The 71,804-nt window shown below is 42.8% G+C and overlaps 1 long non-coding RNA gene and 1 pseudogene across 1 annotated transcript; one reads left to right on the forward strand and one right to left on the reverse strand.

The window, feature by feature from the left end:
- Positions 1–5,632: 5,632 nt before the first annotated feature.
- LOC140515635 (uncharacterized) lies at positions 5,633–6,930 on the reverse strand. Its single transcript, XR_011971110.1, has 2 exons — positions 6,517–6,930; positions 5,633–6,049 (listed from the first exon to the last, which is right to left on the reverse strand). It is a non-coding gene; the product is annotated as an uncharacterized lncRNA (long non-coding RNA).
- Positions 6,931–47,576: 40,646 nt separating this feature from the next.
- Positions 47,577–48,095, forward strand: LOC140516390 (transcription factor E2F6 pseudogene; annotated as a pseudogene).
- Positions 48,096–71,804: the final 23,709 nt, after the last annotated feature.

A 71,804-nucleotide genomic window follows, 5' to 3' on the forward strand; every position in this document is an offset into this window, starting at 1 on the left:
CAGTTCTTTCTTGTTAGTTTTACTCTTATTTTCAATGCCAACATAAGCCAGAGCTATTTCTGGGGCACTCCCTGTTCACTGAGGAGCAATTATTATTGCAAATAATTAATTATTACAAATTTTCAAAATACTTGTGAGGCAGGCAAAATAAGTATTACCTCATTTGGCAAATAAGGAAACTGAGGATCAGATAAGTTAGCCAATTAGCTAATGGTCACAAACTAGTAAATGATAGAGGGAGGGTTTGAACCCAGGTCCATCGTGACTCTAAGTGGCACCTCCTGCTTGATCTTCAAGTCTGCCCCTCTCTCCCACCTCCAGTCCCTCTTTAAGTGGGATTAGGGAATGATGTCACTTTTCTCATAGAAACCTCTTGGAGTTAGTCTCCAATTTCTTTCAAGGTCACTCCCAAAGACAGACATTTTTTCTCATAGATCCTCCTCATATCTTCTTTCTCCTCAGCCACACATCAGAGAGACTCCACTGTCACTGCTCTAGTCCTCACCTTCATGTAGTCTGTGTTTAATTGGCTGCCTCACTAGAAACATTCATCCATTTAGTTATATGGCACTATGTCAAGGGCCTGTGACTTGTTGGGTAGCGGCCCTCTTCCCTTTCAGTGTAGTGAAGGGGCCTTGTGAATTCCTGACAACCTTCAGGTCACGAGCCTCTCCAAACCTATGCATACTCTGACAGAGGCTGTCACTGAACCCATATCCAAAGATACTCCTAGCTCTGTAGCACTTGCCATAGACTGTGTCCTGCTGCCGTAGCTCTGGATCACCTAGGGTCACCTTCCTACCACAATGAGGTGACAAAGAACTGTGGTGGAGATCCACAATGAATACTCAACTGCAACAATGATTACTCCTGCCTGGGTAACTGGGCTTAGCCTCTACTTCCTGGAATCACAAGGACTCTCAGTCTGCACTTGAAGCCCTCTGGGAAGCGGGTGTCCATGACATATCCTCCATCTCACACTAGCTGTGTGACCTACTCTGCCTCACAGCTTAAATGAGATAACATGTATGAAGCACACAGAACATTCAAAAGCACTACATAAATATCCGTTCTTACTTAGGAAGCTAACCCTTCTCCCTGGTGAACCCATGCATCACTTCAAGTGGTCCTTTCACCATGGATGCTAATTTCTAGTTATTTCAAATCAAGTTCCACTTTACTGGGATCGCTGAAGTGTGATTTTAGTCACCTACAAAGTTGAGTTTTAGACAGTTTCAGCTTGGCCACTTCAAACTGGACATCAAATGACTGAGTGACACAGTTTCTTGAGCTGCAGAGCTCTGGGAAGGGTGGGAGAGATTTTGAATGAAGTAGCAAGGACAGCCTGGCCCCTGAGGCTGGCATGCCAATAGATGCTTCTAAAAACTGATTTTAAAACAAGGAAAGGAAGTTGGAACTCTCCGCAGTCATGTGGCCTCACTAGCTATATCTGCAAAAGTCACCTTAGAGCAGTCATTTCTATGTTGCAACTTGACCTTCATTTCCACTTTTGGAAAATCTTCCCTGAAAAGGGGCTTTGCTGAATATCCCACAGGACTTTAATGTTTGGTTTCAGAAAAATGCAGACTGTCAACTCATCTGCTATTGTTATAGCAAGTAGACGTATGCTTTAATGGCGTTATGCTATTTTGTGTGTGTGGAGGGGGGAAGAATGGAGGGAGTGTGTGTCTCAGGCCTGCCCAGCTCAGGGCTTTGGCATAAAAGACAAAAACTTTAACAATCGTGCTTCTAAACAGCCTAGACACTCACATATCAGCACCCTAAGCTTTCACTCGAACTTTGGTCTGCTTAGGGGCATGCAGAGGAGAAATGGACATTCACTTAGCACATGAACACATCCATTAACTCATTTGGTCCTCTTAACAACCTTAAAGGGGTAAGTGCCCATTTCTCCAATTGGGAAACTAAGGCTCAAATTGGTGAAGTGAGTTGCATACAATCACAGAGCTTACTTGTATCAAATTTGGGATTTAACCTCAGGTCTTCTTCTCAACACATATGCCCAAACCTGACTTCTCAAGTCATGAACGAAACAAGTTTAGGAATCTTGAGAACGCCACCAAGCAATCTGGCTTTGGGAGTTGGGGCAGGTCACAAGGTCAACCAGCAAGCACCTAGGTGTGGAGTTGTGCTGAGCCCTGGGAATACACATTTAAGATAGAAACTAGCCATGCACTCAAACACTTATATTTGGTTGGGAAAGATGGGAATACACAGACATTTCTGTAGAAGAGAGACAACATAAATCAAGGGTAGTTTAGGGAGGGAGTGTGCAGACAGGTGTTGGGAGAAGAAGGTTGTGCTTGAGCTGCATCCTGAAGGTAAGGGGAGATTCTGCAATACTCCACCCTTGGGCAACAGGCACTGCAAAGAGGGGGCTTTGTCCATACAACACAAAGGTTCCTGGAGCTGTCTTGGAGAACAAGAAAGCCAAGTCAAGGTATAGAGACCACAAATAGAGGTTTAGGCCAGGTTGGAAGGCTGTGAAAGCAAAGTAGAAGTTTATAGTGTATCCTGGGGGCATTAGGGAGTTGCTGGATTTTATTAAGCAGGAAAGTAACAGTTGGATTGGCCCAGAAGGAAAATCATTCCAACAGCCATGTGGAGAACTGATTAGAGTAGGCAGAGACTTGAGATGGGGAGACCAGTAGGGCAGTCATCCAGGCAGGAAATGACAAGGGTTTGAACTACTGCAGTGGCCATGTGAGCAGGAATGCCAAGATGGCTGTGAAGGGAGAAATGAGGAGAGAGGCATGGGAACTAGGAAGAATGGACATGAGAAAAGGGAGACCTGTATAAGGACTGCGTTGGAAAGGAAAACTAAGGAGTTTCATTTTGGAAATAATAATAGCAACATCTAGCACGCAGGTAGCATCTGCCAGGTGCTGAGCACTTTTCAAGTACGGTCTCATTTCATCGTCACAGCAACCCTTGGAGGGAGGGGCTGGTATTACACTCATTTTACAGTTGAGGAAAAGAAGGCAGACAGAGGTGTGACTTGCCCAGAATCACAAGGCTACTAAAGTGTCCAAGGATCCATTTGAACTGAGGCCTCCCAGACTCAAGCCCAATGTTCTAGCCACCGTGACCCCTAGCTTTGGGGTTTGCGATGCCTATGGGAATATCTAGAGCAAGGCTGAGAAACCTACAGCCTCAAGGTCACAAGTGACTTTCTAGATCCTTGGGTACAGCCTTTTGACAGTGTCCAACTTTGACAGAACAAATAGTTTTATTAAAGGGGATTTGTTCTGTGAAGTTTAGATTCAGTCAAAGGGCCACACTTGATGACCTAGAGGGCCACATGTGTCCTTGAGGCTGCAGGTTCCCCACCCCGGATCTAGATTGACATATCTATCTATACTACCTACCACCCACCCCTGGGAGGCAGCAAGAAGCCCAGCCTGGCACCAAAATTCAACTGTACTCCAACTGAACTTATTATAGCTAGGTACTGATTCATGGAGTGAGGAATCCCCTCACATGGTTAAATTATTTGAATTCATAGTACATTGTTCAATTGAGCTGGAATTAGTTACCATTTTTACATCATTAGAACTTCAAAAACCACAAATCTGAATACTCCGGACCACTTAAGAAGATTAACTACTCTCCTGAAATGAGGACCCAGCTGTATTTCCCAATCCTCCATACTTTTCCTAACTTGCTTTTTACTAAGCAGGACATGATCCAGCCTGTCACCCAGGCTCACATTCTCAACTCCTCACTCTCACCCCACCCCCAAATTGTTGACAGGTCTTTCCTATCTCTTGTACCCATCCCTTTCTGGCCCTGGCCACTGCCACATCCTAGTGCAGGAAACCACTTCCTGTAGGAACTATCGCAAGATCTCCTCACTGGAATCAAACACCATCTTCTTGACATTCTCTTGTCTCTGGGCTCTGGGACACTCCTCTCTCCTGGTTCTCTTCCTACCCAGGGAACCATTCCTTCTCAGTCTCCTTTGGGTTTTTCCCAGGACCTTCTCCTGTTTTTCCTCTGTTACTAGGTGATTTCATCGGCTTTCGTGGATTCAATTACTACTTATGCAGCCCTAACATATCTGCTTATCTCCAGACTTAAATCTCCAATTGCTGATTGGAAACTTGGATATTCCATAGACATCAACATGTCCGAAATTGATCTCATTATCTTTTGCCCCAAACACTTCCCAATTTGCCTGTTATAATTATTACCCTCCTAGTTACCCAGGCACACAAACTAGGTAAGTCACCCCGGATTTTTCACTCTCCCTGCCACGTAGAAGGACTATGGATTTTGTCTTCCATACATCTAATATGCCCCCTTCTCTTCTCTGACAAAGCCATCTCCCTGGTACAGGTTGTCATTAACTCATGGTAGGACTACTGCCAGCGTTCCTGTCACGTCCAGTCCATTCTCCATTCAAATGTCAAATCTCCCTAGACCATCAGTCCCACTGAGTCACCATGCCCACCCCTCCACTTAATCGAACTCCAGTGGCTTATCACCCCTAGGACCACAAAATCCCATTGATGTTGGAGACCTACATAACCTGGTTTCCACCTCACCAGGTTTCTTAAACGTTGAACAGTCTCAGGTAATGAGATACAGCAAGACTGGCTTCCTTACTATTCCCTGAACAGAACTCTAGATTCGAGGCATCGACCCTGGCTGTCTCCCACGCCCGGAAGACCTTCCCTGTTAATCTCCGCATCCTACATGATCTCTCAGCTGAACATGCACCTTGTACAAACCTTTCCCAATCCTTATTCCCTTTGTTTTGCCTTTGTTTAAGACTGCCCCCAATTTATATCCCAAGTTGTGTCCCAGACATTTCACTTATTAAAAGGAGGCCTTCTTTATCTTCTGGTGCTTAGCATAGTGCCTGGAACATAGTATTCAATGCCAACTGACTGGCAGCTTACTCTCAAACATTGCCCACATATGCAGCATCACCTTCTCTAGAATTCAGAAACAGATGGAGGAGTCAACTGAACGTTGTCCCCCTCCCCGTTATGTGAAGGGCCTCAGTGCTGTTAGAATAACCATTTGGCAATTTATCAATCAGGGAGTGGCTGAACACGTTGTGAGATTTCACATGATGGAATACTGCTGTGCTCTAAGAAATGATGATGGGGATGGTTTCATGAAAACAGGGACAGATTACATGGTCTGATACAGAGTCAAGTGAGCAGAACATTGTACAAAATAACAGCAACGTTACATTGATCATCAACTGCCAAAGGCATACCTATCCAGTTTAAAATGTAATGAGCCACAAGAATTCCCAAGGACCTATGATGAAAAATGCAATCCACTTCCAGGGAAAACATTTCTGTATTTCTGTCCTTTCCTTCCCCACAAAGTGGCTAACGTGCAAATGTTTTGCATGACTTCATATGTATAAACAGGCATTGTATTTCTTGCCTTCTCAATGTAGGGTGGGGGACAGGATTTGGTACTGGAAAACTTTTTTAAACGGCCATTTGGGCACCAGTGTTCCCCCCCGCCCCCGCCCCTGCCCGCCCCACGTGTGCAACACTTTTGTTTCATTAGTAGCACTTTGAATAAAACGTCTCTTTTCCCTTGCTTTGTTACTAGGCAGTCAAACTTGCTATAACATCAGAGAAGGGACCTTGTAAAATCAAAGCTTTATTATGGGGGGAGGGGCTGGGGCTTTTGTTTCTTCTGGAGTTTCTTCGGAAACTTCCTCTGAAGTTTCTTCTAGGACTAGTAGTACCATGAAGGCCTGGTCTTTCTCCATGTTGCTGTTCTACAGTATGTCCCTGGGGCAGCTTTCTCCTCAGTAGGGGAAGTCCAGGCTCCCAAGGGAAGAGAACACCAGTTTATAAAATGGGTCCATTCTCCACTGCTTGGAGTCGTGGTTTTTCACAGGAGGGAAGGGTTGAGAAGGGACTTTCAGGATGAGACAGTTAAAACACGTTTCCAGTTTTCAGATTCTGTTGACGCTTCAGTGGTCTCGGGCCTCCACGTTGGAACAGCTACAGTTGCCTGCAGAAGATGACTGTGGTCACCATGAAGATTCCCTCTAGACAGGGAGGCAAGAAAGGGAAAAAAGGGAGCCAGACAAACAGCGTACGTTCAATTGTCACATCGTGTCAGACAGACAGATGAAACCGTTTAGGTGGCTATAGTGGATGGGGAGCAGGAAGGCATACCACCTGACAGAAAATGACAGGAGGCATCGAGGGGGCATGGTGCAAAGAACCCAGGATCTCAAGTCAGGAAGACCTGAGATCAAATCAGACCTCAGACACTTCCCTAGCTACTGTGAACCCTGGGCAAGTCCCTTCATCTGTATCCATCTCACTTTACTCAAATACAAAAAGGGCATCACTACCTCCCAGGGTGGTTGTGAGGCTCAAACGAGATAACATTGGTAAATACCCTTCAGCACGGTACGTGGCACATAGGAGATATCATATGATGGCATATTCCTTCCCTCTCCTAGAAAGGTGAGGGAAGTGGCAGCTCTGCTAGAATCCCTGAACCTACCTGATGCATGCTTGGCATGCTGCTCAGTCACTAGTCAAATGAACTGGCCACAGCTGCTCAGCCTATAAGAATGAGAAAACAAGGGAAGCTAAGGCAACATGGCAGGTTAGAGGCAAGCCAGTTCAACTCTCTCAACATTCCAACTCCAAACAAATTTAAAGTCACATCTCAAATCAAATTTTGAAGCAGCATAACTAACAAAAGGTCAGAGTGAGACATTTTTCCGGTATAAGAAAACTTGGGAGATCAGCAGGAAAAGTTTGTGACACCAGAGTGAAGGCCTGTCCAGAGCCCACACATGGAGTAGCAGCAGCAGCAGCACTTTTGGGAGCTCTCAGCCCAGAGACAGCAAGTGGGGGGAAGGGGAGGGCCTGGGCAACTGGTCAGGAAAAAAATGGACCCTCTGCTGGCACCAAGTACAGCTGGCACTTATTCGGCAACTCTATTACCCACATGCAATTCAGGGTAGCACTTCCTGGGGGGAGAGGACTGCTGGGGGTCAGTCACAAGGGAATAGGGGCCCTGGTCACAGTTCCATGGCAAAGAGAATACTAGTGCAGGTAGCTGCAAGGGGCCAGGGGCCTCTGCTGGGTACAGACCAAGAAAGCAGGGACCACACCTTTCCCAGGATGGCACCACCTCAGAAGCACCAAAAACCTGTAGACCCCCAGGACAAGCTCAGGGAAAAGAAACACAAAAAAGCTTGATGCTTGGGACCCAACTTTACCATAAAGCTCAGAGTCAAGAAATAGGCCAGAAAAGGAGCAAACAACAACATTTGAACATAAGAAACTAGTATGGTGGCAGGGTCTTCCCTGCCAAGACAAACTCATTAGACAACAATGTGAAAAGCAGCTACAAACAAAGCCACAAATAAAAATGCTAACTGCACCCAAGAACAACAAAAATCCCTCAAAGGGTTAAAGAAAGAGCTAAGAATGGTAGAAGAAAAACTGGGAAAAGAAATAAGATGAAAGAAATTGTAAAAAGAATTGTTGTTGTTGTGTTTGTCCTCCCTTCTTGAAGAGGACCGTGACATCAAGATGATGACATGACTTGCCATCTCCAACCGTCCTGATGAATATCAGGCCACTGGATCCAGATGGCACAGGAGAAGAACAAAAAGAATGAACACCTTGGTAAGGGAAAAGAGGCACAAAAAATAACACTTCTCAAAAACAGAATCGGTCCAATGGTAAGAGAGGCACAAACATTCACTGAAGAAAAGATCTCCTTAAAAAAGAACAGGCCAGATGGAAAAAGAGATACAAAAGCTCACTGAGGAAAATAATTCCTTAACAATTAGAATTGCCAAGTGGAAGCTAACAACTCCATGAGACATTAAGAACAATAAAACGAAGTCAAAAGAATGAAAAAACAGAAAGGGATGTGATCTCATCAGAAAAATAACTTACCTGGAAAACAGATCAAGCAGAGATAATTTAAGAATTACCAAACTACCTGAAAGCCACGATCACAGAAAGAGCCTAAACTTTCTATCTGAAGAAATCGACAAGGAAGACTGCCACGATATCATAGAAGCAGAGCATAAAAGAGAAACTGAAAGAATCTATCAATCACCTCCTGAAAGACATCCCAAAAGGACTATTTTATAGAAATCCCAGGAACATCATAGCCAAACTCCAGAGATCCCAGGTCAAGGAGAAAATACTGCAAGCAGCCAGAATGAAACAATTCAAATATTGTGGAGCTACAGTTTACTACATTCAGCAGCTACCACATTAAAGGATCCGAGGATTTGGACTGTGATGTTCCTCAAGGCAAAGGAGCTACGATCACAACTGAGAATCACCTACCCAGCAACACTGAGGATAATCCATCAGGATAAAAAGCAGATAGTCAATGAAACAGGGGACTCTCAAAGGAGGACTCCCCATGAAAAGATCAGAGCTGAAGAGAAAATCTGACTTTCACGTACAATACTCCAGAGGATCATAAACAGGCAAACGGGAAAGAGAAATAATAAAGGTTAAACTGTTTATACTGCTACATGGGAAGATGATGGGCAACTAGTTGGCACAAAGGATAGGGCACTGGGCCCTGAGTCAAGAAGATTCATCTCTGCGAGTTGAAATCCAGCCTCAGACACTTGCTACCTTTGTGGCCTAGCCCAAGTTACTTAACCCTGTTTGTCTCAGTTTCCTCATCTGTAAAATGACCTAAAGAAGGAAATGGCAAACCACTCTCCAGGATCTTTGCCAAGAAAACCCCAAGGGGGATCACAAGGAGTCAGACACGGCTGAGAAACAACTCAACAACATAGGAAGATGATGCCTGTAATGCCTAAGAACTTTATTATTATCAGGGCAGTTCAAAGTTCACATAATCAGAGGGCATGGGTGTGAGTTGATTATTAGAACGATTGTGAAAAAAATGAAGGGGTGAGAAAGAGTGATGCACTGGGAAAAGGAGAAAAGAAGCATAATGGGGGAAATTTTCCCACATAAAAGAGGGTATAATGGAGAGGAAAATGAGGGAAGGGTGGAAGGCAATGCTTGAACCTTACCAGTTCTTAATTAGAACTGGTTCAAAGAAGGAACATATATACATATACATGTGTGTGTATACACACACACACACATATAGATATAGATATAGATGTATGTATACACACACACAAACACATGCAATTGGGTACAGAAACGTAAGTTACTCAAAAGGAAAATAGAAAGGAAAGACCCTAAGAGGACAGGGACAGAGGGGATGACAAAAAGGAGAAAAGATTAAATGAGGGAGTTGTCAGATACAAAATAAGACTTTTGAGGAGGAAAAGGATCAAAAGAAGAAACAGAAGAAAATGGGATGGAGGGAAAAACAGTTAACAATCCTAACTGAATGTGATGAGCTCACCCATAAAACAGAAGCAGATAGCATAATAGAAACCAGAATCCAACAATACACTGTCTACAAGACAAATACGTTGTCTACAAGAGAAACACCAGTAATAGACAGAGTTAAAATAAAGGGTTGGAGCAGAATCTAACATGCATTAGCTGAACTAGAAAAAGACAGGGGTAGCAATCATGATCTCAGACAAAGCAAAAATAGACCAAATTAAAGAGAGATGGTTGAGGAAACAACATTTTGTTAAAAAGGTACAATAGATGCTGAAGCGGTATCAAAAACTTACACCAAGTTTCTCCGATAAATGCCTCATTTCTTAAATATGTACTGAGACTAGAACTGAGTCACATAGAAAGATATAAAAGTCATTCCCCATTTGATAAATGATCAAAGGATATAAACTGGCAGATTTCAGAAGAAGAAATCAAAACTATCTAATCATATGAAAAAACGCTCTCCATCACCACTGATTAGATGCCGGCAAATTCAAAACCTGAAGAAATACCACACACCTACTGGAAATGGCAAAAGCTGGAGGGAATGAATGAAAAACAGGTACACGAATGTGTCTTTTTATGCGTGGCTTGGACTAGATGGTTCCTGCCTGAGGTCCTTCCTAGCTCCCAGTTGTCCTAGCTTTCAGTTGTTTTCAACTGTCTGTGTGACCCCATTTGGGGTTTTCTTGGCAAAGATGCTGTACTGTGTTTGCCATACCCTTCTCTACGTCATTTTTCAGATGAGGAAACTGAGGCAAACGGGGTGAAGTGACTTGCCTGGAGTCACGTGGTCACATCTGAACTCAGGATGTCCTGATTCCAAGCCCAGCATTCTATTCAGTGCACCATCCAATGAAGGTTGATGGAAGAGTGAACTGACCCAAGCCCTCTGGGAAGCAATTTGAAACTAGGCTCAAAGAGCTATAAAACTCCAAATATACCCTTTGACTCAGCAATACCACTTCTAGGTCTATGTCCCAGAAACACTAGAAGAAAACAGAAAAGGACCTATATTTAGAGCTGCTTTTTATGGTGCCAAAGTACTGGAAATGGAGATGCCCATCAATTGGGAAATGGCTTAACTAGTTGTGGCTTAGTACTTCCGAGTACTATCGTGCTGGGGAAAATGACTTAGAGGAGTTTCCCAAACCCATGGCAAAACTCAGGTGAACTGATGTCAAAGCAAGTGAGGAGAAACTGGAGATCACTGTGCGCACTAACAGCAATGTCCTCATGAGGATCAACTGTGACGCCAGAGGATCAGTACAATGATCCAAGACAATTCCAAAGCACTCATCAGGAAAAAATGCAGTCCACCTCCAGAGAGAGAAATGATGAACTCTGAGTGCAAATTGAAATGTACTCTTGTCACTTTTTTTTTCTAATAGGGCTAATATGGAAGTGTGTTTTGCATGAGTCACAAATATAATTAATACACTGCTTGCCTTCTCAGTGGCTGGAGAAAGGGATGGGAGAAAGGGAAAGAACTTGGAACAAAATTTAAGAAGAAAGTCGTTAAAAATAAGATTTTAAAAATAATGAGAAAATAGAACGGGGACTAAAACAAAAGAAACACACACCAATCAAGGCAAGGAGCACAAAATCCTGTCTACAAGGGCAGGAGAAAAGAAAGAAAAGCCATAGTTCACAGGCTTGAGACCCCGTAAGAATGACTGAGGCCTCATAGGAATGTTCCCTAAGCCAGTTTTCCCCCTCGGGTCACACATTTTTAAAAAGACCTTGTTGCCATGCCCCTCAGCCCAGAAGTTCTGGAATCCTCCAGGTCAAGGAGCCTTCTCTCTCTACAGACTGAGGCTGACCAGACATTAAGCGGAAAGGGGAAGACAAGGAGCAGCGCAGCCTCCCTCCCAAAGAAGCTTTGTGTCCCAAATTCTGCCCAGCAAAAGGCTAGATAGTTGTGCCCCCATCCCCTGCAGGATCCTGAACAGACCCACTTGCCTCCCGCCCCCCCACCCCCCCAGCGCCCAGCTCCTTCTCCTGCTCTGCTTGCTGATGGCTTGGGTTGTCCATCCTCGTTGCTGTCCGGAGGTCTGTCCTGGGGTCCAGCTCAGTGTTGGTCCTCTGGTTCCCCAGAAAGCTGGAACCACAGAGGGACAACACTGGGCAGGGCCTCTGGGGGGAGGGAAGGCAGAAGTGAAATCCAGCAGGCCCTACATCTGCAAGAGAAAGGGGCTCCAATTACCCCCACCCCCAGGCTGAGGGCCTGAGGCAGCAGCCACAGAAACCCCGCAAATTCCTGTAGTGCCACACAAACACAGATTGAGGACCCGGGGACAGGAACCCCCAACCTCAGATGGAGGGAGCAAAGGAATCTGAAAAACAGCTGCCCGCCCCAGGCCCCCCCCTGCCCCCCCTACCCCCCCAGCCCCACAGGCTCCAGGCCCTCCTAGATCCCAGGATTCCCACGAACAACCACGGGTTTGGGGCCCAGAACAAGCTAGGTCACTTCTCCCCCTCACCCCACTGGCTCAGGCCAGTAGGCAGAAAAAATGGCGGCCCTGGCCCCAGCCCCTCATCCTCAATCCAAAACGGCGGCCCGCCCCAGGCCCCCCCCCCTACCCCCCCAGCCCCACAGGCTCCAGGCCCAGGCCCTCCTAGATCCCAGGGTCCCTACAAACAACCACGGGTTCAGGGTTCAGGGCCCAGAACAATCAAGGTCACCCCCCTCCCCCCATCCCAACCCCGACCCAAAGGCTCAGTCTTCCCCCACCTCTCCCAAAGTCCCAGGGCAGCCAAGGTGACACCCCCCCCCCCCCAGGCTCGGGCCTTTAGGGTGGCTGAGTCCCCCTTCCACTCCAGGGCCGAAGCACAGAGGAAATGGCCGGCCGCCCCAGGCTCCCCCGAGGCCCCCCCCCCCCCCCCCCCCCCCCCCCCGTCCTTACCCCTCCAGCCCGCCCCACTGCCCCCATCGTCACCACCCCAGCCGCCTGTGGGCCCCATGCCCTTAGGGGGCAGACGGTGGGAAGGGGGCCCCAAAGGCCCGGGAGGGGGGGGGGCCCCAGGGCCCATCGGCCTCCCGCGGCTCCCCGAAGCTTGTGAGGAGAAAGCGAAGCGAAAGCGCCAGAAAGCTGGGAGGAAGTGGGGGCGGGGCCAAGCCGCAGCCCCCCCCTTCTCCTTCCGGCCCCTGCAGCCTGGAAACTGCCCCGAGCCAGGGGCGCCTCGGAAACCCCGTGCCTGGGGCCCCGCCACCAACCTATCCCGAGGCGGTTGGGCCCCTGCGGGGAGACCCCCGTCTAGTCCCTTCTCGCGCCTCCCCTCCGCCCCCATCCAATCCCGTGGACTCGTGGCCACGTGCCCCCCGCCCCCGCCCTGAAGGTGCTGCGCTCCCTCGGGGGTTGGGGGGGGGAGCCGCAGGGGCCGTCGGGAATCGGGTCCAGCTGGGTGTGTTTGTGGGCGTGGTTTTGTATTCCAGGATGCTTGCCCTGTGTCCTTGCTGCTCCTTTCGTGTCACTGTTAGTAGCCATAGTGGGTCTGTCCTTTCCACTGCTAATATGCCTCTCATTAGTGGAGACAAAAAAAGCAGATTAAAACGTTGGCTTTCCCTGGCCCCAGTTTTGGTTTCCCAGCCATCACAAGCAGAGGGCCTTCTTTTGTGGGCCTCTTTCTTCCAAAACAACAGCCCAAACCGCTGAAGCCCTTGGGAATTCTGGGCTCCCCTGAGGCTGCCTCAGCTGCTCCACCAGGTGCTTTTGTGCCGTCCCTTCTCCATGCCTTTGAATCCAGCCTCTTTCATCACTTTCTTCTGGCTTCTGTGTTCTGTACAGGATTTTGGAAAGCCAATATCGACTGGGGAATTCCCAAGTATCTCTACTGCTGTCTTGCAGCCTAGTCTGACCTTTCCTCTTTTCTTACCAGAACCCACAGGCCAACCTCCAGCTCCTTTGTAGGAGATAGCTACCCTCAACGGAAGATAAACTCCACGAGAGCAGGGTCTTTCAGCTTCTGTTTGTACTCTGCAGTTAGCACTGTGCCTGACTCCCAGTAAACACTTCAATACTTATCTAACCCTTTTCATTCAGCAGGAAGATTGCTTCCTTTGGCTTCACAGAGCGTCTTCTAAGCAGCCTAACTCTCCTGAACTGACTGGTGCTGTCAAATTTTGGCCCACGGGGTCTTACCTACCCTTCCTCCAAATCCTTCGGCCAATCCTCTAGTAAAGCAGAGGGTTGCCCATCTGACTGTTCCCTGGCTTTCATCTCCTCCTCTAGCACCAGCTCTAATATCAAGTGCTCACTTCTCTACAACACTTCCATTATTTCCACCCCAACAGCCAATTTGTCCTTTACTGAAAAGAATCAGATCTAAAGTAAAATTCCTCCTTGTTCCTTCACTTTTTGAAGGATGAAATTATCATTATAATAAAGGAAAAAAAAAGATTAGGTACTCTGGTTTTGGCACAGTAAGAATTTCAGCATATATCAGGAGAACTGGATTCTCTCATGGACCTCAAGACTGGCATCCATTTCCCAAGCTCATCCCTTTCTCTCTAGGTAGCCTGTTGCACATTCTGACAACAGTATCAGTTCTCTTTCAATCTCCTTTGACTTCTACCTCATGCTCTCCACCATACTTTTCCCTTCCAGTTGCTGGATGTCCTCATAGGAACATATATCCTTAACAGACAATTTTACCCTAACCCCTTTTTTCCCCCAAATGAAAATGTTCATATTTTATTTTTTAATTACATTCAAATAGCAATTTTCAATATTCATTTTTAAAAACTGAGTTCCAAATTTCTCGCTACCTTCTCCCCTTCTTGAAGGCAAGCAGTTTGATTATAGATTTTACATGTGCACTCATGCAAAACACATTTCCACATTAGCCATGTTGCAAAAGAAAATAGACCAAAAAATCCTAAGAAAAATAAAGTTTAAAAAGCACTTTGATCCGCATTCCAACTTCATCAGATAGTTCCCTGGAGATGCATAGCATTTTTCATCATCAGTCCTTCAGAACTGTCTTGGATCACTGTACTGCTGAGACTAGCTAAGTCATTCACAGTTGGTCATTATACAATATTGCTGTTACTGTGCACAATGATCTCCTGATTCTGTTCATTTCACTATGCATCAGTTCATGTGAGTCTTCCCAGGTTTTTCTGAGAGCATCCCACTCACCATTTCTTATACCATAAGTAGTATTCCATCCCAATCACATATCACAACTGGACCAGCTGTTCCCCACTTCATTATCAGGCCTCAAAGCCACATATGGCCCTCTAGGTCCTCAAGTTCAGTCCACATGTGGCCTCAAGGCTGCAGGTTCCCCACTCCTGTAACCTGTTAAGTGTCTCCTAGTCTAATATTCTTTCCAACTCTGGCTTTCTCTTATGAGGGCAGTATTATCCTTCAATCATAACTGTAGGAATTTCCTTTATTTAGAGAGCACAATCAGTGCTTTTTCTGAGCAGATTTTAGGAACCTAACAAATTCCCCATGCCCCATTCTCCAATAATCTATGTACAAGGGAAGGGCTACAGCTTCCTTCCTGTTTTGTGCTCTAGTTTGATTTCTGGTCCAATTTCAATAGGTCAGTAGCAGGGAGTGATAGACTTGCTCACAAAAGCCTTAGGTCCAAGTCTAAGTTTTGCCTTTTACTAGCTGTGTGACTGTGCAAAAGTTATATAACCTCTATGGGCCTCAGTTTCCTAATCTATAAACTGAAAGGGTTAGACAGAATTACCGTTAAGGTCTCTTTCAGCTCTAAATCTATGATTCTACTAGTGCCTACTCTGAACAAGGCTGTGTGCTAGCAACTGGGACACAAAGAAGAAAAATTACATAAGGCCTGTGTCCAACAAGCTTATATTCTACTAGCAAGTACACAACATGAACATAAATAAACATGAGATACAATAAAGCACAGTAGTGCAAAAGGAGAAAACTAACCAAAATATTAAAAGAAAAATTAACGATAGGGCAGCCAGGTGGTATAGTGGATAAAGAACCCGTCCTGGAATCAAGAGAACCTGAGTTCACATTCAGTCTCAGATACTTCCAAGCTTTGTGAAGCTAGGTAAGTTATTCAACCTCTGTCTGCCTCAGTATCCTCAACTGTAAATAGGGAGAACAAATAAATTAATGCTTATTATTCCCTTCTCTTCCCCTCCCTTTTCCCACCTTGGAAAGGGCCAGAGGCAACATGTTGTAGGAGAAAAAATGCTGGACTTGGATTAAAAATCAAGCAAGTAACAATACATAAAAGTTTACATTCTCCCTGAGGTATAGGCCTCCATTTTCTTAGCTATAAAATGAACATTGCAGCACCTGCAGTCCTTATTTCACAAAAGGGGAAAACCTGTGTCCAGATGGAATGGACTCACTCAGCATAGTCCAGGAGCTCAGCAGGTCACAGCTGAAGGGCCCTGGAGGTAGGCCTGCCTCCGACATGCTCTGAGAAGTTGCAAAAACCCAATGCAGCTCACCTAGCCCTCTGCTCCAGGACTGACCCTGAAGAGTGAACTCATTACAGCCAAGAAACCTGCTGAAAAAAGCCCTTACCTTTGCTTCTCTGTTTTTTTGTTAGAAGGAAAAATATGGTGGCATCATCCATGCACCATGCCTGCTCCTGGCCAGAGGGATGAGAAGAACTTCCAAAAGGAAAATTTTGGAATCCAAGCATCTCCAATTGGAGCAAATAAATGTCTGTTGATTGAATTTCGTAATTAGGTCATAAGAAGTGAAGAAACATGTTTTAATTCCTGTGTTTAAAATCAAAATTTATCCCATCTTTCAATGCATATTTTGTGGGGAAGGATCATTCATGATGAATCAAAAACCAATCCAGAATGTCTTGGCATTCCCCAAATGGCGCAAAAATGCAACCAAGATTTTTCTTTTCCTTTCTAATGTTGCCTGCCTGACATGCTGAAAAATAGCCTGCAGTTGATATCTATTCCCAATTAAGAAAAGTTTGCCAATTTATAAGGCACAAATACGTATTTTAACACAACTATTCCTTCAACTAAGCTTCTGTGTTAAATTCTGATATTATAGAAGCAAATTCAGCAAAGCAGTCAACATTTATTAAAAGCCTATTATGTGCAAAGAACCATGTTAGGTGCTAGAGAGAGAGAGAGATGAAAAATGACACATTTCCTGACTTCAAAGAGTATAGATTCTGATTCAGGGGAATTCACATACTTTCTTGTAGACATATTATATTACTCCTAAGAATGCCAGGTTTTAACCTCAGTGTAATCTCCTGAATTCTGCATTTCATTCATCAAACTGATATATAAATGTAAGGTATTAGATCATTCCTTCACTAAAGTCTTCCTCTGAGCAAAAGCTCTGGCAGATCCTACTGAACCAGAAAGGCTCTAATGATAGGCTAAGGTTTCACATTGGATCCTGGATCATCTCTAGTCATCCTAATGAATATCTGGCCACTGGACCCAGATGGCTCAGAAGAAGGAAGTGAGGTTGGTGACCTTGCACTACCCTCCCTCACTCAAATCAAAGTCAACTGCAAGTCATGTCATCGTCTTGATGTCATGGTCTTCTTCAAGAATGAAGGACAAAAACTACAACAACAAGTATAGGTCCAGCAATGAACTGAATATGTTTTAAGAGGACCAGCCTTGCAAAATTTTACATCAGAGAAGCTCATCACCAGGTTGGCTACAGAGTGAAGGACTTTTCTCTTTTTGGTACAAAAAATGGTCTCAAAGACCATGTCCTAAGTCAAGGTCAGTCAAGTCAACAAACATTTATTAAGTGCCTGCTATGTGCTAAGCAATGGGGATATAAAAAGAGGCAAAAGGGTAGTCCCTGTCCTCAATGAGCTTACGATCTAATGTGGGAGATTACAAGCAAACATATACGTACACATAAGCAATATACAGAATAGAAACAAAATAAGAGAGAGAAAGCGCTAGAATTAAATAGAGCTAGGGAAGGTTTTTGGTAAAAGATGGGATTTTAGTTGGAACTTAAAGGAAGTCAGGGAGGTCAATAGTCAGAACAGAGAATGGAAAGCGTTCCAGGCCCAGGGGACAGCCAGAAAAAATACCTGGAGCCAAGAGATGGAGTATCTTGTTTATGGAACAGTCAGTGTCACTGGATTGAAGAGTACATGCCAAGGAGGAAGATGCAAGAAGATTAGTCACTGAAGCATTAAAAGCATTATTGGGTACCCTCCCTTGAGGAATTACAGGGAGCCAGATTCCACTTTCAGCCGGCAACCAAACCAAACCCCAAAACTTCAGAGACCCTGACTTCAATAGTGACTTCAATAGCTACTGTACCACAAGAAAGGAAGAAGCCCCAGGCAAGCTCCAAAACCTTGAGTCACTCTGGCAGAGTTAGCCAAAGGATAAGACCCCAAAGTCCTTTCCTACCATCAGGAAGTTTGATCCCTAGGAATCTTCATCCTACTGCCTCAAGCCCCACTAGCATGTATCAGCAGCAGGATCACCCACTTCCCCAATACCTATTCTGCTGAACCAAGAACCCTATAAAAACTAGCAGACTTCACCAATTTGGAGTGTACAATGATCCTCCTTGACGTCCCCTTGATAAAGAAGGCTTGCTTTGCTATCATGTTAGTGGGCTCTGGATCTCATATTGGTATACCAAACCTTCTTAAACCTGTTTTGAGACAGATGTCCAGAACAAAGTACAGTGACTTTCATCTTAGGATCAATTAAGGAAAACGGGGTGGGGGGATGATTGACTTGGCAAATCAAACTGCTGACCCTTCCCATGAAGTTTCTGCCTCATCCCTCAGTCACAGAATCATTCTTGGATCATCACAAAAAGAAGGGGACAGTGAAATGTTAAGAATTTTTCTAGCAGCACACAGTCTCTAGTAGGCCCTACTGAGCTCCAGAAGCCAAGAGAATTTCAGAGGATTTGGAGCATCCAGTCCAGGAGTTCTCTTACTTTGTGTCACAAATCCCTTTGGTGATTTGGGGAAGCCTCAGAATCATGTTTGTAACTGTGTAACATAAAATAAGTAGGATTGCAAAGGAAATAAATTATATTAAAATACAATTATCAAAATATTTTTAAAATATTGAAAGGGCAAAAAGGCAAATTCAAAGATACAAAGTTAAGAACTCCCGATCTAATCCAATCCCTTCCTTTTACAGATGAGGAAACTGATGGCAGAGAGAGGAAGTAACCTGCCCAAGGACATAGAACCAGTAAATGACAATCTAGGAGCCAAACCTACAACTTCCAAGGCCAGCCAGACTCAGTGCTTTCCCACTAGGCAGGGATTTCTTGAGTACACATTGGGCAGTCGAATCTGTCTCTGATGTCCTAGCAAAGTCAGAGGTTCATCACCACCCCAAGGTTGGCCAGTTAGAGAGGAGTTATTTTAACAACAGTATCTCTTGAAGACCATCTAGGAAGAGAGGCTATGATCTGCATGAATGGAGGAAAAGCGATACTGTAGATCCTTGAAGTCTTGAGGTCATTCAGCAGTCTGTCTGGCATTCTCCCTGGTGATAAACCCACTTGAAAGCAGACAGAACACTAAGCAGAAGTGTATGCATGACAGCACGGAAGGAGTGAGCACACTAGAATAGATAAAATGAGAACCTCCTCCTCCATTTTATCTAAAAACGCTAAGAGGCTCTCTGAGTCTTTGCAACCTAACCTCTGGAGCAAAAGTGGAAACTGGAGTTGATTTGTTGAGCTGCTGACTTCAGTGATGCTTGTCACTGTTGGGGCTCGAGCTGATGCTAACTTCAGAATCTGCTGCATTTTTGAGGTTGATTTCTAGGCAGTCAGTCTCCACAATTCAACGTGGGCTACTTTTTCATTTACCAACACAAACACTGACATGGAGAATACATTTGACAGCTGCATTCCCAATCTACTTGTCTCTGTATCCCCAGACCTGGCACAGTGCCTGGTAGAGGAGGTACTTAATCAATGCTTGTCAAACTGATTCAAAAATGATTGTATATTAGGCCAGCTGTGTTGACAGCATGCAAATCAATCATTCTGGAAACAGTACCTGCCTTGGAACCAAAGGACCTGGGTTTCAATGCTGGGTCATCCAAGGCCATATCTGTGCAGCTGTGGGTAAGAGACATCACCTCTCTGGGCCTGTTTTCTCCTTTGAAAAATGGCAGGGGGAAGTGAACTAGATAAACAAGTTCCTTTCCATCTTTATGATCCAATGAATCAAAAGTTTGTACAAATGGTGAGCATATCAGGAACAAACAAGCAGTTTGTGGGGAAGGAAAGGGAATGAGCATTTATTAAGGGCCTACTACGTGCCAGGCACTGAGCTATGTGTTTTACAATTGATTCCATTTAATCCTCACAAAAACTTGTAAGGTAGGAGCTATTATTATCCTCATTTTATAGTTGAGGAAAGCAAGGCAGATAAAAGCCCAGGATGATGCTATAACTTCCAATCCTGTCATGTCTACTCTTTCCTGTCCCCAGTGAAGGAGGCCAAAGTATGTGGATAGCCAAGCCCAGTCTGCCACACAACCCAAAGGAGTCTGGGACCCAGCCCAGCACTAAACTTACCCTATTACTAAGATGCTGGGTCTTACAGGAAGGAAATGACTGTCCACTGGTTAAGACTGAATTCAGAAATTAACTTGGGGGGAAGAATGTAAATGCTTGGTAGCAGTTTCTTAGCTTTGAGTCTATTCTGCCCAGATATCAGAGGAAGGTGGACAGAGTAGTGTAGCTCCATTTGGGGTGGGGGTGGGGTATTTGTACCTCTCTTGTGACTATATCTACTTAGCAAATATCTCAATATTTACAAAAAATGAAAGAAAGAAAGAAAAAGAAATGGAGGTAGACAGAGGTTAAGTGACCTGTCTGGGGTCACTCATGTAGTAAGTGTCTGAGTCTAAATTTGCACTCAGGGCTTCCTAACTGACAGCTGGTATGAATGTTTCCTTCTATATGCTCAATTGAGTTAATTGATAGAGGAATCAATGGTCCTCCCCTGGGCCTTGATGTCAGGCATGATCACCTCATTTCTTTCAAGCTCCTTCCCCAAAATACTAGGGGTGGGGAGTTGTTGTGGCTTTTCCTTCATTCTCAAAGAGGACCAGTACCAAGACATAGGGGTAGATCAGGCGCCATTAGTGATCTTTAGTGACCAAGCAGCTCGAAGTCCCCCAGGAACATAATATGCTTTTGAAAAGGCTGCCTTGACACTGGGCCACTGTTCAGGGAACCACAGACTCCCAGGCTTAGAAGGGACTTCATAGGTCATCCCAGAGTGAATCAAGCATCTCCAGCCCCCACTCAGATGCTTTTACCACCTTTTACGAAAGCCCACATCAGCTTCAGAGACCTTTGCTAGGGCCTACATCTGTCACTTCCAAGGACCAATCTGGCTGACTGGCCATCATGGCTCCCTGCCCAGACCCCTTTCTGCAGAATTTATGGAAAACAAATCCTGCTCTGGAGCTGTCATTGGTTAGCTGCTCCTGTGGTAAGAAAAAACTTTCCCCTCCTGATAAGGGGGCCACTGACTTCTTAGTAAATTGATGTGACCAAATGGATAAATAGAGCCATCTGTGCAAACACTAGTTCGTTGAAGCACATCCAATAAATTCATGCCAAAGAGCTGATGGAGAATAAACCTTATTTCAGTTCAATTCTTGGTGATATCATGTGGCCCCAGCCACAACCTAAGGTTTTATAGAGCCTGTTTCCATCAGCATTTGACTTCCAAGCATGGGTAGTGACTCATTCGCAGAGCACAGAATAACTCCATCAGAGATGATTGAAGATGGCATACCTCTCCAAATGAGAGGTTTGGAGATGGGTGGAAAGAATGATGGCCTGGGGGAAGCAATTACGTTTTGAGGACTGAACAAATTGCACAGCCAAAGGCTAAAAACAGTCCTAGTGGGAAAGCAGGTAAATACATCTACTGATGACCCTTCCCTTCCCCCCCCCCACTCACCCCCATCCTCCTTCCCTTCTTTGCTTTCCCAGCAGCTCTGGTTTCTTCTGTTCAAAGTCAACACATTTTGGAAAACAAGTCCACTCTAAGAAGATTTATTCCAATGGGAAACTTGGAAGCAGCCTCTATTCTAGACAATGGTCTGGATGCACTGTTGGTGGGTCAGTCACAGAACAGGAGATTAGCTCCCAGTTCAGCTGATCCAGCTTAATTTACTATTCTTAAGACAACACTTTAAGTTTTGCAAAGCACTTTCCAAATCTCATTTTATCCTCACAACAACCTTTGGAGATGGGTGCTATTATTATCATCCCCATTTTACTGATGAGGAAACCAAGCTAGACAAAGGTTAAGTGACTTGCCTAGAGTCTCACCACTAGTGAACTGCTGAGGTCACATCTGAATTCAGGTGCTCTGTGCACTATGGCGCCACCTAGTGTATCAATGTGCCTCTGAAGAACCTTGGGTAGTTGGAGGTCTTGATATTTACTGACTTAAAAAGCATACCAATTATTAAGAATTTGCCATTGCTCTATGCTTTAACACTACAGTATCCAAAAAGATCAGAGCCCAACAACTGATAGGATGGTGATGCACAGACCTCTTCCCAAGAGGGGGAAAAGTGGGGAAAGTAATCAAATATTTTTTTGTGGTGGCAAAGAACTAGAAACAAAGTAGATACCCATCACTTGAGAAATGACTAGGCAATAAAAGACATAGATATAATCTAATCTCATACAGTTAAACACAAGGAATAGAAGAATTTGGAAAAATAAAAGAGTGAAATAGAACTAAGAAAGCCATATTTACAGTATCATGAAGATGCAAAGAATAACAAAATAAAGATGAATGCTCTATCATGGCAACCAATCCTGAGGCAAAGACTGACACCTCCCTTCTTCTGTTGGAGGTGAGGGGCTATTTGTATGCTGCATATGCTGTCACACACTGCGGCCTTTTTCACTGTTCAGCTATTTTTCTTTATTACAAGGGAAGGCTCATGAAAAGGTGAAGAAGTATATACAAAAATATTAAAAAAAAGTCAATGAAACTTAAAAATCAATAGGCAAATAAATGAGAAAGTGATGCAACTCAGCAAATGCCTGAAATAAATCAAGCCACAGTCCAACAGTGTCACAAACAACCACATCATATTAGCAACTATACGTTAGATGGGTAAGACCAGTTGGTTTGAGCCAATTCTCTTTTCAATTCCTATGTCCTAAGGGAGAAAAGAAGAAGCAAGAATATAATGGCAATTGTGCGTTCAGATATATAAAGGGACTAGCATCAAAGCCAAGGCAACATTTTTTTGTGCCTTTGCTCAAGCCTCTGAAAATGTAAATTGTTCCAAGATGTCAGAAATAGATGTGGAGTTAGAAGCAAGATCGTTGTTCAAAAGCCCAGTGCAGGAAAGAACAGAGGAGAACAGCTGTGTTGCTGGGGTCAGGGACTTGGAATCAGTAAAATCTCAAATGACACACAACATGATTTCATGACTCGATCTGAACTGTTGTGTGAATGTTGGGTATAGCTTGACAGCATGGAAGAGTATGAAGGGGCTAGGTTTAGGGTCCAAAGATTCAAGAGGCAAACCCTAGCTCTGCCAACTTAGCAGCTTTGTGATACTGGACATGAACTTAAAGTGTCTTAGGTCTGTTTCCTCTCTGTGAAATTAGGCGGGTGGAATGAGAACTGTCTAAAGCCTCGATAGCTAGCCTTAGATATCTTTTTATGAAAAAAGTCATGCAAGTTTTTACAGAATTCTCAGAGAACATACAATCTCTGAGCTCTAGGTTTAGTAGGTTTTGAGTCTCATTAAGTAATAATAATAATGTAGCTAACATCTATATCGAGTCATTAGGTGCCAAGCACCATGCTAGCTAACTGCTGGGACACAAAGAAAGGGAAGGAGCAGTTGAATGAGGGAGACGATATTCAAACTGTGTGCAAACAAGCTCGAAACAGGATAAAGGGAAAGTCATTTGTGGAGGGAAGGAACTAGAATGAAGTGGACTTGGGAAAGGCTTCCTGGAGAAGGTGGGATTTTAGCTGAGACTTGAAAGAGGCCAGGGAAAAAAAGAGGAAGAGATGAGGGAGAACATTTCAGGGAGAGGGGACAGCAGGGGATAATGCCTGTGGTTGGGAGATGGAAAGTCTTGTGGGAGGAACAGCCAAGAGGCCAGGAGTGGGGGGCACAGGTTAGAAAGGGCTTGGAAAGCCAAACAGGATTTTAGATTGGAGCCTGGAGATGATTGGGAGCCACCGGAGTTTACTGAGCAAGGGAGTGATGTGGTCAGACCTGTGCTTTATATTTATAGGAAGATCCCTTTAATGGCTGAGTGAAGAACAGACGAGGAGGGAGAGATTTGTGGCAGGAAGGCCAACCAACAGACTCTTATAACAGTTCAGGTAAAATTGACAGGCCTTGGTAACGAACTGGATATTGGGTGTGAGAAAGAGTGAAGACACCCAGGTTGTGTCTGGATGATGCTTCAGGAATATTTGGAAGGGGAAAAGGTTTTTAGGGCAAGATAGTGAGTTCAATTTGGGATATGTTGAGCTGATGATGTCTACTGGGAAAGTCTTCTTGTAGAAGGTGGGATTTTAGCTGGGACTTGAACGAGGCCAGGGAAGCCAAGAGGAAGAGATGAGGGGGAACATTCCAGGGAGAGGGGACAGCAGGAGAAAACGCCTGTCCTTGGGACATGGCCAGGAGGCCAGTGTCAGACAGAGTACGTGGGGTGGATCTAGTCTGAGAAGTCCAATGGTCAGCTGGAAATAAAGAACTGGAGGTAAGCAGGGAAATTTGGGATGAATAATCAGATTTGAGAATCATGAGCATAGAGATGACTCCAATGGGAGCTGAGGAGATCAAGAGAAGAAGAAGGCCCAGGACAGAGGCCTGCTAACCCAGGTGTGGCCTGGAAGAAAATTCAGCCAAGGAGACTGAGAAGTGGTCACACAGGTAGGAGATCCAAGAGAGATTAATGTTATGAAAAGCCTACAGAGAAGAGAGTATCAAGGAGAGGAAGGTGACTAATGGTGTCAAAAGCCACAGAGGTCAGGAAGGCTGAGGACTGAGAAGATGCGCACACTCCTCTACAAGTAGACACTGAGTGTGGGCTTAGAGAATATGTGGGGCAAAGGTTCCTGGCTGCTGGAAGTTGTTTTTTTTTCTTTTTCCTTCATGGGGCCCATTTTAAGTCTCCCCCCTACCAAGGTATAGGGCTGCTTTATATCTTGCTCCCTGTAGAGCCCTGAAGCTATTTTTCCTTAGGGCATCTAGTTCCTTTTCACCATGTCTCTCAGCTACAGATTCAGATGCTCTAAATCTCAGATATCTGGACAAATTCTTGCTCACCTTCCTTCCCCTCAAATGATTCCTTCTCAGGGGCTTGACCAATATTGTTCCACCACTGGAACGAGGGATTTCAAACACATACTGATTCTAGCCAAGTTCCACAGGGCATGACAGACTCTGCAATCAATCCCAATATACTTGCTGCTTTTCACATCAACCTTTTGAACCTTTTATATTTTTTTGAAGGACTGATTCACTAGAGGTATGGGTCTTGTGATCCCTAGTCCCTCTGGTTGATGATGATGAATTGATTCAGTTGAGAAGTCTGGGCCTTCTGTGTTCAAATGGAGTGTGACGGACCCCATCCTTACCCCTTCAATCTTACACTATGAATGGGAAACTGGAAGGAGTTCAATGCCTGGAAGTCAAGCATAGCCTGCCAGGGTTTTTGAGCATCATCTCTTACTGGGATGGTGCAGCATGGACACCTGGACCTGGCCTGGCCTGGGTACAGGGGTGTCCTGAAACCAGCTTGTACTGCTTGTGAGAGCCAATGATTCAATGTTCAGTAGGAGCATTTACTCCTGGGAAATCAGCAAATGCCACAAATTGGGACTTGAGTGATCGTTTTTGGTGATTTTCTAGATGTAAGAAAGTAATGGAGAAAGTGTTCATGCAGATTCAGCTTCAAAGGGTGTCATCCATACAATTTTTCTCCAGAAAATGAGCTGTTAAACAGTTAGAAGCATAATACTACACAGATGCCACGAGCCACAATGGGTACATGTATAATGGCATCCCAAGAGAAGAAAAGCCAATAGGCATGAGCACATCCTGTCTCCCAGCCTCTCTCAGTCTGCCCCTAGTATTCACTACCAAGTCTCCGCCTAGCATCAAACCAAGGCAAACCCAGTGACCCTCCTATTCTCTAGGCTCAGTGGAGGTCACCTTCTCCCCAAAGGACTTGAGACTGGTGGAGAGACTTCTCCTTCCCAGGGCCACAAGAGCATGAGCAGTCCACAGGCTCCTTCTCCCTGGTGGCTTTCAAACAGAAGCTTCAGAGCAAGCGTTGTTGGCTAGGCCTCTGAGGCTCTCTGTAAGAGTTGATACTCTATGGACATTTTCAGCTCTAGAGTAAAACAGATTTTGTTAGTGTGCTTGGTAGGCTTTTGAGAGGTGGTGGTTATTTAATTGTAACCCATTCTAATTGGATTTTTACTGGACTAATTTGCCATTTCCTTTTCCAATTTGTCCCCATTTTACAGATGAGGAATTGAGACAAATAGATGTTAAGTGACTTGCCGAGGGTCTCACAGCTAGTTATTGTCTGAGGCTGGATTTAAACTCAGATCTTCCTGACTCCAGGCCCAGTGCTCTATCCCCTTTTGGGAGGTAGCACAGAATAAAGGAAAGATGAATGATTTGGTGTCAAGAATCCCAGCTTTGAATCCTATTCTAGCACTTCAGAGTTGGATGACTTTAGGCAAGTCACTTAACCTCTCTAGGCTTCACTTTGCTCATCTGTATAATGGACATAGAACTTGCAGAACCTATCTCACAAAGCTGTTATGAAGATCAAATGAAATAGTAAGCCAGAGAGCATCTGGGCATCAAGCCAGAAGGCCCCCGTTTGGAATCCAGGCTCTGTCACTTCCTACCCATATGACCATGTGCAAGTCACTTTCCCTTTCTGAACCTCAGAAAATGAAGGGAGTATACTAGATGACGTATAAGGGCTCTTCCACCTTTAGATCTCTGCTACTCCAACTCCTAAGGTTCTTTTCGGAATCCTGTTAGCCTATACATACATACATATATGGATATATACATATGCATATATATGTACACATGTATGCATGTATATGTATATATACATGTATATGTGAGTTGTTCTAACAATACGAGCTGTTATTACTATTATTATCATTATCTACATTGGATAGTGATGTGGCCACCCCAAATAAGAAAGCAGAGAAGGAACATGGTCACAGTCTTCTCTGGCTCGCCACAGGGGTTAGTATGGGCAAGCCTCACGAAAATCCAGATGAGCCTAATTTGGATTTAGATTTTTCGATAAGGGCAAGACGGAAATAAGCTGAGGCATCCTGGGAGTCCCAATGCAGGCCTGGGGAAACTCTTAATACTTTCAATTTAAAAATTAAAACTTGTATGAACTAAAAGTAAAACTAAAAAAAAACAACACGCTACTTCCTCTCTTTTTTCTGTACTTTGGCAAAACCACCTAATATCTCTTAGACTTGAAAATGTTTTATTTTCTTCAGAGTAGAAAGTACACAAAAACAAAATGAATTCGAATTCCAACTCTGCTTCTTAGGACTGTGTAACTCTGGACCTCAGTTTCACCTGTAAAATAAAGAGGCCAGCACTCAGTGTTCCGGGGCTGGCAGTCCATGACACTTTTTTCGCTGGGCTGCTTGCCAGTTGTTAAGCTCTTCCCATGTGGTACCTGTGAACACTGTGGCAGCTGTGTCAGAGATGAGCAGAGGCCTGCTTAGTGCAGACAGAAAGAGGAGCATATGCTGTGTATGCTGCATGTAAACCAAGGCATCTGTCTGCAGCATGCAGGAAAGGCTCTCCTGGATGATGGGTGGCACCAAGATAGCCAAGACCCCCAAATAAAACGGACCAGGCTGCTGTTTCCTAAAAGTTTCTCCTTATCAAGCTGGGAGTCCCAGATCTTTTCTATCCACATTTGGGCTGGTACTGACAGGACTATTCTAGCGTTTCTAAGCCCAAATTCCAGCAGAGTTGCACTTGCCTCCAGGTCATTATTATCTGAACTAGCTTGCTAATCCACAAGCCCATCACCAGCTCACCTGCCTGGCATTTTGAAGTCCTTCATGGCCTGGCTCTAGACTACCTTCCAGAACTGTCTCACTCACTCGGCCTCCAACTTGTTGATTCTCAAACAAGCCCCTCCCTGTCCTTCCTGAAGCCTTTCCAGAATTCTTCAGTAACTCTGGGTTGATTTTGGATAAATCCTCTGCCTGGCTGGGCATACACAGAATACAGGTTCCTCAAAAGCAGGGATTGTCTTGTTTTGGTCTTTGTCTGTCCAGGGCCCACCACAGTCCCTGGCACCAAGCCACTTAGTGAATGCTGGATGCAGAAAGGAAGCAGTGAACATGAGTTAGTTTCTCCTCCTCCCACCCATCTTGTACTTGGGGCTAGGGTCCCAGGGGTGCTCTGGCTGCTGCAGGAAAAAAAGGAAGGGTGGTGGGCAGGTTCTATTTGGAGCTGGCATTTTCTACAAACATTCTATCTCTGCCCATCATCAAGCATGGATGTGAGCCAGGGGCTGGGGGACCTTTCAACTACAGGAGTTAAGAGTTTGAGGTAGAAAAAAGGCATTTCAGAACCCTGCATCGCAGACAGGTAGGTACTGTCCTTGGAGGCTGAGCTACTTTTCCAGCCCATCTAGGATGACATGGGCCCTGAGAAACTGGATCTCAGAGAGAAGGGCTGAGCCCTGGCCTGTGGAAGGACAAGAATATTACTCAACAACTGTCCAAGGCATATGGCACTAAAGATCAGTGACCATGAGTCAATTAGCCCCATGTTTGACATTGGGGCAGGGGAGCAAACAAAGAGCTGTACCAGAAGACCTAGCAAGTGATGGTCTGACCACCAAGGCTCTCCAAGACTCTCTCCAGAAGAGAGATCTGCTTCTAAGATACGAAAAACACATAGCTGCAGCTAGAAGATCTTGTGATCCCTACTGCCAGGGCTGATGAAAATTCCTACTGCAAGCAGTGGCTGAGTGCCAGCCACCAGCAAAGGACTCCTTCTTCCATTTTTGCCACTAAGATTCAGCTGGAGCTGCTTGTTAAAACCACAGCTCTAAAGCTCAACTTGGGGGAAAGCAAAACAGCTGCAAAGGGAATTTCCAGAGACAGAAAGAAATTCTTCTTCCTGGCAAGTGCTGGACTAACACACACCAGGTTCAATCCTGTGCAACCTGACCCCAAAGAGAGAGCAGATCAGATTTCTCCTTGAACTTTGCTTCTATTTCCTCAGCAAGAAAGGCCATGCTTCTATTTACAGCTTCTGTGAGAGAAAGGGGAAAGGAAGTGAGAAAGACTGGAGTTGTGAATAAGGAAGGAAAGAAGAAAGGAAAGAAGGGAGGATTTATTAAGGACCTACTATGTGCCATGCACTGTGCTAAGCACTGGACAAATATTATCTCCTTTGATCCTCACAACAACCCTGGCAAATAAATGCTATTATAATCCTCATTTTACAAATGAGGAAACAAAGGTCAAAGGTTAAGTGAACTGCCCCAAGCCATGCAGCTATTAAGTGTCCGAGATACTGGTGCAGATTCTACTTCTAGGATGAAAGAAGAGAGGGTTCGAGAACAATTATGGAGTCACCACCTAGCTGCCCCTCTGAAAACCCCACATTTAAATAAGTTTTCATTTACAGTTTCTGTCCTTACACCGCTCTAACAGTCATGGACAAGCATTCAGTGTTGTTTCCATGACTAAATGTGTATTACTTGTGTGACTGACTTTGTTCTCTATGTTTATCCTTTTCTCTCGGGAGTTTCCTTCTCCCTGTCGTATTCCTTTAACTAAACGCACATATCATGGGGCAGCCAGGTGATGCAGTGGATAGAGCACCAGTGCAGGAGTCAGGAGGACCTGAGTTCAAATCTCACCCCAGACACCTGACACTCACTAGCTGTGTGACCTTTTTGGGCAAGTCACTTAACCCCAATTGCCTCATCCTGGGTCATCTCCAGTCATCCTGATGAATATCTGGTCACTGGATTCAGATGGCTCTGGAGGAGAATGAGGCTGGTGAGCTGCGCAGCCCTCCCTCACTCAAAACAAAGTCAAGTGCAAGTCATGTCATTATTTCTCTGATGGTGTGGTCTTCTTCGGCAACAAAGGACAAACACACACATTTATTAAGCACCTACTATATGCCCAGCCCTGTGCTAAGCCCTATGGATACAAAAAAAAGGCAAAAGGAAGTTCCTACCCTCAACGAGTTTACAATTTAATGGAGAAGATAATATGCAATCAAACAGATTCAAAGCAAAGGGAGCAGAAAGCACTGGAATGAAGAAGGGTTGGAGAAGACTTTCCTGTAGGAGGGATTTCAGTTGGGACTTAAAAGAAGCCCCAGGAGGTCAAGAATCAGAGAAAAGGAGGGAGAGCATTCCAGGACCAGGAGATGGTCAGAGAGAAGGCCCAGGGCCAAAGATGGAGGGGCTTGTTCTCTGGAGAGCCAGGAAGACAATGTCAGTGGATGGAAAAGGAATGCATTGAGGAGTAAGGTAGTAAGGTGTAAGAGGATGGGAAAGATAGGAGGGGAGTAAGGGAAGATATGTAAGAAGAGGTAAGTAACTGAGCACAAAGCAAATTGATTGAGTGGATTAGTGTGTGGGGCCACAGGATCTCAAATACAGAATTGGAAAGAATATTAGAGGTCATCTAATCAATCCTCTCATTTTGAAGAAAATGGAAGGACCAAGAGTATAAGTGATTGTCTCAAGGTGAGAGAAATGATTATTTTCTATCAGTGTAAGAAACCATTATTAATTAGGATCCAGGCTTTGGATTTCCTCATTCAGGGACCAGCCCCTGGTCACTCAGTCAGTTTCTGAAGGGCATGGCTGATAGAAGGAGACTTCTCTAATCCTTGGGGTCCATGCTCCTTGACCTTGGGCAGGCCCAAAACTCAACTAGGAGAACTTACTTCTGTTTGAAGTGTAAACAGAAATCTAATCTAGGTAAATTCTTGCCCTGAGGAAATAAGCCCACATCCTAGCACCCCTCCACTGGAGTTTAAGGTGACTCAGTTCATGAAACAGAAAGCCAACTAGAGGGGTCTAGGGGGAAATGGATTCCTCTGTCCAGATTGCTGAGGGCTGCGGAGTCTCATGCTCAAGCCAAGTTCCCAGAAGGAGGAGCTGAAAATTTTTGGCCCATTTCCTCAGTTAAAAGTCTACCCCCTCATCAACTGTTCTTTCAAAGGTATTTAAAACATTCAGTGTCTCCATGACAAAACATCTTTGGTTACTGAGAGAAACCACTGACCATAAGTTTATTGATTATTAGCTAGCCTAATTAATAAATTGATAATTGATTACCCAGAAAACTCTTGTCTCTTGGGTTTTTCATGCCTCACAAAGGTCAAGGTTTTGTACAACTGAACTGGGATTGAAACCCAGGTCATCTGATGCTAAACCCAACCTTCTTCCCACTGCCTCTTGGGAACAAGGTTGAGGAAGAAGTGCAATGTGGCCATGCAGTTGTTGAAACTTTAAAAGGTAAGTTGAGTGAATTTTCTAGTGATTGAAGTCAGACTGGTTGTTTACATTTTAACCAGGTATTTAGGGTTAGGGTTGAAGATTTTAACAGAGCATAGGATAAATGGTGAAGTGATTGGCATCTAGTATCTGATGTTTGCATTGCTGCCACAGCTGAGTGACTGCTACCCAAATTCCAAATGTATGTGGTCAGCTTCCTTCCTGGAGGAGAAGGCAGAAAGGATCAGAACGCCTTTTTGCACTTTACGTTATTAGAGACAAAGGATTTCCTAAAGGAAATAGAAGCAAGACTTCAGGGGTAGAAAAAAAATCTGATGTGAAGGAAGTGAGACTTGATCATTGTCAGGATATTGGAGAGTGGAAGTCCATTCCACAGAGGAGAAGGAAGAAGGGCACTGTACAATTTGAGTGTAAAGGCGGATACAAAGCTTTTCTGGAAGAGGAGGGTGCTAGCTAGGTGCTCCTCAGAGAAGGAATCTGTTTGTCTTCCCAAGGATGTTATAAGACAGCCCCAGAAGCTCTCAAAAGACAGCTCATCCAGGAAGGATCAAAGGAGGAAAAAAAGCACTACAGTGGTTGGTAATTCCTTGCTCAGGGGTAATGAGGCAACTGTTTGTGGCCCAATTACCAATGATAGAGAGGTTCCAGGGCATGTATCCAGGACATAACAGAGAGCCCCTGAAGACATGTCCCTACTTCTGGTATCCATGACCAGTGCCAGAAGGCAGCTGAAAAGCATTGCCAACGATTATTAAAACTTGGGCAAGAAACTGAAGACCACAAGGGCACAATTTGTGTTTTCCTCACTGTTAGCCACTAAAGGAAAGGGATGAAGAGTGAACAGCTAGCTAGGAATGTGCTCTGGATTTCAAATTGACAAATGACACATTTCTGGCTAAAGTCAGTAAAAAGTATTTTCTGGATGTCTTACGAATCTAATCAAAAGGGCTTCAAACCAGAAAGAATGGGGGACAGAAGACTGCTCTAAGATGCAAGCGAGATGCCAGAGAGAGTAGATACAAAGAAGCAAGAGGAACTCAAAGTCCTCATGGAAGTAGGCACTTTGACCTCTGAGAACTCAGGGGAAGGAAATCCATGACAACCATGGCTCTAGATGGGCATACCTTATTTAAAAGAAGCAGGAAACATAAAGGGGGTGGATGAGCTAGAGGGAGTAACATTATCTATTAAAGAGATCCACTCGTATAAGGAGATCCAGAAACTGTAGGCTTAAAGCATGGCAGAGAGTATTTGAATGGAGGCCCAAGGACAGAGAAATAAATGTGATATTGTCTTCAGAACCTGATACACAATTTCCAGACAGAAAGAACCTCTAGATGAGAAATTTGGAAAATGAAGGACTCCATTCCTCCAGTCATCTGCCAGAGCTCTGTCTCTGCTAAAATCAGAGCAGCTCATCCTCAGCCCCCGTGATCATTTCCTCTTTCCAAAGGCAAAAGAACTAAAAAGGGGAAATTCCATTCTACATCTGATTCTTACTCACAGGGAGGAACCAGTCATTGGAGGGAAGTGAATATCCCTCCTAGAGTTTGTGATAGAGAAGGAAAGGAAATCTGGACAAAATCTAACAGACACCCTAGAGTTTTTCTTCCTTCTCCTCAAGGAAGAAAAAGAAAGCATTTTCAGAGGGTTGTCAGGGGAAGATATGTTGGGTTCCTTGATCTGCCATTCTAAAGATTAAGTCCCCACACTTCCACACCCCCACTTCCATTCTCCAGAATGAAATTCTAAAGACACAAAGTAGAGTCATTTCCATGGAAAGGAAACAGGATCTGTCTAAAGTGAGTGATGTAGATGTATAGCTAACTCACCCACTCACTCAGATTTTTAAAAGAAATGCAGAGATAGAATCAAAACCAGGTAACAGAAGATGAATAAGAACATGATACAGTCCTTGAAAAACAGCATCCAGATGTACCACCTCACACCTATCAGACTGGCTAGTGTAACAAAACAAGAAGATGATAAATGTTGGAGAAGACGTGGGAAAGTTGGAACACTAATTCATTGTTGGTGGAGCTGTGAGCTGATCCAACCATTCTGGAGAGCAATGTGGAACTATGCCCAAAGGGCTACAAAAATGTGCATACCCTTTGACCGAGCAATATCGCTTCTAGGACTGTATCCCAAAGAGATCATAAAAATGGGGAAGGGTCCCACATGTACAAAAATATTTATACCAGCTCTCCTTGTGGTGGCCCAAAACTGGAAATCAAGGAAATGCCCATCAACTGGGGAATGGCTGAATAAATTGTGGTGTATGAATGTAATGGAATACTATTGTGCTATAAGAAATGATGAACAGGAAGACTTCAGAGAGGCCTGGAAAGACTTATATGAACTGATGCTGAGTGAAAGGAGCAGAACCAGGACAACTATGTACACAGCAACAACCACAATGTGAGGATTTTTTCTGGTAGACTTAGAACTTCATTGCAATGCAAGGACTTAAAAAATTCCCAATGGACTCGAGGCAAAACACCTTCCACATCCAGAGAAAGAACTATGGAATTGGATTGCAGAATGAAGCAGACCATTTTCTTTTGTATTATGTTTTCTTTTATGATTTCTCCCATTCATTTTAATTCTTCTATGCAACATGACTAAGGTGAAAATGTATTTAATAGGAATGTATGTGTAGAACCTATATAAAATCATATGCTATTTTAGGGAGGGAGTGGGGAGGAAGGGGGGAAGAAAGGGGAGGGAGGGAAAAAAAATCTAAGATACATGGAAGTGGTTGTAGAACACTGAAAACAAATAAAATAATTTAATAAAAAATGACAAGGAAAAATATTGGAAAAGATGTGGGAAAATTGGAATACTAATGCATTCTTGGTGGAGTTGTGAATGATTCAACCATTCTGGAGAGCAATTTGGAACTATGCCCAAAGGGCTATAAAATTGTGCATACCCTTTTAACCTGGCAATATCACTACTAAGTCTGTATCCCAAAGAGATCATAAAAAAGGGAAAAGGACCCAAATGTACAAAAATATTTCTAGCAACTCTTTTTGTGGTAGCAAAGAATTGGAAATTGAGAAGATGCCCATCAATTGGGAAATAGCCGAACAAGTTGTGGTTTATGAGTGTAATGGACTACTATTGTTCCATAAGAAAGGACGAGCCAGCAGATTTCAGAAAAACCTAGAAAGACTTGAACGAACTGATGCTGAGTGAAGTGAGCAGAACCAGGAGAACATTGTACACAATAACAGTAATATTGTGCCATGACCAACTTTCATAGACAGCTCTTCTCAGCAATGCAATGATCTAAGACAGTTCCAAAAGATTCATGATGGAAAATGCTATACACATCCTGAGAGAGAACTATGGAGTCTGAATACAGATTGAAGCATCCAATTTTCTTTTTTTTTTCTCGTGGTTTTTCCTTTTTGTTCTGATTCTTCTTTCACAACATGACTAATGTGAAAATACATTTAATATGATTAATATTAAATAATAGAACCTATATTAGATTGCATGCCATCTTGGGGAGGGGGAAGGGGAGAAAATTTAGAACTCAAAATCTTGTAAAAGTAAGTGCTGAAATCTAAAAATAGATTAATTAATTTAAGAAAAGAAAAGAAAAAAACAGCATCCAGAATGCTAAAGCTCAGAATGAGACAAGATGTTGAGTGTAGCTAGGACCTCAAAGAGGTTGTTTAGCTGCACTGGGAGAACAAGAAGAATTCCAAAAGGGCCTTCTTCCCACTGGACAGGCCAAATTATAACTGATGGTAGAGAGAAAGCAGAACTGTTCCATTATTATTTGACTTCCATGTTCTCTGCCATGGAGAATGACATTTGTACTGGAAATGACAGAACAAAAATGACTAGCAGGGAGTTGCTTTTGATGAATTCAGGTTAACTAGGCCAGATGAACGACTTCCACAGGCACCATAAGAACTGGCTAACTACTGCCAATGAGTTTTTGAAAGATCACAGAAAACAAGAGAAGTGCCACAAGATTGATGAAGGATAGGTATTGTCTTAATTTCCAGAAAAGAAAAGAAAACAAAGTCTGCAAACCACAGCCTCATGAGCTTGACTTTGATTCTTGGGCAAATTCCAAAACAGAGTTTCAAAAAGAAGGTGGGCAAATGCCCAGAAAGGGAAGCTGTGATCACAAAGAGCCAGCAGAGCTTCCTCAAGAACAGGTCATACCAGAGTAATTTCTTTTCCTTTTTTGACAAGATTACTAAACTAGGAGATTAGGAGTATGCTGTGCTTATAATTCACCTCGATTTTAAGAAAGTTTGGGTTAATTTTTCTCATCCTCTTCATATGAAAAAGGTAGAGGGACATGGACTAGATGGGAGGTTCACTTTTTTGTGTCTTTTGTGTCTTTGGCAGTCTAGTGAAGTCTATGGATCTCTTCTCAGAATAATGTTTTTAAAAGCATAAAATAAAATACATAGTATTACAAAGGAAAACAATTATATTGAAATACAGTGATCCAAATATTTTTTTTTAAGTTCATGGACTCTAGGTTGAGAATCCTGGACAAGATGATAATACAACTAGATGGATTCAGAACTGGTTACAAGACTCCGTGAAATCAAAGAGTAGTCAATAATGTTTGAACCAATGTCAACATGGCAGCAGATCTCCAGTGGTGTACATCAGGGATCTGTACTAGCCCTGGCCTGTTTCCCATTTCTATTACTGCCTTGGATAAAGGCAAAGATGATACACTCATCAAAGTTTCAAATGACACTAAGCTAGGTGGGATAACTAACAATGAACAACAGATCAGAATCCAGAAAGATCTTGGAAGACTGGTCAGTCAGTAAATGAGTATTTATTAAACATCAACAATGTGCCAAGTAGTGGGCTAGAGATACAAAGAAGGCAGAGACAGTCCTTGTCATCAGGGAGTTCATGTTCTAGTGGGGAAACACAACATGTGGATAAGTAGGTGTCCACAAGATCTATACACAGCAGCATATGCATATGTGGGAGGAGAAAGCACTAGGAGCTGGGGGTGCTATTTAAATTTAGTCTTGAAGTCATACCAGGAAACTCAGAAGCACAGATGTTAGGGCAGAGCATTTCAGGCATAGGGGATGGCCAATACAAAAGCGCTGCAAAGATGACAGATGAAGTGCCCTGACAAGTAGGCCTCCATATCTGGATCATAGATTAAGTGGAAGAAAACCAAGTATAAAAACATCAAAAAGGTAGGAAGGATCCAGGTAATAAAGGGCTTTAATTATATTGGACCTTGGAGGTAATCGGGAGCCACCGAAGCTCAATGAGCAGCACAGTACAAGTGAAGGGGGTGGGGGGAGTGACATGGTCATATCTGTACCTTAGAAACCACCATTTTGATAGCTGAATGGAGGAGGGCTGCGATCAGAGAAAGACCTGAGGCAAGGGAACCAACTAAATGCTATGGCATTAATGCAAGTAAAAGGTGATAAAGGCCTAGACTAGGGGAATAGGTGTGTAAGGATAGAGAAGGGGACATATATGAAATATGCTGTAAAGAAACCCATCACCATGCCGCCAATTGACACCAACTCCCTCAGCCTCCTCACCCTTCTCAAGAGGTAGAGGATGGAATACCAAACTCCTTCCAATGCCTTCCTTCATAGGGGGCAGAGGCTGAACTTCCTCAATTCACTCCACTCTACATTTGCTTTGCCTGGTTTCAATTCCATGGAACAAGATGTCCCTTGATGTCCCATTCTCCATTCTTCTCTGCCCCCCAACTCTTTCCTAACTCCTTTTGTGTGCTGTTTCTTCCATGAGATTTTAAAGTTCTTGAGTTCAAGAATTGTCTTTTTATTAGTTACATCCCCTTAGCACAATGCCTGGCACATAATAGACACTGGATAAATGTTTATTGGTTGGATTGGATTTGAAATGACAAGATCTGGCAACAGATTAAAGATGTGGGGTGAGTGAAAGTGAGGAGCTAAAGATGACATTGAGGTTGTGGGCCTTGGTGACTGAGAGGACAGTAATATAGAAGAGAGGGGAAAGTTCTGGGAGAAAATAATGAATTAAGTTTTGGACGTGTTGGACTTGAGATTCCTATGGGGTATCTAGTTCAAGACATCCAAAAGACAACTGGTGATGCATAATTGTAGCTCAGGAGAGAGACAAGGGCTGGATACACAGATCTGGGAATCATCAGCATAGAGGTTCTGGTAAATTGAACTCATGGGAACTGATGAGATCACCAACTGAGCAAGTGTAAAGAAAAGAGGGCCCAGTACAAAGCCTTGGGGAATAGCCACAGTTAGTAGGTATAATCACATAGATGAAAACGATGTGGATTTCAAAGCTGTTTGCTTGTTTGTATTTCCATCTGGCCTTCCTTCTGTTCTTTCCTGTGAATTCTTTTTAAGTTTACAAAAAAACTTATTTCTTGAGAATAGGTTTCCCTATCTTTGGAAGTACCTCAGTTATCCATGGGCCTGGTCTCAAGGCTGACTGCTATGGAAGTTTGAGCCTGCTCCATTTTTCTGAACTAGGCTAGTTCACACCTCCTTAGGCAGCCTGGTGGCCCATCAAAATGGTCCCAGACAATGTGGACACTCAGTTGGCTTGAGCCCTAGTGTAGGTCAGAACTCCTAAACTAAAGGGATCCACTAGCCTCAGTCTCCCTCAGTAGCAAGGATTACAAGAGTACAATACTATACCCAACTGTTTTATGCATTCTTTAAAAGAATACATCACTTACCGTTTTTTCTTTTTCACTGGCAACTTTACTATTATGCCTGAGTGACTGGGGGGATGGTAGTACCCTCAAATGAACTAGGTGAAGGTTTTGGGGGAAAGACAATGAGTTCAGTTTTGGAAATGTTGACTTTGAAGTGCCTATGGGACACCCAGTTGAAGCTGTCTAAGAAGCAGGTAGTGAAGGTATAACAGAGTATTGGGATAAACCTACTAAGATGAAATTTCACTGGGAGAAATGTACAATCTTCCATTTGGGTTTTAAAAATTCAACTTTGCAAATACAAAATGATGTAGGAATGATCAGTAGTCACTTGTTCTGAAAAGGATTCGGGGATTTTAGTGGACTTCAATCATAGTATGAGGCCACAGTGTGATTTGGCTGATACTATCTTGGGCTGCACTAAGAGAGAGCCCCCAGCATTAAGGAGGTGCCACTGACACTTTGCCTTGATCTTGTCAGCCCTCACCTGGAGGAAAGTGTTCAGTTATGAGCAGCACAATTTAAGAAAGAGCATGATAAGCTGCATAATGTCCTAAGGGGAGATAGGCAACCAGGATGGAAGGAGGTTCAGGTAAAGGAAGCAGGGGTGGTTAATGAGAAGAGAAGGTTTAGCGGGAGCATGACGGTGATCTGAAAGGTTTTTATCTCTCCCTATTGAATAGCTCCTTCCTTGCTGCCTACAAACTCGCCTGGTTTTCCCCTGTCCTTTAAAACTTCGAGCTTATCCCTGGTTTTTACCATCAATGTTCAAGTGAAATTGTTCTCTCCAAAGCTACTAACAATCTCTTGATCCCCATATCTCAATCCTTAACATTATGGACATATAGAGAGTAGCAACTGACATCATTAATTGCCTTCTGCTATTGGAAGGCTTCTTCTCTCTGGGTTGCTACTGCTCCTTCTTGCTTGTCCTTGCCTGTTCTCAGTCTCCCGTGCTGGTTCTTCATCCTCACCATCCCCCTAAATGTGTGTCCTCCAATGCTCCATCCTGGCCTCTCCTCTCATTTCTCTCTGAACTAGCTCCATTGGTGATCTTGTCAGCTGCCATGGCTTCCATGATCTCCATGTAGAAGGTTTCCAGATCTACATAGATACATCTCTGAATTCATCTTGGACATTCTGAACTTTGTGCAGTGCCTGGCACACAGTAGGTGCTTAATAAATGCTTACTGACTGGTTCTTCCAGGCATCTAAAACTCGACATGTCCAAAACCAAGCTCTATACTATTTATAGACACTAGGTTGTATGGTGGATAGAGAGCTGGACTTAGAATCAGGAAAACCTGAGCTCAAATCTGGCCTCAGACACTTACTAGTTATGCGACCCTGAGCAAGTCATTTAAGCACTGTCTGCCTCAGTTTCCTCATCTGTTAAATGGGAATAATAATAGCAACTATCCCCAAAGGTTGCTTTAAGGATCAAATGAGATAATTTTTGTGCAGTGTTTTATAAACCTTTAAGTGCTACATAAATGCTAGTTATTATTATTATTTCCTCCAAAACTTCTCTTCTGAATTTCCCTTTTACTACTGAAAGTGCCAGCATTCTCCAACTCATTCAAGTTCACATGCTCAGCATCATCCTTGACTCCTCATTCCCCCTCATCCACATATCCAATAAGGTGCCCACTGCTGCCATTTCTGTCTTTCCAGTATCTCTCATACTCATCCCATCTTTCCATTCACATAGCCACCAACCTAGTTTGGGCCCTTATCACCTCTCATCAGGAGTCTTGCAAGTCTTTCAACTGATTTTTGCCTCAAGTCTCCTCACTAGCCATCCTCATCAGATGCCAACTACAGGCTAGGTGTCAGGAAAAATATTTCCCTAAAAATAGAGCTTTCTGAAAGTGGAACTGGTCACTTTTGGAATGTGGGTAGTGGGCTTCCCCCTTCTTGGAGGTCTTCCAATAGAGACTGGACAAGCACTTGGCAAGATTTCTTTCATGTATAGGTCAGACTGGATGGCCACTGAGGTCCATTCAAAGGCCCAAATTGTGTGTAATTATGTTTAATTTTACAGCAATATCACAAAAAAACCAGAAAGAAGAGAATAGTCAATGGGGTCAAATACTGCAGGCAAATCAAGAAGGACAAGGATTGAGAAAAAGCAATTTAGCAATTAAGAGATTACTGGTGGCTTTGAAGAGTGTGGTTTCAGTTGAGTAATGAGGTCACAAGTCAGATCACAATGCTACGAAAAGAGAGGGGAGAGGAAGCAGAGACAACAACAGTAGACAGCTTTGTCTAGCAGTTTGGCTGGGAAGAGGATGAGCAATCTAGGATGACAGCTTCAGGGTCAAGTGAGGGATTTTTAAGGATGGAAGAGATCTAAACATGTTTGTAAGTACACCAAAAAAGCCAGAAAGGGGAGACTGATGATTAGAAAAATGGGACAATGGGGCAGTCTGTCAGAAGAGATGGGAAAGGATGGGATGAAAGGTACAAATGGAGGAGCTGGTCTTGGTGAGTAGGGAAGCAAAGATGTTTTAAGAGACAGAGTAGGGAAAAGAGGAAGCTCACTGCCAGTGGCTGCTATCTTTGAAATAGAAGGATGAGACAAGACTAAGAGCAGGTAAGAGTGGTGTGAATGTCTCCAGAAGAAAGTTTAGATCCGCTTGCAGAGTGGAGAGTGGGACAGCGAATCAGTTAGGGAAGAAGAAAAGGCCTACTTTGCAGTAGTGAAGCCCAGTCCCCTGCAGTTCAGATATTATATGACTCTAGGATAAATTAAAATTCTACAGAACCAATCCATTAAGTATTCACTAAGTACCTTGTCAGTCAATATAAACATTTATTAAGCACCTGTTATGTGTTAGGCACTGTGCTGAAACTGAGGATAGAAAAAGAGGCAAAAGACAGTCCCTGCTCTCACAATCTAATGAAGGAAACAGCAAGCATACAGGATGCATGTACAGAATAAACAGGAAACACAGCAGAGGGAAGGCTTCCTATCAAAGGAGGGATTTTAGTTGGGACTTAAAAGAAGACAAGAAGATCAGTAGTCAGAGCTGAGGAGGGAAAACATTCAAGGTATGGGAGACAGCCAGGGAGAATGTCCAGAAGAGAAAAGAGAATATCTTGTTTGTGCCCAGCATTACTGTATTAAAGAGTGTATGTCAGGGAGTAAACTCTAGGAAGGCTGGCTAGGTAAGAGGGGGTTTTGAGTGACAAACAGATCCTGGAGGCAACAGGAGGATCTGAAGTTTGTTGAGTACGGGGTGACAGGGCAGGGCCCATGCTGTAGGAAAATCACTTTAGCTGGCTGAATGGAGGATGGACTGCAGTGGGAAGAGACTGGAGGTAGGCAGATCCCACCCTCAGCAGGCTTTTGCAGTAGTCCAAGAAGAGTGAGATGATGGCAGTGTCAGAGGAGAGAAGGAGGCATATGGGAGAGAGATTATGAAAGTCAGATCAGTAGGCCTTGGCAACAGGTTGGATATGGGGGGTCAGACATAGCGAGGAATCCAGGATGGCTCCTAAGTTGTGAACCTGAGGAACAGGGAGCATAGGGAAGGTAGGCAGCAAGGAGGGTTTTGGGGAAAGAATACCTACTATGTTGTAGGTTCAGTGCTGGGCACTGGGGATACAATGACAGTCCCTAGCTTCAAAGAGCTTTCACTGTCAGGGGAGACAATCTGTAGGTGTGTAAATATACAGAAAAGAAAACAAAGGAATTGTGAGGGATCAGAATAGGTCTCATATAAAAGGGGATGCTTGAGCTGAGCTTTGAAATAAATTAGGGACACTGAAAGGGAGAGGAGAGGAGGAAGGGCATTCCAGGCCTGGGAAGCAGCCTGTGCAAAGTCACAGAGGCAAGGGAGAAAATGCTCATGAGGAATAGTAAGGCCAGTTTGGCCTGCGGCTGGTTAGAGGGTGTGAAGGGCAGTCATGGAATAGCCAATGGCAGCCACAGCTAGGCTGCCAAATGCTTCCAAGTACATTTGGTTCTTCCCCTTTTTTTTAACTATTGTGAAAATATCCCTCTGGGGGGTAGGAAGGCCAGTGTTTGATGGCTTCTTCTGGAACAGAGAGGTACATAAAAGGTGACCTTTCATCTCAAATGCTGAGCAGCTGGGTGAGCATCAACACATCACTGCATCTCCAGTGACTCCTTTATAAAATGGGGCTCCCTCTCAAGACCATCCTGGGGCTCAGTTGAGATAATATGCAAATCAACTGAATTCCTATGTGTAAAGTTGGGCATCCTCTCAAGTACCACATAAATGTTCTGTTATTGCTCAGGAGGTTAATATTTCTCAACAGTGAACCTACCCATTACAGTAAATGGCCCTTTCACCACTGATAATGATACACATTCATTCCAAATCAAATTCCATTTTATGGTTGATCACCAAAGTTGGTGATTTTAACGGCTTAGGAAATTGTATTTTAAAGCTAGCAGGCAGCTTCAACTCTGCCACTTCGGATTCCACAGTACATGACAGAGTGTGCACATCTTTGGGAAGGGAGAAGGATTCTGAGTGGAGCTGAAAGCAGCAAGGATAGTCTGGTCCCTGAGGCTGGCACTTCCAACAGAAACTTCTAAAAAAAATGATTCTAGGACTAGGAAGGGAAGTTGGAACTCTCCACAGCCATGTGGCCCATCAGCCTCCCTCACTATTTACCCCATGGCTTCACGTGCAATCTGCAAAAGTCACCTTAGAGCAGTCATTTCTACATCCTGGAAAACTTCCCTGAGAAGAGGCTTTGCTGAATGTCCCATGGGATCAAAGAAATGCAGGCCCATCAACTCATCTGCTGTAACAACAGGTAGAAATTAGCCTTAATGGTGTTCTATTACAATTGATGGAGGGTGGAGGGGATAGGAAAAATTTAAGAGAACTTCAAGAACACATGATAGAAGGACCATTTTCCTCCCTGCTTTTCTGTTTCCTGTTGTTTCATTATACGATGACAAAAAGTCTTTTGTAATGCAGCACAGGAGAGTTTTAGCTGTGTGGGCTGCCATATCCCACCAGTGACTGTGATGAGACACAGCAGGAGGACCGTACTTTGTAGTGGGGCTTGTCTCATTGTTTCTTGGGAAATGTCTGTTGTGTCAAAACAAAATCAATAAAAACTATGTTAAAAAGTGTTTGAAAAAGACAGAAGAAATCAAATACTAAGGCATTCAGTCTTACTACTGTTTATATCACAGATAAAGAAGAGAAATACTACAGAGCACAATTAGAGTAAGAATCAGAGCACATTTAGGGTTAGAATCGGAGATTTCCTTCCCTGAGAAATGCTTGATTAAGTAAATGATACTTAGGGATGAGTTTGAAAGGGCCCTCAACAGAACAGAATAGAACTGGGTAAAGTACTGTTCAGCTGGACAAGACACAATCAACAGCTGGAGGAAGATTTCAATGCCATAGCACATTGGACTTAATGGTGTTCCTGCTGAGGTCTCTGGGCCATTTAGGAAACTTGCTATGAACAGCAGGGCTATAACTATAACTTTCCTGCCAGAGTAAAACCCAGTTTTTTGCTGTTTGTACAATGCATCTTGAGAATAAGATGAAGAAAACGAATGAACATGTGGAATGTCTACTCTTGTGGAACAGGTTAAGCATCAGCCCAAGTGCCAACAGGCATCGGGAAGCAGATTGTCAGAGGTCAGCTGCTCGCAGGCCCTTGTCCAAAACAGACAAGAAGCTAAGTTTGCCTCGGATGCTCTCCTACCTCTTCTCCATCAGTCTGGCATCTCCTCTTCCCAGGTAATTCTGAACTCAGGCTAGTCTCTGGCTATGGCAAAACCATTCCCCACCTGTAATAACCTTCTCCCAGGGTCCTCTCCACTTCCAAATTTCTCTTCTTCACTTCCCAGTCAAGTCTCATTCTTTCAGTGTTCTGTGGGCAGTAAAGACATTGGTGTATGCGCTGTCTGATTAAAGGAAGGGATTGAATGCCCCAGATGCTTAAACCTCCTAGGGGTTTGGGAATGCTTGTTAAATAATCTAGATAACAAAACAGAAGGGGTGATATGTTTGAGTCTATTACCTGCAAGTCTTTTGTCTGCTTCCTTTCACTTTCCTCCCAAAAGAAATGAGATCAAGTTGTCACCTCATTTTTGAAAGGATGTTAATGCCAGAATTACGTGTTATGTCATAAGGGAGAAGGATTCACGTTTTCCAGTAGTGGGCTACATGATTAAAAATCCAGGTGTGGGGTCACATGCAAGCAATCATGCTATTTATTATATTCAGCTACAGTTACAATGATGAATTCACCTGAACGTGCCAATAGAACACATGATGACAGCAGGTAGCAGTGGGCGGGTGGCTAGACCCTCCTGGCCTCCTCCTTCAAGTGGGTTAGCAGGTACCCCGAGATTATGTTGGGCAGACAGCTATAATGACTGCATTGTAATCAAGTTGTGTTGAGGTGAATCCATCACTGTATGCCTTTATTTTCATGCATTTCTCAAAACACAAAGGTAGCAAGAGTCAGCTTAAGTGGAATCTCTTACAAGAGCTGTTTCTGAATTTTATGGCCAAACATGTTAGTTTTATAAAGTTTGGCTGACACAGAAATTCTCTCCAATGCTATTCATTAGGAACACTGCACAATGATCTTTACTAGTGTAGGTTTCCATGTCCCTTCTTCAGACTCAACCTGAGGATGAAGTAAAACAATTCTGGAAATAACTGGAAAAGAAGGAGGGGAGGCATGACCATGTTGGGTGCAAAAAATGCTGCAGGTGAGCAGCTTGCATCCATGTCAAAATAAGAAATTCAAAAAGCTTGAATTTCTTGTGTTAATGGCTCTTTGATATAAAAAGGCAATGCAGAGAAAGTCTTTTTATTTCTTTCTTTAAAAAGATTAATCTGGTTTCCTTTGTTCTTTATGGATGTGATCCAAGGTAAAGTTCAAGTCTTGGTCTCTTAGTTTAGTTATCCTTACAAGCAAGATAAGGCATTCTCATTTCTGAAAGGGAGAAGGCAGGCTGATTTTTGAAATTATAACCTGAATAAATGTGGGCTGCCCCTGAATTGGTCACAGAAAAGAAACGTTTTTTAAAAGGCAAACTGTGACAGCTATAGCAGCTTATTTCCCATGTATTTCTTACTAAATCTAGGGCTCCCACTTCATTGGTGCAGGAAACTCATTTCTCTCTTTCAACAAGACAAAGAAAAGAAGAAAGGAGTTTATTCCTACAATAATGTAACCACAAAGATTGGAGAAAGTCTTTAGGCCTAATCTAATCACTTCCTCTACCTTCAGGCAGGCCTAGTAGATGACAAAGCAGCAGGGATCTGGATCATATTTGCTACAACAATTAATTTCATTTTCAAAGCCTTCCTCCACCTACTCCAGCCAAGTGATTCCTTCAGTTACCTTGCTCTCGCTCATTACCTTATTTAACAACTTCTACCCATAACAGTCACTATTGAGAAATATGGTTCACACTTCAGTGCTTTGGATTTCCAGTAAACCTCACAGTGGAGAGTGGTAGAGAGATTGGGGGGCGGGGAGGAAATACTGCCAATAAGCCTGTTTCCTCTTCATTAGCAACTCACAGGACTGGAGTAATACACCCACTGCTGTTGGTCTTGGAATGACCACGCATATTGCTTTTACAGAGGCCTGAGGGAGATTATGTTGCCTTTTGTCCAGATTCTGTCAAAGAATGGGCTGACCTAGGGAAACAGCTATAATGTACTGACCATTTAGGGACTCCACCTCATAATGGTGATGGAAACCCAGAGATACCAGACTGTCATTCATTGAGACAATGAAATTCCAACTCTTTCAGTCTGAATTTCCCTGAAATCTAACTACGTTAAGGCCACATCCATACATCAACAAACACTACCCTTTGTCTAGGTTGGCCTTCTACATAGTCCCCAAACTGCCACATGCCTACTTCACTTGATGCAAAATTATAGTGTGCTCTCCTTTGTATATGCAGAAGTTAGTGGCCTGTGAGATTGGTGGTTCAGAGAATCCCACTTTGACCACTTACTACTTCCTGTGTTACCCTTGGTTAAGTTACTGAACTTCTCTGAGTCTGTACCTTCATTTATAAAATGAAGGAGTTGGACATTTAGAAGACACAACTGGATGCAATGAGAAAGAAAAATGGGATTTGTGTGGAGACCAATGTGGATGTAAAAGGCACTCACTAACCAATTTTAAAAAGAAATGTAGAGAAGACAAAAGAAGCTAGGCCTGGAAACAGAGGGGGAAATATAAGAACACGGTCTGAGTTAAGATTGGGATGAGGCTGGTGAAAGAAGTTAAAAACAAGAAAGGGCTTGGGAGGTTTTTATTGTTACTGCTGTTGCAGCTATTTAGGAGAAAAAGAAGGATTCAAGAACGGAGAGGCTATTTACATGGAGTACAATGGGACAATAACTAATAACAGAGAGAGGACAGAACTGCTCCATTCTCATTTTTCCTTTTTCTTTTCTCTCTGCCAAGGGACCTAAAGAACAGAACCAGGAAAAATGGATGAAAGCTGCAAAGAAGCCAATTCATGCTCCACATCAGCGAAAACTTTCCAATGAGAATTGTCTCAGAGTAGAACAGATAGCTTTAGGGCAGTGAGGGCCCCTCACCTTAGAAGCCTTCAAAGAGAGGCTGGATTTGACAGGTACGTTACACCAGGTATTCTTTTCATGTGTGAACTGGAGTAGATTGCTGCTGAGATTCTGACCAACATTCAAATTCTGTGATTTTTCTGACTAGACAACTTCTCAGGTCTCCTTTATTTCTAAATGTATAATCCTATAACTTATCTTCCAGTGAATTTATGCTAATTTTAGGGGGAGTAGTTAGTAGAAATTGATTTCAGGATACAGGTTAAAATGAGGTGAACTTCCAAGGTTGTTTTAGCTCTACAGTGTTATGGAGACAACATCACATCAAAGGGGAAAAGAAAAGTACAACGAGTCTTTTTAATAACATAACAGTTGCTCTATCTATAAAATTAGAGGCAATAATATTTTTATCTGTCTAAAGGCTGAAGCTGGGCCAGATTTGCCCTTGAGGTTCCCTCCCTTCCATCTCAAAAAGGATAGTCACAGATTTGGAGCTTGAAAGGACATCATAGATCAGTTACTTAAAACTCCCTTACTGTACAGATGAGGAAACTGAGAATCAAAGATGTTAAGTGATTTATCTAAGGTCACACTGGTAGCACATCAAGGGATGTGAACCCAGGTTTTGTGGTTCCAAATTTAATACTCCTTTGGCTACGCTACAGATTTTTGGTTCTTATTTCTAGATTTGATATTGTCTATGTAAAGGAGCTCCATCATCTAAACAAAGTGCTTTTCCCTCCAATGTTTACAAAAAACCTTAAGAAAGTGTTTTTAGACTTATGTTCCATAAGGAAGTCTTGCACATTCCAGAACTTAGTAGCTATGGAAATCATTTTATCTTTGATCACTCAATAAATTCATGACCATAACTCAGCTTGTGACATGTAAAGAAGGGTTTTACATTTACCTGTTTAATTAGCCGACTCTAAGAACCTTATTTCAGGTGAAATTTGGGGAAAAAAATGGTGCAGATGTTCTAAGAGGTTAAGATAGATAGTAGATAATGACAGATGGAAAGACAAACAGATGGACAGAGAGAGCATTTATGAAGCACTTGCTTTGTGCCAGACACTGCTAAGCACTGGGAATACAAAAATAAAGACAATGTTTGCCCTTATCATCAGGGGTCTGAGCCTAGGGGCTCTGGACCAAGAATTCTGGGTAGTTCAGGAAGAGTTTAAGATGTCCTGCTTCAATCAATCAAAAACACTTATTAACCCACTAGACTGCTAGTGCACTGAGGACTCTGACACCGTAGACCATATGCCCACCAGAAGAAGCTGGAATCCCCACCTACCATCAAGAATAAAGATTAATTTAGAAGAGAATATACAATACATGGCCATGAAAAACAATAAGAGTGGCAAAACGTCGTTATGATAGATCTTTGGTTAATTTAATTCATAAATTCATGGAACTCATCAAATCTGCTCCTGGTAGAGCAAATTCTGACTTAAATGAATTTGCAACACTGGGAGTACAGAAATGAAGAATGTATGACACCACTAATGTATAGATGGTACTGACCTCACTCAAAAGAGATCTAAGAATCATGTTCAATGGATTATGATTTTGGTGGTCTTAGTGGTATTGGAACAAAGTTAACCCAGCAAAAGAAGATAAATGATGAACATACTGAATTAATAGCAATGGAAAAGGCTTTGGATGACTTAGTTAAAGTTTTGCTCAGCAGCTGTATGAACCAACAGATGACAAAGAAAATGAAAGATTAGCTTATGTGGCCTATCAAGATTTCCACAGCATTCAGGCTTCCCACAAATAGACTGTCATTGCAGTCAAGGCTCCAGAAGAAACCAAATTGCACGTGTCAGTTCCTAAGGAAGACTATAACTATGCTATAAAGAGCACAAAGAGACCCATCAATGTTTACTTATGTGAAATGGAACAGAATAAGTATCAAAATATTTGAAAACATGGGCACTATTTTATCTGAAAATAAGTTTACAGTTCATTCTGATCAAGAAGGAAATCTATAGCAGAGTGAATCAAGTGAAAAACCACCTGGATTGTCTTGAACAATGAAACTCTGGAATGAGTTTAGCAGTTTTTGTCAAGTTGGCTTAATTTCCTCTATGGTCAGACTCATTTTTTCAGTTCAGACACACACACACACACACACACACACACACACACACACACACATATACACCCACCCCAGCCAGGGGGCATTTCTATGTCCAGTGTGATATGAACATTAAGAAAAATAGCTTTAGTAGCCCTCTTGTATACTGTTAGATTGTGGAAAATGGCTCAGATTATAAATAATTATGCCAATGTCATTTGGCATTTATGTAAGTAAAGTAAGGATGTTCCCTACTGGAAAAAATTTCAGGAAAGCAATCTTTTAGAGCATAAATTTGTTACTACCAAAACATTTGGATTAATTTGAAGTTGAAGAACACAGCATGTCATTAAGCTCTTTCCTTACAAACATTATGTGAGTACTGTTTGCATTATTTACATTCAGTTATTTTAATAGTAAAAGTGTCCACAATAAAACTGAATGTGAATACTCTTGTATATATCTGTAGAATGTTTAGATAGCTCATGAAAAATGTGAAGCAGACATGAAATTTTCACCCTGTGCAGAAAAAAAAACAATGTAAATGGGAAAAGTAAAACACGAATACATAGTATAAACCAGGCACTAGGGAAACTAAACCAAATGAAATGCTTTCTGCCCTCAAGGAGCTTATAGTCTAGATGGGGAAGACAATGTGTACGTGTAACTTTCATATACACACACAATATTTATGAAATAAATGCAAAATAAATACAAGGCAATATTATAGGGGGTAGGAATCAGGAAAGACTTCAGGGATACAGTGATACAAATTGAGTTTGAATGAAACAAGGAATTTGAAAAGACAGACATAAGGAAGTATTGCATCTGAGTTATGGGTGTCAGCCTGGGCAAAGATATGGAGATGGAAGATGGAGTGCCCCATGTGCATGAAAGGCCATAAAAGGAAGCTGGAGCTAGTGAAGAGCTTTAAATGCCAGAGAGAGGAATTTCGTTTTTGTCTTAGTGGTAGTGAGCCTACCGAGCTGGAGAGTAACACGGTGAAAATTGTGCTTTAGAAAAATCACTTCAGCAATTGTTTGAAGAATGGATTGGACAGGAGATAAAATAAGAAGGCCTACTAGCAGATTATTGCAAGAGTCAGGCAAAAGATAATGAGGGCTTGAAACAGAGGAGTGGCTGTGTGATTAGAGAGAAACGGTTAAATGTAAGAGCTATTGTAGAGGGAGAAATGGCCAGATTTGACAACTGACTGAATACGTGTGAGGAGGGACACTGAGTAGAAAACTGACCACCTGCATGACTGGCAAGATGGTGCTACCCTCAGACGGAAATTTGGAAGAACTCTTTTTCAGAGGTTTCAAGAGAAAAATAAGGAGCTCTGGGATGTTTTTTGAGTTTGAGAAATCTATTAAATATTCTACTTGAAATGTCCATTAGTTAGTTGGTCATGTGAGTGGCAGGGAGGGAGAGAAGAGAAAGAAGAAGAAGAGAGGGGGGAAATGGTAGAGGAGAGAGAATACATGAACCCCTGGAGGCTGATCAGGTCACCAAAAGTGTGAAGGGAGAAGAGGACCTAAAAAAAATCTCCCAAGTACACCTATGGTTGGGGACAGAGCATATGTGACATCCAACAAAGGAGACTAAGGAAAGGTCAGATAGGTGGAGGGAGAACCCAGAGATGAAAAAGTATCCAGGAGAGAAGGTAGAGAACAATATTCAATACTGCTAAGAAGGATGAGGACTGAGAAAAGACCCTTAAATTTGGCAATTAAGAGATTGCTGATAACTCTGGAGGAAGCACCTTCAGTTGAGTGATGAGGTTAGAAGCCAGACTACCAAAGGCTGAAAAGGAGTTAGCTTTTTCTCGAAGCTTAGCTGTAAAATAGAAGTACGATAAGGACTCCAGCTTCAAGGAATGGCAGAGTCAAGCAAGAGATTTTTAAGGATGGAGAAAACTGGATATGTGTCTAGGCAGCAGGAAAGAGCCAGCTGATAAGAAGATATTAAAGAATAGAGAGGGGTTTGATTGTGGAGACAACATGCCTGAGAAGACATGGTCAGGGTTGGAGTAACAGATATAAGTAGACAGTTGGATTTAGTGAGGACAGCCTCAACATCGGAGACTGGAGTAAAGGGGAAGAGAGTGCATGACTGTGTAATGAGCTTTGAGATACAGAATGGGGAAAAAAGAAGAAATTCAAGGCAAATGGCCTATATTTTTTTCAGTAAAGTTTGAGGCAAGATCCTCAGCTGGGGAGAGGGAAGAGTAATGTGGTAGTGTTGAAGAGAGAAGGTTTGAAGCAGCTGTTTTGGGAAATGGAATAGGAAATTGATTAGGAAGGAATCAAAGCATTGTTTTGGTACAATGACAGACAGTGGAGATTAAACAACATAAATTCATAGAGGATCCAGTCAATATATGATTTCCTCTTGCTATATTGAACAGCAAGTGGGCAGGAGAGGAAGATGCAGATGACAGAAGTAATCCAAGGTTAGGGTCTGGACAGATGTGAGTGTCAAAAGGACAAGAAGGTAAGAGACTCAAGAGCAGGGGTCTGTGTAGAGTTAAGCTGATTAATTACAGGGTTTTAAGAAGAGAAAAATTAAACCAGAAAGGGGCTGACAGCCTGGAAGAGTAATGAATGGTGGAGAGCCCGGAGGTCACAGTGAAAATGAAGACTAGGTTTAAGAAGAGTGAGGCATAGGGAGAGATGGAATGATGGGAAGTTATAGTTAGATGAAGGCATTACAGAATTCTTGCACATGGAAATGTAAAGTGTGTGAGTTATGACAATATCAAACGTATGACCATAAATTTGTATCACCATACAGTGAAGGAGTAGGTCATGGAACTGTAGAGAATAAGGAAGGTTAGAGGTTAGGGTACTGACTGGACCATCAACATGTTGAAGTCCTCTCATATAAGTGAAGGAAACAGAGTACAGGCATTCCTCAGGAGTACTGCAGGTTTGGTTCAAGACTACCACAATAAAGTGAGTCACACAAATTGTTTGGTTCCCCAGTGCATATAAAAGTTAGTCTGTTAGGTGTGTAATAGTAGTATGTCTTTAAAAAATGTACATACCTTAATTAAAAATACTTTACTGCTTAAAAAAATGCTAACCCACCATGTAAGCTTCCAACAAGTAACAATCTTTTTCCTGGTGGAGGGTTTTGCTTCGATGTTGATGGTTGCTGACAGATCAGGGCAATGGCTGCTGAAGGCTAGGCAAGCTACGGCAATTTCTTAAAATGGGGCAACAATGAAGCTTGCCACATTGGCTGACCCTTCCCTTCACTTGAACATTTAGAGGCCATTGTAGGATTATTAATTGGCCTAATTTCAATATTGTTGTATCTCAGGAAATAGGAAGATCCAAAAAGAGGAAAAGAGACGGGGATGGCTGGTTGATAGAACATTTAGAATACATGTAATATTTATCTAGTAAGTTCACCTTTTTATATGGGCGCAGTTTGTTGGAATCTCAAAATCATTACAATAGACCGCTGATCACAGATCACCATAACAGATATAATAATAATGAAAAATTTTGAAATATTGGGAGAATTACCAAAATGTGACACAGAGACAAGATGGGAGCACATGCCATTGGGAAAATAGTGCCAATAGACTTGCTCAATGCAGGGTTGCCACAAACTTTCAATTTGTAAAAAATGCAATATTTGCAAAGTACAATAAAGCAAAGTTCAATAAAATGAAATATACCTGTAGAAAGGAAAGCTATGACCCAGATACTGCAACTCCTTGAGAAAGGCCACAATAGATCCAAAAATACTGTCATAACTTTGGAACAGAATGCCTTGGGAGCTGGTAGCTAGCTGTCCAAAATTTGGACTTGGAAATTTGGAGACAGTGAATCTGAAAAGAGAACATGCTGAGTGATAGCAACAGAGAGAGTCTGCAAGTGGCATTGAGGAAGAAGAAGTAATCTAATTCTCCATCCAGGACCAGTATGTTAAGGAGTAAGAAAGAAGAGGCAACCAATATTGCAAAGGATGACCAGGGATGCAGTGACCTGCGGGTGACATTGTAGGAGAGGAACACAAGGATACCATGCATGCTAGAAGATGGAAGGAGCATGAGAGAAAGATGTATAAAATTAAGAAAAGTATGATAATGACAGAATGTAGTATCTCAGATTGTACATGGTATGCTGAAGCTTTTCTGCCCTCCCAGGGGTTTTGTGGACTTCTGAGATAGCATCTATCAAGAGCCACCACACAGGACAGCTTTGGACTTCTCCAGGGTTTTTGGATGGATTTCAACAACTAAGGGTGGTGGATATGGTCTCAGAGTGCTCTGTGTTCAGCCAATACTAATTATAACATGTGTTAACATCATGGTCAGCCAAATGGTCACACCAAAGAACAACTTGCTGGAGTATTAACATGCAGATACTGGGATGAAATAAAATAAGTTTAATGTCCTTCAATGTCTAAAATTTAAATCTTGAAAGTTTTTAATGCCAGCAGACTTAAGTAAAGCTAACACATTTACTGGAATCATCACTGCAGAACCTCAGTGATAGGATTTTACCATTTCCTCTTATTTCTCATTTCTTTGCCCATCTGATCTGTATTATCCCCTGTATCATTCCTAATTTCTACTGTTCTATTCATGCATCAAAATTTATCTTTCTTTTTAAAAATCTTTTTATCTTTCTCTATTTACCCAACACAGAAGCCAAAGGAAGAGAGTTTCAAAGAGGAAGCAGTCAACAGTATCGAATTGCAGAGAGGACAAGGAGCATGGATGGTCATGATGTGACTATCAACACTAACCAGGTTATCTGGATTGCTGCACAGAACTGCAGTATACCAACATAACCCAACACAAAGCACTGCTGGTCATGTAATAAGCCTTTCAAGTTAATGAAAGTTCTCTGCTCTACCAGCAGAGAATGACTGATTGATGGACTGGAAGTACTGAGAGTCACCTTAAAGATCATTTTGTCCAAAGCCCTTATTTTAAAGATGGCAGGAATTTTCTCATTACCCTCTTCCCCTTTTTGGTTTTGGCCCAATCCCATTTCTCCTTTAGGAATCTTTATCTGAGATTCGCATTAAAGTATTGAAAACTGTCTATTCATCAGCTAAACCAGATAAAAGCAGTGTACATGTAAAGTACAAGAATAAAGTCACCTCACTGGTTTCCCAAATCTTCCTTGGAAAGGGCTTAGAACTTCTAGATCCAAATTAATGTTGGCAGTTCAACAAGCAGAGTTCAAGTACCTACTCTTTTCAGGACACTGGTGATACAGAGACATACATTTCAAAGACAGAGACAATAATAAACAAGTTGGCTAGATTCCTAACTGGTTAAATGGCTGTACTCAAAGAATAACTATTACTGATTCAATGAAGGTCCCCAATAGACAACTCTGGACATTTCTGCTTGACCCTGTGCGGTTCCCACATTTTTATCAATAACTTGGATAGTAGCATAAATGCTCCACTCCTCATCTTTGCAGAGGACACAAAACTTGGAGGACAAGTTACCATACTGGCTGACAGGGTCAGCATCCTAAAGGCTCCTGGTGGTCTAGAGCATTCTTAGCCATAAAAACAGGCAGTAGGTCAGAAACGACCCTCGGACTGCAGTGAGCAAACTCCCACTCACTGGCATTGGTATGAATCTAAAGACAGGAAATATAATATGGATCAATGTCAAGTCTTGCACATAAGTACAAGAAATCAACTACCAAGTACAAATTGGAAGGAAAGAAGGAAGAGAGAGGGAGGAAGGAAATGAGCGTTTATTAAGCATCTGCTGTGTGCAAGGCACCGTGCAGAGCATTTTACAAATATTATTTTATTTGATCCCCATGATAACTCTGGGAGATAAGTACCATTACTTATAGATGAGAAAACTGAATCAGACAGAGGTTGTGATTTTCCCAGGGTCACCCAGCTGGTAAGTGTCTGAGGCCACATTTGAACTCAGGTCTTCCTGACTCCCAGCTCTATCCATCACTGAAAAGGTTTAGGGGGCTTTAGTAAAATTCAATCTCAATATGAGTCAGCAACGTGTGAAGTGGTAGCCAAAGAAGTTAATGTACTCTTGGGCTGCATTAGGAGGGGCAAAGCTTCCAGGAGTAAGGAGGTGATAGTTCCACTGGCCTCTGCCCTCATCATGCTGGAGTAGCATGTTCAGTTCTGGGTACCACAGTCTGAAGAGGTCATTGACAACCTGGGAAGTAGCCAAGGAGAGCAACCAAGCTTAGAGAAGAACCTGGAGGCCTCATTATTTAAAGAGCATTTTAAAAATTAAATTTATTTATTTCTAGTTTTCAACATTCACTTTTATAAGATTTTGAGTTCTAAAATTTCCCCCTCCCCAAGACAGCATGCAATCTGATATAGGCTCTACATGTGCAGTCATATTGCTATTTGAAGAGCGTTTGATGGAACTGAGGATGGAACCTGAAGAGAAAGCTCAAGGAGAACATGATGGCTGCCTTTAAATACAAAAGGGTAGAACACGGATGAGGGATCAGACTTGTTCCATTTGGCCCCACAAGACAGAACCAGGAGCACTGTCCAATGATGAGATCTGGACCATAGCTGCCCTGAGAGGCAGTGGGTCACCTGTCCTTGGAGAGCCACTAAAGTTCTTTCCAACCCCCAAATTCTGGGATTCTATGAAAAAGCAACCAGTTCCTGCCTGCCTGCCTTGTAGGGGGGCAGGGAGAGAAGGACAACTCAAACACAAATAAGTCAATACAGAATAATGACAAAGCATTCATGAAGTGTTTACTATGTGCCAAGAGCTGGGGCACTGCTACAAAAGCAAGGAGCAGAAATACATAGCGGAAGGTGGCCAGGGAAAAGTCAGTAAGTGCAGGTCACCGAGCTGTCCCTTTCACAGGCCATGGCAGGGCTGATCTGATGAGAGTTTAGACCAAGAGGTAGAAGCAGAGGCATTTGAGCAGTTGCAAATGATCTGAGGGAAGATGAACACACATGGGCCCAAGGAATTCAGAGCCAAGTAGTTTAGCTCTTTTCAGACACTGTCTCTGAGGATCTGTTCTAGAAGGTGACAAAGAGGCCGCAGCAGAATGGAAAACATCCTGAGCTGATATCAATCCCGTAGGTGATACCTGAGCTGTGGCTTGAAGGAAGCCAGGGATTCTGTGAAGCAAAGGTGGAAAGGGAGTCCTACTTGTCCTTCAAACTTACCTCCTTGCCACCAATACAACAAACATGTTTGCATGCCTCTTTGGGCACTGCCTTCTTCTGAAGCCAATCTTCATCCTTTGAGGGTATGACTAGGATTTCTGAAGTAGCCCAAAGTCATTCTAGGGAAGGTCAAGTAACAAGGTGAGTAATATTGTTTGGGATAAGAGTTGAGGCCAGACAATAAAGTAAAGAGACAGATGTTCTTGTTTGTTTTGTAAACAGGCTCCAACAATTCCAGAACTCTTTGGCCCATTGGCAGCAGGTGTTAGAATAAATGTCCATTTGATATCAAGTGGCTGGCTGCTTTGGGGAAGCAGGCACTCATGCAGAGTTGTCTCACTACTTTGAATTGTGAAGGTCAGGTTACATAAGTACCTGGTTACTGTGCAGCCCACTCCTCCCCCCAAAAAAGATGCCATAATAGCTGCCTTTCCTTCAAGTGCATTCTGGTTCTCAGAACAGAGTTACACAATATCAAGATAATGTGCTGCTGAGACTTATTCTGTCTAGCATTGGAAAATGTGAAACCACATGTCCTTTCTGGATTACTTAATGCTTGCCTTAGATCAAGAATTTGATTATTTCTTTGTTTTAAGCATATTTCCTTTCCATTCATTCCTTGTAAGTTTTCAGTCAAAAGAAAAAAAATACAAACTAAAAAAACACCAATCTGATTCTCTCTGTGTATAAAACATGGCCTAGGATGGTCTTAGACAGTGTGGGAACTAGAAATAGGAAAGTTCAACTTCTGTTTCTGACATGTACCAGCATTCTGAAGCCATATCACCTCTTGCAGCCTATTTCCTTATCTGGAGAATGGGGATGATGATACCTACATTACCTACCTCATCAGGCTGGAAGGAGGAACAAATGAGAAAGCCCATTTGAAGTGCTTTGCAAACTTTAAAGCACTAGATAAATTAAAGTGTTTTCTTCATCTTCATCATCATCATCATCACCACCACCACCACCACAGGGATACAGGGTATGTTCAGGGAGGACTAGTACCTTTGGTGTGATGGCTGCCGAGCCCTTTTCAGGGCTCTTCTACCTTTGGTGTCTGCCTGTTCCACCTAACTCTCACCTGTGGCTCCAAGAAGCTGCAGCATGTGCAGCGGCCACACCCTGGTAAACCATTTCGACAGACAGGCCAATCTAGGTTGAGGGTAACCAAGTGTTCTCCAACCCATTGGTGAGTTAGGGGGGGTGTCTACCCCAAGCATGTGAAGACTTCAGCTGGTGGAATGGGGGGATGAGAATAATTTGTTCCAACGGCCATGAAGGCAGATGAAGCAGGCGATGTGGAGCACTTAGAGCTTAGTTAGACACTGAAGACACCAAGGTCATCCACTGCAGCCTGAGCCATCGCCAGTTGTCTTGACTCTGTCCTGCCATTAGATTATGATGACTCTGGAGGAGAGAGTGAAACTGACGACTTTGTGCAACTCTGCCTCACTTAAAATCAATTTACGCACAAATCAAAAGACATCACCCATACCATTTCACTATTATGCCTCAAAGTCCTGTGGTGATAGGCAAGTGATGAAGCAGCAGGTACGGATACACTGGGAGCTGGAGTCACAACTCTGCATGCAGGCGGCCCAGGCCATAGGGTCATTTCTCACTGGAAGCAGCAGTGGGACTCGGCAGCCCCCGGGTGTCTGAGCAGCCTTATACAGATTGCACTGCTCACCTCCTGGGGTGAGGAAGGGGGCTAGAAAAGGTGCCCTAAACATTGCCTGCTTACCCAACCCTGGCCTGATTACCTTGGCAGGCAGAGAATCCCACTATGCAGTCAAAAAACACAAAAAAATGTATGAAAACATCTGCAAAGATGATTCCATCCACCATTGGCGCATGGAATGTGTGCACACTAATAGACAACACAAAATTCAGTACACCTGAAAGAACTGCTCTTGTTGCAAGAGAACTCAACAGGTATCACATCCAAACAGCAGCCCTAAGTAAAACAAGGTTGGCAAATGAAGGCCAGCTTACTGAGATTGGAACTGGATATACCTTTTTCTGGACTGGGTGTAGTGAAGGGGAGCGCCGTGAAGCTGGTGTGGGGTTTGCAATCAAAATCAATTTTATCAGCAAGCTGGCATGCCTGCCAAAAGGAGTGAATGACAGGCTCATGACAATGCGATTGCCACTCACAGGAAAATGCCATGCTACCATCATCAGTACCTATGCTCCCACTATTACAAACCCTGATGAAGTCAAAGAAAAATTTTATGAAGACCTGGAGACCCTTATCGTCAATGTGCCAAAAGAGGACAAGCTTATAATTCTGAGTGACTTTAATGCTAGAGTAGGCTCAGACTACCAGACTTGGCAGGGAGTCCTAGGGAGGAATGGAGTTGGAAACACCAACAGCAATGGTCATTTACTGCTGAAGACTTATGCATCACATGACCTCATCACCAACACTATCTTCCATTTACCTAAATGCAATAAAACTTCATGGATGCACCCTCGCAGCAAACATGGGCATCTAATAGACTATGTGACTGTAAGGAGAAGAGATAGACAAGATGTAAAAGTGACAAAAGCAATGTGTGGTGCAGAGTGCTGGAGTGATCATAGACTTATCCTTTCCAAGCTAAATATTTGCATTCATCAAAAGCACCAACCCCAAGGCAAAATGACTACCAGAAGAATTATGTCAACAAATTAGAGCTCCTCTCTGAATGTGAACAGTTTGCTGCTGACTTGGAGGGAAAGTTGAGCCAACACAGAGTTGGCAACAGTGGAGCAGAAAAGGAGTGGGCAGCATTCAGAGATTTGGTGCACAGCACTGAGTCAGAACACTCACAAACACCAAGACTGGTTTGATGAAAATGATGGGGAAATTCAGAAGCTGCTAAATGAAAAATGAGAACTCCACAAGATTTACCAGCAGGATAGTTTATCTGCCTCTAAGAAGGCAGCATTTAATTCCATCAAAAGCAAAGTACAAGCAAAGCTTAGAGAGATGCAGGATTCCTGGCTCAGTAAGAAGGCAGATGAAATTCAGTTTTATGCTGACAGTAACAATTCAAAGCACTTTTATGATTCCCTGAAAGCTATTTATGGACCAAAAACCTATGGTGCATCACAACTACTCAGTGCTGATGGAGCCACATTGATTAGCGATAAGGACATGATCCTACAGAGATGGGCTGAACACTTCCACAGTGTTGTCAACAGACCATCATCAATCAATGCCGAGGCCACTGACCATTTCCCTCAGGTTGAAGTCAATTCCTCCTTAGCTGAACTTTCAACTGAAGAAGAGGTTTTGAGGGTCATTAGGCTCCTTTCATGTAGCAAAGCACCTGGTGCTGATTCTATTCCAGTTGATATTTACAAGGTAGGGGAACCATTGCTCATACAAAAGTTGACTGAAATTTTCCAGGTTATATGGCAAGAGGAGATTATCCCCCAGGAGTTCAAGGATGCTGCCATTGTCCATCTCTATAAGGGTAAAGGGAATAGGTTGTCCTGCGACAATTACAGAGGGATCGCTCTCTCAGTCATTTCTGGCAAAATTCTTGCTAGAGTCCTCCTTAATAGGCTGATCCTTCACCTGGAAGATGATCATATACCTGAGAGCCAGTGTGGCTTCAGAAAGAGCCAAGGAACAACTCCGAGAGAAATGCCAGGAGCAGAACAGAAGTTTGTACACAAAGTTTGTAGATCTGACCAAGGCCTTTGACACTGTTAGTTGTGAGAGCTTACAGAAAATTATGACAAAATTTGGTTGCCCAGAGAAGTTCATCAATATTGTACGTCAATTTCATGATGGCAATGTTTGCCTAGGTTCTGGATAATGGACAAAACTCTCGTGCCTTCCCAGTCACCAATGGAGTGAAACAGGGCTCTGTGCTTGCTCCCATGCTTTTTAGCATGATGTTTTTAGCGATGTTGACAAATGCTTTCAAGGACGATGAACACAGCATCAAGGTCAACTACTGTACTGATGGTAAGTTCTTCAATTTGAAAAGGCTACAAGCCAAGACCAAAGTGGAGGGAGTGCTGGTGCATGATTTTCTGTTTGCAGATAATTGTGCACTCAGTGCAGCCTCTGAAGCTGAGACGCAACAAAGTAGGGATCAATTCTTTGCTGCCTGTGCTCATTTTGGCCTAATAATTAACGCCAAAAAACACACGTGCTCCATCAGCCACCACCACACCATCCATATGTAGAACCATCAATAACAATAAATGGAGAAGTTTTGAATGCCGTGGATAAGTTCACTTGCCTTGGTAGTATACTTTCCAGGGAGGTATACATTGACAATGAGGTTGATGCATGCATTGCCAGAGCTAGCTCAGCATTTGGTAGGCTCTGAAGAAAAGTTTGGGAGAGAAGAGGTATTAGACTGACTATCAGATTGAAAGTCTACAGAGTCATTGTGCTGACTTCATTGTTGTATGCCTGTGAAACATGGACAGTCTACCAGTGCCATGCCAGGAAACTGAATCGTTTCCATTTGAACTGTCTTAGAAAGATTCTGAGGATCACCTGGCAGGATAAGCTACCAGACACTGAAGTCCTTGCTTGAGCTGAACTGCCAAGTATTCAAACTATGCTTCAGAGAGTGCAACTCGGATGGCCTGGCCACATTGTTCAAATGCCAAATGTATGGTTGCCAAAAAGATTATTTTATGGAGAACTTGCATGGGGCAGGAGATCACATGGTGGCCAGAAGAAACGATACAAAGACACTCTCAAGGTCTCTCTCAAGACCTTTGGATTTGATTGTGCAACATGAGAGACACTGGCACAGGACTGCTCAGCATGGTGTACCCACATCAGAAAAGGTGCTGTGCTCTTTGAGCAAAGCAGAATTGAGACAGCACAAAGTAAACGTAGGATGCACAAATTTGGGATATCCACCCCAAATATTCACATGGACTATCTGTGCCCAGCTTGTGGTAGAGCATTCCAAGCCTGTATTGGTCTGATCAGCCACAGTTGGACACACTGAAATTTCACTTTACAATGGTGATATCATTTTGGTCCTCTTTAAAGATGAAGGACAACAACCATCACCACCACACCATCATCATCTTCAAGTGACTAGACCAGCAGTCTGGTGAAGCCTATGGACTCCTCAAAATCATGTTTTTAAATGCAAAAATAGAGAATTGCAAAGAAAACCGTTATACTGAAATGCAGTTATTAAAAAAAAAGCTCACAGACCCTGGTTTAAGAATCCCTGGAGTTTCTGAACCCCTGAATTAGAGTAAGAGCTTATTTAATTATAGCCATGGTAGAATTAATACTAGGCTGAGAGTCAGGAAATCTGAGTTCTAATCCCAGCTCTTTTGATGGCTTGCTGTATAACTGAACATATTTCTTCCCTTCACTGGGCCTCAGTTTTCTCATCTTTAAAATGAGAGATTTGGATCAAATGATCTCTAAGGTATCTCTCAGTACTGACATTCCATTAATGATTCTCTACTGAAAGAGTATACTAAATAGTATTTTCATTAACATCACTAGCAGCACTTTATTTTGGGTTACGTTGGCACAATGTAATTTTGTGCAACAATCCAGATAATCTGATCAGTGTCAACAGACAAATCATGATGCTCATATTCCTCATATGCCACTAGATACTGTTGTCCATTTCCTCCTCGAAGCTCTCTTTCTTTGGCTTCTATAACACTCCATAGTCTCTGACTGTTCTTTGTATCATTTGTGGATTCCTATATTTCTTCCAACCACTTACTGTCAGTACTCTCTATGGCTTAGTTCTCAGTCCTCTCTCAGAGATCTCGTTAACTTTCATGGCACCAACTATTACCTCCATGCGAATGACTTTGCCAATCTCTCACCTGCATTTTAGTCCCATATTTCAAAGGGCCCACAGACTATCTTCATTTGGATATTCCTATTTCACCTCAAACTCAACATGTATAAACCTGAATATTTCATTTTCTTCCAAAACTGAATCTCCTTCCCAAGTAACCAAGTTACGACAATGGCAGCATCCTTCTTCTAGTCACTCGGGCTCAAGTTATCCTTTGCTCATCTTTCTTCTGTGTTCCTTTTAACTAATTTCTCACTAAGTCCCACGGCTGCTCTCGCTACCATTACCTTAGGCCAGACCTTGATGGCTGGATCATCGCACCTGTTTGCAGCCTCTCTCACACTGGCGTCATCGTAAAGCACTCTATTCATCATGTTACTTTCCTGCTTGAAGCCTTGCCCTTGAAAGCCTTCTGGCCTAATCCCCTTGTTTTATAGATAAGACAGTGATGACCCAGAGAGGGGAAATAAACTTGTCCAAAGTCGCTTAGGACTGATGGGGCTGGACCTGGAACTGAAGTTATAGGATCATCAATTTAGAGATGAAAGGGGTCTTAGGCATCCAACTCTCATATTTTAATGAGAAGAATAATGCCCAGAGATGTCAAATGACTTGTCCAAAGTCATATAAACAGGAAATACTACTACTACTACTACTACTACTACTACTACTACTACTACTACTACTACTACTACTACTACAATAATAATAATAGTATTTATATAGGATTTTATGTCTTGCAAATTGCTTACATATGGTATCTCATTTGACCCTCACCACAACCATGGGAGGGAGGTACTATTATTATCATCCCCATTTTACAGATGAAGAAATTGAGACTGAGAGACGTTAGGTGACTTGCCCAGGGTCACACAGTCAATAAGTGTCTAAGGCAGGATTCAACCAGGGCTTCCTGGCTTCGGGTCCAACACTAGACAATCAAAATACTGGATCTCCTTGGTTCCAAAACAAAAGTTCCTGCCACCATACCACAAATCTTCAAACTCTTCTACTTACCTTTCCAGCTCTTCATACTTTGGTCCTTTACTACCAATCTAAACTTGTTTCTTACAGCTCCCCAGAAGACATTCTCCATTCTAATCACCCAGGTCCTTTTGACATTCACAACACCTGCCGAGCTCATTTCTGCCTCCGTGCTGTTCTCTAGCCGAGAATAGCTTCCAAAAAGAGAGTACAGAGGGGGTATGGGACAGCGCAACATCAGAGAATCAAGCTCATCCACACATCACACAATGTTCAAATTGTAAAGATTCTTAGCTGTCGTCTAGTCTGACCCACTCACTTTATAGAGGAAGAAACAGACTGGCTGTTTAGCAAAGTTTCTGTGACTTCTGCTCAAATCTTCAAGGCTTCAAGCCTTAAAAATATAAGCTTCAATTATGTATCTCAAATAAAAAATTCCCCAAAGAACTCCCTTAACTTTGGGTAGTTGTAAAATGAATCAAAGGAGCAGGAGAGCAATCCCTCTGCCAATGAAGGGGCTACATGGCTGCTATTTGTATTTATACCTGTGAGCAGGTATATTATCCCCTCTCCTAGGTCTTTCCTTTGTCCTTTTCAGTTCTTGGTGCAGGGAGTGGGGCCTCCAGCCCAGGAACTAGAGCCGTGAGGATCCAGGAGTTCAGAGTTCCAGAAAACTTGTCCTGTGGGGCTTTGAACTTGAACTTGGTGGAATTAATTTTGTGTAGAAACTGAGATAACTAGTGAGATAACTAACCTTCCTCCCCTGCTCAGATACCAAAGGAGTATGAGGAATTAATGCCTCAAAATATTGGGGGAAATGTTTTACGTTGGTTCTTGACATAACTTTGAGGTAAATATCTCTTTGTAAAATGTTAACTGGCTAAATGGAACTAGAGAGCTAGGCACTGGGACCCCAAAAATGAGCTGAATACAATCTGTTGTAATCAAGCCAATGGCAGAGATGAGAGAATCCCCAACTACCTCCTTCTCAGGGACTAAAAACTGATAACACTGGGGGGGGGAAGGGGTTCAGGGGGAGCTGGCGATCAATAAAATGTAAAGGTTCTGGCGCTGAAAGAGTGAGGCCAGAGACAATCTAGTTATGTTCTCTCACTTGGTGATCTCATCAGCTCCCATGGTTCAATGACCACCTCTATGCAGATGATTCCCACATCTATGTATATAGCCCCAATTTCTCTCCTAAGCTATAGTCATGTATCACCAACTGTCTTTTGGACATCTTAAACTCAGTGCCCCACAGGAATCTCAAACTCAACATGGCCAAAATTGAACTCATTACATTCCCTCCAAACCCTCCTTATTTCTATATTTCTTCCATATTTCTGTTGAGAATACCATCATCCTTTCAGTTACCCAGATCTATGACCTAGATCAGGGGTGGGGAACCTTCAGCCTTGAGGTCACATGTAGTCCTCTAGGTCCTCAAGTGTGGTCCTTTGACTAAATCCAAACTTCACAGAATAAATTCCTGTAATAAGAGGATTTGTTCTATAAAACTTGGATTCAGTCAAAAGGCCTTACCCGAGGATCTAGAAGGGCACATGTGGCCTCGAGGCCACAGGCTTCCCACCTCTGACCTAGATATTATTCTCAACTCCCTCACTCTCACTCACCTCATATATTCAGTCTGTTTCCAAAGCTCATCATTTCTACCATCACATCTCTCATATATGTCCCCTTCTCTATGTTCCTAGAGTGAGACCAGGTATTAGCCAGACCACACCATAAGAGTCACTTAAAAATATCCTCAGGAATGCTAACCCTCTGAATGTTTGGAGGCTGTTGGGGGAAACTAACTAACAACAACAAAGAATGTTCAAAGAGCTCTGATGAAACATAGCCATGATGTATTTACTCCAGGGAAAGTGAGCCCAGGAGGGCTGGTTGGATGTTTCAGATCAGCTCTGAACTCCTCTTCTTGTGACTAAAAGCTCTTCATGACAAGGCCTCTTGCCAGTTTCCAAATCTCCTGCCCCTTCATTCCTTCCATCCACTTTCCTATGTGGCTACACTGAGCTACTTGATGTGTCTTGCCCACAATACTCTGGCTTCAAGATTCAGCTCTTTCAGCTCAAGTTGTTTTCCACAGGAGCTCTTTCTGTTCTCCCAGTTGCTAGTGGCTTTCCTTCAGAGATTACTTTTCAGCTACTCTATCTCTAGTTTATATGCACCTACTTAACTTATATGTTGCCTCCCCTATTAGAAAAGGGGAAGGGATAGTTTGTCTCCCTAGCACTTAGCCCAGGGCCTACCACCATACTAAGGGCTTAATAAATGCTTGCTGACTGACTGTTGGATGGATTATATAATTAAAATGAAAAGTAAACATATGTATAACTTATATTAAATGGTTAGCCATCTTAGGAAAAGAATGATGAGGGAAGAAGGAAGATAATTTGGAATTCAAAAATTTTTTTTAAAATGAATGCTAAAAATTATCTTTACCTGTAATGGGAAAAAATACTATTAAAAAAAGGGAAAAGCAAACTATACCAAATGTTATTCGGTTTCATATATAATTCTCCTTTTCTGTTCTACTTTGCATGGGGAAATACTAATTTTATTTGGTGTTTGTTAAGTTCAGAATTTTTAAAAATTGAGTATAAAATCTAGTCTCTCCTCTTCATTTTACAAATGAGGAAGCTGAGTCCCTCAAGTCACATACCCCTAACAAACAGAGCTAGATTTGAACTCAAATCCTTGGATAATGAATCCAGGGTACTTTCTACAATACAGTACTGTCACCCATTTTGTAGAATTGTTTTTGATTTAAGGAAATAAATTGAGTGGGGAGATGGGGGGAGGGGATGCATGTACTGCACTAGGAGCCTGATGTTCTGTAAAAACAACAATACTGATGCTCCCAAAGAGAAAACAGTTCTCTTCCTTCCTTTACAGAAACTCAAGTTCCTAAACAACAGGTTCATTCTCATCTGCACATTGTGATGCTTAACCAAATTCTGGAGTCAAAGTGAAAAAGATCGTAAATTCGAAATCCTTTGAGCCATTAACATTTACTCCAGTCAAAAGCCTTCAAAAGTAGTTTGTAAGGTTTGTCAAAGACAGGAAATAAAGGCAGTTTGTTCTCTGAATAATCCTTAATGCTATGCAGTAAAAGTCACATTTTGAACAGAATCCACAAAATATCAGAGCTAAAGAAGATGTCATTAGTATCCTGGCCCCTTGTCCGCATACAGGCATTGCCAAAAAAAGGCAGTGTGTGCATCTCAGTCATGGGCAGGGCATATGCCACTCCGACCACTGCGTGGCAAACAGCCTTTGCCCTACAATCTTCTTGAAGATCATCCCACGTGTTTACAGGATAGCTGCCAGCTAACTGCCCTGATGTGGCCAAAGCTAACTCCGGCATTCTGGCCCCTGCCTGGATCGATGCTACCTTCCTGGCTCTCTGGACTTGTCCTATTTCTGTTCCTCCCGACTTTAATTCAAGCATTAAACATAAAGCTGCCACCTGATTCTGCTAGCTCAGTCTGCTCCTTCACAATTCAGCTACTCAGATGCCAAGATCTTGGTACAGCCGCGACCCTGTGTGCATTTCCCCGCACTTCACTTTGTCACCTTATTGAGAAAGCAAACATCCCCCTGCAACTGATGCTGCTCTGCATTGTCAGCCCCTAGATCCATAATGCTAGAATACTGTCCCCTTTTCCCAGTTTTTTGAAAATGCCTCACAAGAAAGTTTGATTCCTCCTACATGTCTTGGCTTCTTTCCTGGTATTGCCTGCTATCAGTGGTGGCCTGCTTCACTTTACAATCCCATTGAATCATTCGCAATGTAAGATTTAGCATGGGTGTCTCAAATTCAAATGACATAGCTTTTTAACATTAATGTGTTTCCATCTGCATCTTTGCTTCATGTCCATCAGACCTAGAGCAGAGCAGTGGGAAAATGCAGTGGACTTGGTATCAGGAGGGATCTGGGGCTAAACCCCACTTCTGATACTGTATGACCCCGGGTAAATCACTCCCCCTCTTGGGAGCCTCCTCACACTTTATAAAGCTGAAAATGACATAGAAATATCAGCTCCAATTATCAGGAAAAGGCCCAGAGAGTTGCATAAGATGACTTGGGGCAATGGACAAGAATGGTTTGATACTATACTATCAAAGGCAAAACACCCCCTCTTTGTTTTAGTTAATGAACAATAAACAGCAAAAGCAGAAAGGAACTCATATGCTACAAGACAGTTATGGGAAACTATTTATAGGAACATACTTCGTAATGGAGTTTGGATAATTGTTGGATCACATCAATATGTGCTAATACATTATAAATAACTTTAAAATGTACTTTGGGGCAGGCAACTACCATAGCCTGATGGGCTGATGTGACTGTTCCGGAATAAAACAACCTGCACAGAATCACTAACATCAACCAACATCCCTTGAGCATTTGGGGGTCAAAAACTGCTCTCGTGCATTCCCCCAAATCTCTGTTAGCATAAATAGAACTACAGCAGTCGATCATAAACAAGTAAAATATCAAGGAACAGATCGTTTCCTCGAGGGTAGGAGACTATTGTTTGTTTTGTTCTTATATTATTCAATCATTCCAGTCATGTCTGACTCTTCGTGATGCCATTTAATGTTTTCTTGGCCAAGATACTGGAGTGCTTTGCCATTTCTTTCTCCAACTCATTTTACATAAGAGGATACCGTTGCACATAGCAGAGCACTTAAAGTATGTTCAATTGAGCTGCTGAATATGGTTAATATGGACATGTCTTATATGACTTCATATGCATAACCTATATCAAATTGCTTACTGTCACAAAAGACAAAAATTTTTTTCATGTACACAGCACAACATAGAGAGAATTCAATATAGAACCACGAATTTCCATTTCAGACTGTTCATTTAAAAAAGACAACTATGTAATAACTACTATGCATTATTGTCAAAGCTACCCTGATTTTCTGTGCTTTCTTCTGTTTTCTTTTGTTCTCTGCTATGGATTTTTTTCTCCCTCTCCCCCCCCCCCCCGATCCAGAGAAGGCTACGATCAAATACAAATATATACATGAGCAAAGATAACACAGAAAAGGGAGATGAGTTTTGTTGGCAGGGTGGTAGGGATGATGATGGTGGTGGGCAGAATCAAAGCCAAACAGAGAAGCTTGTGGAAAATGAAGACGTGGCTTCTGAATCCTCTTTAATCCTCTGCTGTGGGAGGTCTGCCCTCCAGTCTTCTAATCAAAGGGACAGAGGCAATAGAGGGTATTGCTGAGGTATGAGGAGCAAAGCTGATGCCATCTCCAGTGATAATGAGTTTGTTATTCTTATATGGAAATATTCTCCTATGGACAGATTTGGTGTCATGCTTTTTTGGTGCTTAATCCCAATGCTAAGATCTCTTGTACTCGCAGCCCCTTCCTGTCGAGCAAACTCAGGGTGATCCTGCATTGTGGTGGCCAGCATTGTTTGGTTGTTTCTTATATTTCATGATATCTATCTTGAGCTTCTGTTTCTTCATTTGGAAAATAAAGGACTGGGACAGAGAGGAATTTCCCCATATTCCACAAGGATACCACTCATGGTTCCGAGATGAGAAATCTTCCCAAACCAGGGTTTTTCATTGGCACAGGCTTATTCATCTAATGAGCTGCTGCCACTCTCACCAAGTGAGCCACACTGCTGTTCTGAAGGGAAGCCTGGAAGGTCCCCTCCTGATTTGCTAAAAGACTATAGCTCTTCTGGCAAAAGTCATAGTCCTGCTCATAAGAGATTTCATACTAGTGAAGCTCAGTCCCTATGTTTACAGGGGAGCTTACCTCTGTGTACAAAGAGATTTAGCCACAAGTCATGTCTTTCTATCTTTTCACAGAGTGACACCTTGGTCTTATCCAGAGGTTCCCAAACTTATTTGGCCGACCACCCCCTTTTCAAAAATAAGAATTACTTAGTGCCCCCTAGAAATCTACCTTCTTTAAACTTTAAGTTTTTTTTTTTAATTTGCATCATTTAAAAAAAAATCTTGCTTCTCCCTTCACCACATCTCTCATGTATGTCCTCTCCTTCTCCAATCACACAGCCACCATTCTATTTCAAGCCTTCATCTCCTCTCACCTAGATTACTGCAATAGACTCCTAAATGATCTCCATGCCTCAGGGCTTTCTTCCATCAATCTACCCTCCATCCAGCAGCCAAAGTGATTTTCAGATTTTCCTTAAATATGGTTCTGACTCTGTCACTCCCCTCCCTACTCAAGAACCTCCCTAATTACCTCAAGGATCAAACCTAAAATCCTCTGCTTGGCATTTAAAGGTTTCCACAATCTGGCTCCAACCTGTCTTTCCAGCCTGATTCCACGCTGGCTCCATCCTTTCTCCATGCCTTATCTGGAATGTCTATCTTATCTGAACTGTCTACCTTATCTGGAATGCATCCGCTCCTTGTGGCTACCTCTCATAACCCCGAGTTTCTTTCATAGCTCAGTTGAAGGGCTACCTTCCCTGTGAAGGCATTCCTGAACTCCCCCCCTTCCAGGTGCTAGCACTCCCCACCACACACAGTTCCTTGTATCAAGTTTGCATGTCACCATATACATACATTTTCTCTAGACTATAAGCTACTTAAGTTGGCAATATTTCCAAAGGAGTCTCAATATTACAATCCCTGTTCTCTGTCTTTGCTAGGAAGTGGAGGTGAGAAACAAAGTGGGAATGGAAGGGAGGAGGCTGCCAGTTGTCCTATTTACCTGTCCAGATGTGTATCACATATACGGAGAGAGCACCCACCTACCACATCTTGAAGATGGTGTGGGAAGGGATATGATGGCTGCCATCAGCCTAGCAGCCAATGAAACATAGCCTTCATATGGTTGCATGCAGTAGGTTGGCAACCCCTGGACCAAAAAAGTGCTGACTTCTCGGATACAGTCAGGTAGTATGCTCTTTCCTTATTGTAAAAACTGTTAGGGAAACATGATCACCCACAAACACTCAAATCCTAAATCTGATTGTATCATTTTGAGCTAGCATGGCACTGTTGCCTAAGTGACCCCTCTAGAACAGATACATTGAATCCAATATGTGGTAGAAAGTCAGGATTTGCACTCTAACTTTAAGAACTCAGGAGTTCACACTGAAGTAGTACTGCCAAAGCCTTTGGATGTTAGAGTCTGTTGATGTGCAACCAAGGTTTAAGATTTTTTCCTTCTTTGTTTTTAATGGATTCCAGGAGGCCTGATCTTCTGCCAGTGTTTCCTTTGTGGTTCCATCCAGTGATGGTCAGGCAGACACAAAATCCCCCCCCAAAAAGGGGGGGAGACGCTTTATTATTAGCCCAGGCCTAGGAAATGAGCACTATGTCATTTTTCTGTCTCAAAGAGATTCATGTGTCTGCAATGAGATCTTTCTGACTTGAATTCATGGTTGGGATGAAATCCAATGAAAAATAATCCACAGCTTGTTCCTTTTCACGCCCTTCAAAAAAAACCTTGCTTCTCTGGTGAGTTGCTATAGCCCCCTGCTTCCTGTCTCTCACATCTGTCAGAATCATTGGCACAGCATTTCCAGTTCCCTCTTCCTCCTATATTCTCTTCAGCCAGGATTAAAGAAGATCATCTGAAGGGGGCCAGGCCATCTCGCAGAGCCCAAATTTGATACAAGGCACATGAATTCAAAGAGCTACATGAACCCAGAAGTTCACATACTTTAGGATTTGTCATTGAACTTAGAGACCAAGTCTTCCGTACCTCTCCCTCTGGATCAGTCCTTCAGAAACGCAGCCCCCTGTGGACAATTGACCCTGAAAATATACTTCCTCTTCTCTGGGAAGAGAATGTAATTCTTTGTGCTATGTTCCAGAGTACTTGGCATCCTGTGGGTCCTTCTTGAATCCCAACTAAGCAGTCGGATTTTCCCCTCCTTGGAGCATACTAGCATATACCTGCGGACAGGGAGCCAAGGCAGCTCCAACTCAGACACTTCATTTTTGTCCCAATCAGAACTCACTTTTGCTTCCCCAAAACCCACTCTCTTTTTTAGTAGGAAAGTCACAAACACGAACACTTGAATATACAGAGAACTTACGATTGCATATGAAACTGATTTTTATCAAATCGTTTTTAAAGTATATGTCACATTTCATTGTCCTGCTTGACAGCACACCCCTCTGAACTTCTTTCTGCTCCTTTTTGGTGTAGTTTTGATGTCTCACTCATACTTTCTTTGTTTTCTTATCACTGCTACTACCCACAAACCTTTCCCCCTCCCTTACAACAAATCTACCCATTGGCCATGTTGGAGAATGTATGGCTCTTTCTGCCCCTTTTATCCACAGCATTAAATCTGGAGTCAGAGGACCTGGATTTAAATCCCACTTCTGATGCTCACTGACTGTGTAACCTTGGGCAAGTGATTTGCTTCTTTGGGCCTCACCTTCCTTGTCTACAAAATTAAGGGGCTGCAACTAGATGGCTTCTGAGGTTCCTTGCAGATCCAGAGCTATGATCCTATAACCCTGTAAGATCTGAGGTGAGAGGCATGTTTTTCATCATTAGTGATTTAAAGTCATGATAGGTCATGGCATTGATCAGAATTCTTAATCTTTCAAAATTATTTTCCTTTATATTTTATATATTTATATCACATTTAAATATGCTATATATTTATACTATTCCTATAATCATCATATAAATTGTTTTTTCTGATTCTGCTCACTTTACTCTGCATCAATCCATTCAGATCTTCCCAAATTACTTTGACTCTGTCGCTTATTTTTTCATTTTAATGTATTTTTAGTTTTCAATAATCACTTTTATAAGATTTTGAATTTTAAATTTTTCCCCTTTCTTTCCTTCCCTCCTCCCCAAGACAGCATGCAATCTGATATAGGCTGTACATGTCCAATCATTTTAAACATATTTCTACATGAGTTATGTTGTGAAAGAAGAATCAAAATAAAAAGGAAAAACCAAGAGAGAGAAAAAAGGGAGAAATCTATACACATTCAGACTCCACAGTTCTTTCTCAGGATGTGTATAGCATTTTCCATCATGAGTCTTTTGGAACTGTCTTAGATCACTGCATTGCTGAGGAGAGCTAAGTCTATCAAAGGTCATCATACAATATCACTGTGTACAACATTCTCCTGGTTCTCACTTTACTTAACATCAATTCGTAGAAGTCTTTCCAGGTTTTTCTGACATCTGCCTGCTCATCATTTCTTATAGAACAATAGTATTCCATCGCATTCGTATACCACAACTTGTTCAGCCATTCCCCAATTAATACGCATCCCCCAATTTCTAATTCTTGGCCAACACAAAAAGAGTTGCTATAAATATTTTTGCACATGTGGGTCCTTTTCCCTTTTTTATGACCTCTTTCAGATACAGACTTAGTAGTGATATTGCTAGATCAAAGGGTATGCACAGTTTTATAGCCCTTTGACCATAATTCCAAATTGTTCTCCAAAATGCCTGGATCAGTTTGCAACTCCACCAACAATGCTTTAGTATTCCAATTTTCCCACATCTTCTCCAACATTTATTATTTTCCTGTTTTGTCATATTAGCTAATCTGATGGGTGTGATGTAGCACCTCAGAGTTGCTTCA

The sequence above is a fragment of the Notamacropus eugenii genome, chromosome X (genome assembly GCF_028372415.1).
Source record: "Notamacropus eugenii isolate mMacEug1 chromosome X, mMacEug1.pri_v2, whole genome shotgun sequence".
Classification (NCBI taxonomy): domain Eukaryota; kingdom Metazoa; phylum Chordata; class Mammalia; order Diprotodontia; family Macropodidae; genus Notamacropus; species Notamacropus eugenii.